At 33.0% G+C, this 72,089-nt stretch overlaps 1 protein-coding gene across 1 annotated transcript; it reads left to right on the top strand.

Annotated features, from left to right (window-relative positions):
• Window positions 1-27,913: 27,913 nt before the first annotated feature.
• Window positions 27,914-59,104, top strand: LOC129222355 (prostaglandin E synthase 3-like). Its single transcript, XM_054856851.1, has 7 exons — window positions 27,914-28,064; window positions 37,342-37,452; window positions 41,095-41,161; window positions 46,419-46,517; window positions 49,671-49,757; window positions 53,589-53,642; window positions 58,952-59,104. Exons 1-7 carry the CDS (start codon window positions 28,039-28,041, stop codon window positions 59,000-59,002), a joined length of 495 nt encoding a protein of 164 aa, XP_054712826.1. The 5' UTR covers window positions 27,914-28,038; the 3' UTR covers window positions 59,003-59,104.
• Window positions 59,105-72,089: the final 12,985 nt, after the last annotated feature.

The following is a 72,089-nucleotide window of genomic DNA, read 5'->3' as shown; positions in this document are numbered from 1 at the left end:
ACAGGTGTGGCAAATCATGATTGTCACAAGAGCTAATACACTCTCAGTCCAAATTCTCAATCGAAACTCAACTTTTTATCACGCGGGACGCTTTTATAAACATCGAAAGAAATCTCTCAAATATTCCACAAGATTCCAAACGCTTCTCGAAAAAAGTAGACCGTTATCAAATTTTATCAAAGAACAAAAAAAAGAAATAGGGGTCGTATACTTTAGCCGAATGTATAGGGGTTGTATATTCATTACGTGAAACTATTTACAGGTTACGTTACTACAATAATTACTATTTACAGAATTTGTAACAATGCCCCCTTCCTAAGGACTGCACGTCCCAGACAGTACAATCCCCAGAAAGGGTGCCGAACTTCTATCACAAGTTCACAAATACACACATTAAATAATAACCAATAATGCATAGGAAACACAATAATAACAAGAAATATTACTATACATTAAAAGCAAAAAAGTTATTTACAACTTTTATGTTATCAATCATGGTTGTTTACGTAATACTCATGAACTATGGCCATAGTATGGGGCTAACCGATCATAATGTTCAACCCTAGGTTTTGCATTAGGTGATTTTTGGATCCTCACTACGACGTCATTCAGTCGGTTAAGGACTTTGTAGGGTCCATCCCAATGCGACTGCAATTTGGGTGAAAGACCTTTCCGTCGGATGGGATTCCATAACAAACCTTGTCGCCTTTGTTGAATTCATCTCCAGTAGACATTGTGTCGTATCAGGTTTTCATCTTCTCCGCCGCGATGTTGATTCGCTCGAAGTTATGAACGTCTTCCAACCGGGCCTGGAGATCCTGGATGTACTCCTCAGGCAATGCAGGCGCATCCGGAGGACGACCGAAGACGAGATCACAAGGTAGCCTTAGCTCTCGTCCGAAGAGCATCTGAGATGGGCCATATCCGGTAGTCTCGTGGACAGCACTGCGGTAGGCCAGCAGGAACAAAGGTAGCTTCTTGTCCCAATCCTGTTGATTTCTGGATACCATAAGCGAGAGATTATTCAGGATTGTGCGGTTAAATCTCTCCACCAAGCCGTCCGATTGGGGGTGTAGTGGTGTTGTCCTAGTTTTCTCAATTCCGAAAATTTGACATAGGCCCTTAAACACAGCAGAGATGAAATTCCTCCCTTGATCGGAATGAATCTGCAAAGGTGTTCCATATCTCGAGATCCAATGTTGGACTAGAGTCTCTGCTACGGTGGTAGCTTCTTGATCTGAAATGGGATACGCTTCGGGCCATTTGGTGAAATAGTCGATGGAAACAAGAATGTATTTGTTCCCATCAGCAGTTCTTGATAGAGGACCAGGATGTCGATCCCAATTCGTTCGAAAGGAGCTCCAACGTTGTACAGATGTAGCTTCCCTCTGCTTCTTTTCTTCGGTCCTTTACGAGCAGCACAGGCGTCACGAGAATGGCACCACTTCTCAACGTCATCCTTCGCCTTGCACCAGAAGAAGCGCTCCCGAACTTTATTGAGGGTTTTCAAGACACCAAAATGTCCTCCAGTCGCACTACTATGTATTTCTTTCAGAACATCTGAAATCCTTGATCGGGGAAGCAGTAACTGCCATCTAGATGTTTTGCCGTCATCAGATTCCCATTTTCGGTACAGTACGCCGTTCCGTAAATGGAGTGAGTTCCATAAAGCCCAGTATCTTTTTGTTGCAGGGATGAAGATGGAAACGTCCTGCCAGCTAGGTCGCCGACTCACTTTCCATGAACTCCAAAATTGGTTTTATGTCGGGGTCTTTACGTTGATCTTTTCGAACTTGGTCGTCACTCCATGGATCCACTTCTGATGATGTTGAAGTCACTGTCACCTGATAGGCAGTAGGGCTAGTCGTTCCATACTGTTTCTCGAGTCGGGAACAATAATTGCAGTTCTCAGGACAGGGTCTCCTTGATAAAGCGTCTGCATTACCGTGAGACAACCCTTTTCGGTGCTTTATCTCCATGTCATATTCCTGGAGCCGCTGTATCCACCTGGTTATCTGGCCTTCTGGATTCTTGAAGTTCAAAAGCCAAGTTAACGAAGCATGATCTGTCCGAAGCAGAAACTTTCGGCCGTAGAGGTAATGATGGAAGTGTTCTACAGCTTTCACTATGGCCAGTAACTCCTTTCTGGTGACGCAGTAATTTCGCTCCGACTTTGATAAGCATTTACTTCAGTAAGCGATGACATGTTCATTTCCGTCAATTTCTTGGGATAAAACAGCTCCGATGCCCTCGTTGCTCGCATCAGTGTCCAGGATGAAGGATTTTTCAGGCTGAGGATAGGCGAGGATAGGCGTTGATGTTAAAGCCTCCTTCAGTCGTAGAAATAGATCTTCGCATTCTTTGGACCATTCAAACTTTTGCTTGCTCTCCGTCAGCTTATGCAAAGGTCGTTGGAAAAACCCTTCACAAACTTCCTGTAGTACGTGCAGAGCCCCAGGAAACTTCGCAACTGATGGATGTTTTCGGGACGACTCCAACTCCTGACCGCAGATACCTTCTCTGGATCGGTTTGTACACCCTCAGAAGAGATGATTTGACCAAGGTAGTTCACTTCCCGGCGGAACAAATTACATTTGGACGTGCTTAACTTCAGATTGACTTCCTTAAGCTTTTGCAGCACCTTCCTAAGATTTGCCAGATGTTCTTCGAAGCTGCGTCCCACGATGATGATATCGTCTAAGTAGACCAGACAGGATTCGTAAGAGAGTCCTCTTAACACTGTCTCCATAAGACGCTCGAACGTAGCTGGTGCATTGCAGAGGCCGAAGGGCATCACTTTAAACTGCCATAAGCCTTGTCCAGTTGTAAACGCTGTCTTCTCTCGGTCATCAGGGTGTATCTCAACCTGCCAGTAGCCGCTCTTCAAGTCCAGGGTCGAAAACCACTTGTGTCCGGAAAGAGTGTCCAAGGTGTCGTCTATCCGTGAAAGAGGGTAACTGTCTTTCTTGGTGATTTCATTCAGCCGTCGGTAATCGACACAAAATCTAGTGGAGCCATCTTTCTTTCGGACCAAGACGATGGGAGAGGCCCAAGGACTGGACGACGGTTCGATGACATCATTCTCCTGCATCTCTTTCAGGAGGGTCTCAACCTCTTCCTTCTTGGCGAACTGTAGTCGTCTTGGATGCTGTTTAATAGGGGGGTGTTCTCCAGTGTAAATCCTATGCTGCGTTAAATTCGTACGGCCAACATCCTCCGATGTAGATGAAAACAGATGCTTGAAGTCATCCACCAATTGTTCCGCAGCAGTTCTTTGATCTTTCGATAAGGGTGCACTCCCAATTAACTTCGATGCCAAGGACTCAGAAGACACAGTCTCGTGGGAATTGATTCTTCTAATGATGCAGTTTACTGGAGTACAAGTTGCCAACACTTCACCTTTCCGGATATTCCTTGGCCTTTCACTCACGTTGACGACTCGCACAGGAATTACATCTTTAGAAAGGTCCACAAGCGTAGATGCTTCCAGCACTCTTTTTGGGCTATTGTTTAAGTTGGGGTATTCAATGAGTCCAAATCGAAAACTATTGCTTTCTTCAATGGAGCCAGGTATTAATAATTCTGACCTTGAGGGAATCGATAAATCTGTTTGGGCTATTATTTGATGAGCGGATTTTACATCATTTTCAACGTTGAAGATGGCTATGTCTTCTCTCATCGAGTGCAGTTCATTAGTCTTGAAGTCAAGGGTGAAGTCGTATTTCTTTAAAAAGTCCAATCCGAGAATGAAGGGGTCCGTGATATAAGCAACGAATGCCGTATGATGGTAGGTGGCATTCCCAAACACTATTTCCAAATCCACTTTACCATCAATCTCAATTTTGTCACCTGTCACAGTCTGGAGACCTACGCGTGGCGATGTCCACAACAGTTTCAATCCAAATTCACGAGCCACATCTGTCCTAACAATTGTCACATTGGCTCCAGTGTCGACAGTCAGTTTGCAAGGATTCCCATTTACATGTGCGTAAATGAAAAGTCCATCACTGCCACTACTAGTAGAGGAAATCTGCAGAGCTTTGGTGGAGGTGATTTCTTTCCCTCGCGTAGCTTGGCGAGCCGGACAACTCCTTCGCAGGTGCCCTTCACTACCGCATTTCCAGCACTTCTGCTCTTGTTTCTTTTGGGCTGTTATGCTGTTCAGATGTCTTGCCAAGTCACCGAGTTGTCTCTCAAGTTCAGCGAGATGGGACGACCTGGAATCAGACTCATCAGCTTCCAGAGTTCGGATGGGATGGCGATCCACACGGGTTGCTTGCTGGGTGACCTCCAACTTCATCGCATACACAACAGCAGAATTCAGGTCTTTGACATCCGCCATCCGTAGAGCTTTCTGGATTTCCGGATCTCGAACCCCGTCGATGTAGTAGTTGAGTGCCAGGTTGTCTCGAACATCCGCAGGGCAGTCGCAAAAAGCAAGATAAGACAGTCTCTCGATGTCCGCCGCAAGCTCTTGCAGGGTTTCTCCGGTTTTCTGGAAACGAGACTTCAACTGGAGTCGGCTGAAATCTTTCCGGCACTTCTCACCGAAGCGAAGCTCCAGCACAGATGTGAGGGCGGCGAAATCCAGGCGCTGGCCGTCCGGAAGGGGCTGAAGAATGTCCGCTGCGTCACCTCTCAGGGATGCTGCAAGATGGCAGGCCTTGGTAGCAGAGTCCCATCCGTTCGCTTCCGCCACTATCATGAATTGAGTTTTGTAAACCTGCCACAAATTTTTCCCATCGAATGTGGCAAGTTTAATGGACGGTCGAGCAACCGATGTGGGAGCGCCAAACTGTACAGAGCTGCTTTCCGCGGTCACCAATCTCCTTTCCATGTCCTTAATTATTTCTTCCTTAAATGAAGTAAATTTCTTGTCTTCTTCTTCCAACTTATTTTCCACATTGGCGATGCGCTCTTCCACAGCATAAAATTTTTCTTCCAGAGCATCAACTTTATCTCCCATGGCGGTTAGTTGATTCTCCATCATGGTTTTCATCGACGTTAGGTCACTTTTTATTTCATCTTGACTTGTAGTAATTTTAGCAGTTAGCTCACTATTTAACTGTTCCTGGTTAGTCGCCAATTCATTTTTCAATTGCTCTTGATTAGCCGCCAGATCATTTTTTAATTGTTTTTGATTAGCCGCCATATCATTTTTTAATTGTTCTTGATTAGCCGCCATATCATTTTTTAATTGTTCTTGATTTGCAGTAAAACTTGCAGTCAAATCACTTTTTAATTGGTCTTGATTAGCCGCCAATTCATTTTTTAGAGTTGATTGCATCAAGAAGTTGTTTTAATTGCTCATCCATTGCGCGAGTAATCACCATAAAAATAAAGTCCAAATTAAAAAAAAGTCTTTATGAAAAAATGTCCAAAGTCACACTTATTCCAAGAAAGTCCTGAAGTAGCCCCACGTTGGGCGCCAATTGTAACGGCGAGACTTCCAACTTTCTTGAAAGGACGACACAGTTCTTGATAAAAACACAGGAGCTTTATTTACACTATGTACAGGAGAAATCGTTAACAACTGCTAAATTAATCATTAGCAGTTAAACAAGTATCACTCAACACCGTAAACACAACGGTTACACACGTATTTACTTCCAAATACGAAAACAACACAGTGAAATGCCACGCAATAAACAGAGCTAATACACTCTCAGTCCAAATTCTCAATCGAAACTCAACTTTTTATCACGCGGGACGCTTTTATAAACATCGAAAGAAATCTCTCAAACATTCCACAAGATTCCAAACGCTTCTCAAAAATAGTAGACCGTTATCAAATTTTATCAATGAACCAAAAAAAGAAATAGGGGTCGTATACTTTAGCCGAATGTATAGGGGTTGTATATTCATTACGTGAAACTATTTACAGGTTACGTTACTACAATAATTACTATTTACAGAATTTGTAACACTGCTAAGATAAACTGTAACGTTCGTAAGATGTTTTGACGACCAAAGTAACAGTTTTCCTTAAATCATTAAAGACTCAAATTTCCTAAAACCTACTGTTGATGAAGTTGCACAAGATTTTTGAAAAAAGAATAAAATGAAAGTTAATGATCAATGGTTTTTCTAGCGACCTCTTTAGTCACGGTTAAAGTTACCCAGGTATTAAAACGTATTGAATATAATATTGCTTTGAAAGTACGAACGCATAACAAACTATAAAGAAAAGTTATTAATAAAGTTCATTCATTTCCATTTCGATTTAGGACTAGGTCAGCAATAAGTCAAGTACCATAAAACAGAGTAAAGTGGTACTTAAAAATATTTTGAATTCTTTAATATCACATCTTATCGTTCCAAGAGAACATATTCTTCATGCTGGGAAAGTATTGGATTGCGATAAAGAAGTCATTTTAATACAGAATTTATGGGTCGTACCGGGATGAATGATTTACGTAAGAATGTATGCATGAAAATGGCAACAACGGAGGCAATTAGTACCAGCCGTTGCATGGACCTCCCATTATTTTCGAATAGCTTGGCCAATCTCATTATCAACTCGCTTGATGGATATTGGTTCAGAAAAGTTTCGTTCGATAGTAGGGGGTTGTAGACATTCTCGAAGCCCTTAGTAAGGAAGCTTTACGAATAGATGATTTGCTTTTATGCTTTAAAGAATTAAAGATTTTCCTAAGAGCCAAATTCTCAGCTAAAACTTAATGATTTTGAATAACAACCTAACTTTTGATAAAGGTTTTGTTTTTTGGGTGTTTGATAGAACAGGAGAATAGTTATTGATAAAATAAAAGCTCGTTTTTTTTTTTTTTTTTTGTTTTTTTTTTTTTTTTGTTTAATGAAATTAAAGTTTGTGAAATGTATTCAATGAAGAAGCTTTTCATGAGCACCATTGTTTTTTTTTTTATTTTATCATCACTGTAAAAAAATTCCGAAACGTTACTGGTTATTTCCCTGGAACGTCTCGGGATTTCACACGTTTTCACCTATTTCCCCGTAAAAACAAGTATCTTCACAAAAAAGTTTCCTGAATCGCTACATGTTGCACGCGTGCAGACTTTTCACTGTTGTGGAAAATATTTTTAGCAACCAGTTTAAAGATAGAATGAGCGTGTTTATTAAGTGTATCGGCCTAAGGTTGCTTACTGCCTATCCAGGTTGACTAAGCTCCTAATGAGAGCGGAAAAAAAAGTCAATGGATAGCTACAGCTTTGCAAGGCAGGCAAGAGATATGTTTGGTTCCTTCTTGCGTAGCTTTGGCCGTGGTCACTCGGATTTTTATGGAGCCTTCTTGGTAAATCAAGAAGGTTCTAATACCTACTTAATCTTTATAGAAGGTTCTAGAGACATGACTGGCTTTAACAGGGGAGATTTCGCATTTCTTCAGAAAGTTTCAAGGTTAATTTCAGAAAGGTTACTGACTTTTAGCGGAAAATGTTCCTGGTTTTTCCAAGATATGTTACTGGAAGAAATTGGGCACATCAGCTGCCTATTATTTTACAGGAACGTTTCTGAATCGTTTTTACAGTGATGCTAGTCAGCTACAAATGCAAACACTTGCAAGCGAGGAAAGTAATGCTAAGTCAAGGTCAGTTTTCTTAGCTATGAATACCAATGATTATTTAAGCTGTTAGTGATTTTATCACACATTGACTTTCGACACAAAGAACGAAAGTTTCCAGGAAGTTTAATATTTTATTTCTATCAAAACAAGTTGTTTTGTGAATTCAAGTCAATAAGCATCTAAGAATTAAAAAAAAAAAAAAGAAAGTAGGTAATGTTATGAGACGAAAAAATGTGTGCAGCGAAAATAACGCCTATAGATTTGAAGGAATGAATTTTATATTATTTTTCCTTTTTTTTAAGCAACTACTGATTTCTTTTTGCATAAAAGAGACTAAGTTAGTAGTCAGGAAGTTTCTGAATCTACTAGCTTGCAGTCTAAATCCATTGAGACTGATAATATACAAGAGTATGACAAAAATTTCCAAAAAAAAAACTCCCCCCCCCCTCCTAATGTTGCCGTTTGCATTCAGAGATAGGGGGAACTTGCGAGTCAGGAAAAAACTTGTGACGATTAACTAGGGGATGGACAAACTTCAGCTATTCATGTGTTCAGATACACATGCACGTATGGCAGAACCGCAAAAACAACTCATTTATTTGGAGTTGGGTACTTTTATGCCAAAATTTGAGTGCAAAATATTTTATGATTACTATAATTCTTTTGCTTGACCCAAGAAAGTTAAATATGCATAAAACTCTCAAACATAATGATTTTCTCTTAATGCTAAGTTTGATCGTTGGGTTACAGAAGAAAGAAAATAGTCTGAAAAACGTTTTATAGACATTTAAAAAATATTTTCATTTCCTTTTTTGTTATAATTAAAACCTCCACTTCAAATTGATTTCAAGCATGAGTAATTTCCTTAAGACTTAATAAATTAGTTCGTTTTCTTTGAATTAATTTTCTAATATTTTAAAACATAAAAATTTCCGAATGTTTTTTGGTCACATAAAAAGAAACAATTTCTTGTGACCAATTTTTCTGTTCAGTTTTAACAACGCAGAAAAAGACGACTTCGCGAAATAATCCATCACATTTTTAAAAGACGGAGATGTTTCGTATGAAGAGAAAAAGAGTGAATGAAGCTGCTTTATCTTCTTTTAAATAAAAAGGACATTCTTTTTCACGTCAGTGCTACTTAAATTATCATTTAATTGAAATATAGCCTTTGCAAAACCTGATTTTCTTATTCATCTTCTGCAGCAGCCTTTTTTTATTCTTTTTTTCTCAAAGGCTTCTTGAAAGATATATTTTTTGCACAAAAGACACAGTCATGAACTTTCTGAGAAGTCATATTTCTGTTTTTTTCCCGTTTAAAAAAATTAAAGGTTTATTTATTTATTTTTTTAAAGAGTAAAATAAATGTTAGCGTTTATTGGAACTTACTAGCGAACTGTGCAACGAAGCTCGTTACTACTAAGTGGAATAGATAAAAGGGAGTTTTCTTACTGAAAAATGTGGAAGACACACACACGTACACATACGAGATAGCACACACACACACGTACACATACGAGATAGCACACACACACACGCTTAATGAACTACTTATGGTTACACAAAGAGAAAATAAGAGCAAAAATGCGATCCATTGAAACTCAGAAAGTGAAGAAAATCCTACCATTAAGTTTTGAATAACATTTTAGCATAATTGGTAGAAATACGATTGATCTTTCGTGGAAAATATTTGCTGCTCATAGAAAAAAAAAAAGAAATGAAAAGAAATCATGTTGGGATAAAAAAAAAATAGCAGCTGTGAAGGTGTGCCAAATTCTTTGGCTAGTTCGCATTGAGTGATTCTGTTTGCTTCATTTGAGGAAAATGCCACCTAGACTAAACAGAATTCGTATCTAGTGGTTTTAGTCTATGGCTTGTATGAGCTGGTAGAGGTAACAGGGTTATTCCATATACTACTAAGTAATTGTAGACTTTCCCAGAAATGTGATTCGAGTGATGATCCAAGGTCAGTGAAAAAGGATACTTTCTTTGACTTAGTATTTTTGTTGAAGTCAACCGAGAAAAAAAAATTACATTATTATCCATCCATTCTTAGAGCAGCTACAAATGGCTCCAATTGGATCTCCATGTTTAAGTAGAAGACAAATTCTCAAGCTCAAAGTCATACACTAAGAAGAAACGAACTGCTGTGGAACCAAGTTGTGGTTTTGATGGACGTCATTAACAATTTTCGAAACTGTATGCGGTAAACTAGTTATTGATTCAAATATAAATGCATAAAACGCAACTGTAAAATATTAGTGCTGGTGGCATTTTAACATATGGACTGTTGCTACTACGAAGAATGCTGCACCACAAGGATTAGGCAGAATTATCTACAAAATCAGACATTTTTCTACGATGCCATGCTGCTTAAAACGTGCTTCATTCGAAAATTTTTTCTATGAATACGCAAAACTATTCACACAGTGTCAATAACTAACTGCAAGAATAGAAATAAACCTTTTTTTTTCTATAGTTGGTGTAAACCCAACCTGATCGGCTACGCAAATCCTAATCACAGCATTACGACGCTGCCCGGCTAGGTTCGCCTCAACTGTAGTTACATTTTATTTTAACAAGATTGATATAAGAAACGACAGGTAAAACATGTTGCCGTGGGCAGGTAAAAGGGGTAAAGGGTGTGTGGGCTGCAAGTTTCTTTTTACTTACTTTTTTGTCATCTATTATAGGTTAGCTTTATTGTACAAACTAGCTTATTTGGTTTCCGCTGAAAAAAAGCTTTGAAAAAAACCACATAGTTCCAACATTTCCCTATTGTTAATATTGAAACAAAAATGCGTTTCTTCAAGTATCTCGTAAACTCATTTCTGCAGATATTGTCGTTTATCTGTCCACAGCAGACTATTATCACACACCCAGACAAAACAAACATAATGTCGTGTTCTTCACAGTGAGTTTTCAAGTTCCATTAAAAGTGGCAGTACTCTACACACGACCATGTCTACTATGTGAGTACGGGAACACAAGAGCGCAAAAGTACCCTCATGCACAGAATCCGACCACTCTCCTCTGCAAACAAATAAATTTATTTCACAAATGGCGGGTCAATTGGCCAATAGACCGGAAAACCGCGGACTCTTCAATATTTCTCAACAACACAACGAAATCACAAGGAGAGCGGAAGACGCTGTAGCAGATTTAGCGTTATCCAGAGTGCACCACGAGGAGGCCTGCTACGTTACACCCCCGCAAACAGATAAATAGATATAAAGATAGATATCAAGCTTTCCGGGTTGTGTTTCCACCTTCTGTGATGTTAATGTCATGAAAATTATCACGTCAACAATTGAAACAAATGGCCGCAAATTTTTGAAGATGAAGATAGTTAAATGGTAAAGGATCAGATCGTCTGCGTACCACATCACACAAAAACTCTTTTTCTTTTTTAAAACGCTTCGCAGATCTTAATATCCTGTCAAGAATACTCTGCATTAGGAATAATTCAACATTTAAACGCAGGCAATGGTCGCTCTCCGAACATCAGAATGTGGAATTTATGGCATCAGTCTTCTGGAGACAAGAAGAATGATTCGGCCGCCATCCAAACACCTGTGGCCCCTCCTTCAGTATTGATTCTCGGGAGTCCTTTTTTTTCTGGCTTGAAGTATAACTTAGTTGGAAAATGTTCTAAGAAATATTGATAAAAAAAGTATTTTAACAATTATATTTTTCACTTAAATACTGGATGTTAGTAATATTTTTAAGCATTTTCCAGTTTTTTTTTTTTTTTGGATGTATTATACTTTCTTAATTTGAATTTTTTTTTTTCTTTTCGTGAATGTTTGCCAAGCGTATTCGGGACAAAGTGAACAAGACCAAAATACAATAATTTATTTATTTATTAATTTATGTACATATTTATTGATTTATTCATTCATAAATTCCTTTACCTTTATCGTTCCCATTTTCTTCTCCAATTGCTACTTTATTGGCTCATTTATTTGATCATTCATTAATTCATTTATTTAATTATTATAATAGTAGTATAATCTTTTTCATTTATTTGTTCATTCATTAATTTATTCAAAGAAAAATATTTCCAATAATAAAACGGTAAATATCTAAAAAGGAAAATATGTATTAGTTTTACTTTGCCCCACTTACTGGGACAAAGTAATCATTTTCCACTTTTGCTTGAAAGTAAAAAATTTACTGACAAATATTTAAAAAATTTGGCGATAAGTATTCAATCGCCAAACCAGGTCTGATGGTCATAGAAAAATTCTAAAGCTCTACCAGTCATCTCCAGCTCTACAGATTAGATAACTACACAGTAGGAAATCTTTATCTCTCCTCCTATACCCTAAGACATTTTTAACACGTCTACAGGGTGAATTTCATGCATTGAAAATTGAAAATAGACTTCAGAAATTTTGTTAAGCGTATTTTTGCGCTTTGTATTTAAAAGAAAAATTTAGCATCAAGGAAAAGGGAAAGAAAAAAATAAATCGGAATTTTTAATGTACAGGCTGTCTGAAAAGTCCTTGACACTTTTTTAGAATTCATAGAAAAGCAACAGATTGTCGTATGAATATATGGGTAGAATTTTTTATGACATAGTAAAAAAAGGGGGAGGGAGAAAAAAAATAAAAAAAGAAGGGAAACATAATCACTGTATCGTCACAGTAAGAAAAACACAAACGTCGTGAGGCAACATGAATGAATTACCAACGTTTTGATGCACAAAAATTGCAAATTGCTGCACACACGTGTTTCGGTGTTGGAACAACTTTTAAAATGCAAAGAAGTGTGAGCTTTTGGTTGAAAAGTCAACCGAGAAAAGCAACACGGTGGAGCAAAATACAGTATTAATAGCAAAAAATGGAAATTAACAAAGCAAATAAGACAAAATGACACCTCGAACCAAAATTTATTACACAACTCCATCAGGAAAAAAACCGTTAAGTAATAAATTTCAAATTTTTGTACATCAAAATGTTGTTAGTTTATTCATTTAATTTTCAAGCACAAAAGTTTAGGTATCCATTCGTTATTATGTCGTGTGAGGTGTTTAATCATTTTAGTAAACAGAAAGCAATACCTTTCATTACCAGTGTTCAGTGTGTCGTATACCGTTTGTGAACATGGGATGAACTTGAATACCGTTTGTGAACATGGAATGAACTTGGGTACCGCTTAGATGTAATTCGATAAACATGACGGCTGTTTCTCTTATTGTGACGATACAAAGATTACTCATAATGGGGTTGTTTCCATCAGTCAAAAGTACTACTTTTAGTCACTGAAGTTGATAGAAAGAGCAAAAAAAAAAAAAACCATGAAGCGAGGGAAATCTTTTATTTTCAAACTTTTCATTTTATAATCTTTTTTTTTTTTTAATGTTCGATTTTTCAAACAAAACGTGGTCTTTACGACGTCACACGTGATATACTTTGACGCTGCTCCACTGGCGCGCTGAATGTTTATGCTTAGTGTCTACCGCATTTACAGTATATGATCAGAATCGAATTACATATTGCGCTCTACGCTTGCTATCAACCATACCGTTGCCTGTACATATGAGTAAAGAAGCGAATTAAATATTGCGCTCTGCGCTATGGGCATCAGTGAATGGCATTTCAGCACTTGTGACGTCGTGTGTAAAAATGTAAAAAATGAAAGCGCACCGATTAAAATATTTTTTTTTATATTAAACTTTGTCAAATTATTTAAAAAATAGTCAGATCCTATGTTTTTAAGCGTGCTCTTTCAGAAAAAAATACTTTTAAAATTTCGAAAACGACCCCATTACATTTTTTTAATTTTTTTTTCTGTTTTTGCCCCCTTTTTTTTCGATGTCATAAAAAAAGATTCTTGAACCTGTGATGTATTATGGCGCAAACCGCATATTCATACGACAATTTGTTGCTTTTCCATGACTTCTAAAATGATGAATTCATGTGTGAAGGACTTTTCAGGCACCCTGTATTACATTTAAAGATTTCCTACTACTTTGAAATAAAAATTTCAAACTTTCCAAAGGTTCAAATTCAAAATATTAAGCATAGACACCTCACATTTTATCCTTTAGAAAATTAGTTCTTCTTATGGAATCGTTCACTGTTAAAGTTTCAACTCTTTTCATGTATCTCATTCCTACAAAATGAAGTTCATTCCTCTTAAAAAAGTCAAGGAGCATTTTCAAGACTTGAATATGTTCTTTGCTGTGTATCTGCCTTTATCTATGATGAGTGAGTGGTTAGTGGTTCAAGTCACCATAAGTCTTTTAATTTTAGCACTCATTCTTCTTTGGTCGTTTAGTTCTTGAAAAGTTTTTTTTTTAAAGTAAAATGCTTGTTTTAAAAAACTAAAATAAACAATCACTTTGTCCATAAGAACATTATTGAATAGAATATCAGAACCCTGAACCATTGAAAATGCCGATTTTTATTTTTTAAACCAGTATTTTTTTTTCCCTTAAAAACAGAGTAAAATAGAACTAAAGCCCTTTAGTTTCATAGTTTCGTGGAAACTGAAGCATAGTTAGATTCAAAACAGCTCAGTTTTTTTTCTTTCTTTCCCCTTTCTCTTTCTCGAACTTTTTTTTTTCTTAAAGAAATAACACTATTCAAGATATTATTTGTCGCCTAAAAAACTATAAAATATTGTATTTAAAAGTTTTCGAACAATAATTAGATCATATCTCATTTAACAAATCTTCGTCGCCAAAAATCTCGTTTTGTATTTCGCCGTACGATAAAAAACGATTTACAATAGGAAAATTAATAATTTTGCAGCGTTGCGCCAAGTGCGGGAAAAAAACATGTGCTGCAGAAAAACATGGCTTTTAAACAGAGATATTAATTTATTGTCCCATTTCCTGTTTAAAGCATAGTGCTTTTAACTTTACAAACCTAAACTGTCCCAAAAGTTCAGAACATATCAGAATGAAAGCTCAAATTTCAGGACAAAACCATTACATTACATGAATCAGGGCAAGTTGCGGAAAATCAGGACAATTCTGATAAAGTAAGAGCATCTGGACACCCTAAGTACAATGCTCAAGTGTCACAAATTCTTAAAATTCAAAAATGAAACACGGCAACACAAATCCATGGAAGCCAAAAATTCACAAATGTTCCGTTTTCATCTATTAATGTTTCAAAAGGAACTAACTATATGGACAAAATCTATGGAAAAAAAACACTTTGAAAGACGGAATAAAACCAAAATTTATTTATATATTATCCTTAAACTATTCAATCTTTCAGTCGAAATGAAAACACAGTTTAATCCGCCGTTTCTATTTGCTTGCACATTTTATTTTTCTGGGGAGAAAACATTTTTCAGCTTGAATCTATGTAAAACAAATTCTCAAGGAATGCCAATGTATTTTTGATTTGTTCAAAAAAGTTTTCCTGCACTCTCTTCTTGTACTTTTTTTTTTTTTGTAGCGAAACTTTTTTTAAGCAGGAAAATAAACGTCAGTAAATATTTTCACCACTTTTTTATTTTTATTGGTCTTGGGGTTCGATATTATATGTAACCTTTCTAAACTTACCTGTTTCAAAATTATATACTGAAGCAAATTCAAATCGCAGCGTTAGGGACTCACTGTAAAAAAAATTGTGTAACCTTACTCCCATAAAATCGGTGGCAGCTTAGATGTCTCCATTACTCTGGAGTAACTTAACTGATATAACTGGTGTAAAGTTACACATCACTCGTAGAAGGTTACGTCATGGTGATGTTACTATAGCGTAACGTCTCACACATTTCTATATAAGGTTACACCAGAATTTACTGCATGCTTACAGAGAAAGTGCTTGAAAAGTTACACATTATTAAAAATTTAGCTTTCATCTAACTTTCTTGAACGACTTATTATGCTTTTTATCAAACAATACACACCAATTATTTTAATATGCAGTATTTATTTCTTTTAATACACAAACAAGACATTCTTATCGTACTAAGAGAGGAAATGACCTGATCAGCTCCGAACCCAGGACGCGAATCTCACATACTCGCACAGCAAGAGTTTTTACCGCTCGGCTACTTAAGTCGGCTTACGTTTCGCTGATAAAAGAGTTTACCTGCTCTGCCCCGTTCTGATCTTTACGCATGAGCTTTAAATTCTACTGAAACCTCAGTGCAAGCTTTCTCCAACAGTTTCAGTTTTTTAAACAACGATGCTAGACACTTCAGAATTCGTGTAACATTACACCCATTAATACTGGTAATTTTACACATTTTTTTACAATGCTATCCCTAAATTCTGCCACACTTTTTGTCAACGCATTTGGTCCCTCCCCCTTTTGCCATAAAACCTCACACGGCCAAGTTACCCCCTCCTCTTTCTCTCCCTCTTGTCACATGTCATACTATATTACGTAAACATGTTGTTGTAAAAAATGCTTTAATTTCATAAAAAAATGTATGATGTCACACTTTTTACTATTCTCTCCCATCCCTCAGCTTGTCACAAACTTTCACAGTTTCATGAATCCCCATACCCTACAAAACGTGACACCATTTGTGCACAACCCTTTACGAAACTGTTTCAATATTACGTTTTTTTTTTTTTTTTTTTTTTTTTTTTTTTTTTTTTTGAGCAATCACGATTGCTTATTGTTCTTACTTCACCGTCCTTGGCGTTTAGTTCCTTTTTCAGCTTGGACCAGGGGCCTCTGCAGCACCACTGCCCACCGGCCTCTGCAGGTGCGGCTCCTCCCGTCCTGAGCACTGTCCCCCGGAACCCGCTTCTCCTGGTCGGTGGCGTTCATGTCCTACACACACGCACGCTCGCACACTCACTCACGCCCTCACACACATACACACATGCCTACGAGCGTACACACTGGTCTACACACACACATACAACTATACACACGTAACCGCCCAGGAGGAGGGGCAGGCTTGGGGGGACAGAGCCGTTTCCAGAATCAATAACTCCAATGAAAAGAGTCCTGTCGCAGCTCGTGATTGCGAAACACATAATATGAATTCAAAATTTCAAAATTCAAATTATTATTATTTTTTTTTGTGTGTGTGTAGTTTTTCTTTCTTTCTTTCTTTCTTTTTTTTTTTTTTTTTTTTGACAATAATGAGGAATTTTTAAATATCCGCTGTGTTCATGTGCTAAAATTTTTTTTTCATACTTTTAGCAATCAGTATTATTATGAGCATCTAAATGCAATGAATGCATTTAATGATATTCGAAATTAATTTGAATTTTCTGACAAAAAAATGTCATTTACTCTCGAAATTTAACTATTAAATTAGTAAAACAGCTCTTTTCTTAATCAACAAATGGGTTAAGCGTTGCAGAAAATACGTTTATTACACCCATAAGAAAAAAACAATTCAGTCCTGCATACTCAGAAAACGAATTTGCCACTTCATATTCAAATTTGGCAAGAACTGAAAGAAGTCTGCAGTACGTTTTTCTTTCTCAGTGTTCTGTCTGTGTGAGTTAGATAGTCTTATGCTTCACGTTCATGATTTCCCCATTTTTACTTTCTTCCAGAAACAAGATGGACCGAGATTTTATGTAGCAGAAGAATACACGCACGAGATCGAATTTCCAGTCAATAATTTTCTCCAAAAGCTGTAACCATGAAATAGGCAAAAGAAGCAGATTTGTTTTGCAGAGAGTACTTTCACTCCATATAGTTTTTTTCTCCTCCGCTGAGCAATTCTCTGTCGTATTTCCTCGTCTAGTTGGCACAAAATAGAAGCAATATAAACTGATAAAAATAAAATATGATGAATATTTCTTAGATTATACAATAAAAATCTGTTACATTTGCAACAAAAAATCCTTTTAGATGGAACGACCAAGAAAGAAAATACTTTTACCCTTCAAGACTTCTCACTTCTGCTTTATATTCCTAATTTTTTGTGTGCTTGTGGAAGCGAGAGAGAGAGTTTGTAAAATTACAAAGGAAAACTAATTTGTTTGAGAAAAATCTTCTCATTTTATCTGTATTATTTTTTTTCTGCTTAATACATTCTATATCAAATATTGCTACCGGAATCAGTAAGTTGAAATAAAGTTACTCTGAAGTTTAATGTTGGAATAAACATGCAGTGCACATAGCGTATTAAAATCACATTCATTCTGAGGACATATGATTTTATAAAGTGGCTGATTTTGTTAAACGGCATACCTCTACATGCAAAAAAAAAAAAAAGAAAGATTTTGAAGTTTAAATACTCTAAAAATGAATTGAATTGCTTCATTTATTTCTGTTTTTAAGTATTTCAAAATACAGTAATCATTTTAACTAAACATACGGTACATTTTTTTTTTTTTTTAATTTGCTCAAGGGTCTTAAAATATAGGTTTTTTGTTGTTTGCTTGGAGAATAAAGATTCGATATCATTTGAGAGTTTACAAAGTGTTTTGTAACGTTCAACATTATATTTCATTAAGTGCATCCTACATAAAGCGCTTTTCTGTCATCTATTGGAGAGTCAAATTTGACTCTGAGATTTCCTCATCGTCTGAGACCGATTCCTTCACTTTTTGCTTTTTTATCAATTTTTTACGTATGATGTCCAAAAGTTTGATTTTATAAAACGGCGATAATGAATTTATAAAAGGGTGGTTTTAACATGTTTTACTATTGCAATGATTTTGTTCTTCAAGATTTGATTTTAAAAAGCAGCTGATTTTATAATCCTGTGATTTTATTAGAGGCTGGTACTGTATGTTGAAACTTGAAGGTTATCACAAGGTGTCTAATCAAGATTGGGAAAAAAAGTCGGTACGTAAACTAAAACTAAACAATATTTAATTCGCTCAAAACAAATAGCGGAACAATAAACCTTTTTAATGATCATTCTAAATCAATTTCAAACTCTACATTAACTGAGCAATTTTCGTAGTTAATAAAGACTGCGGCATTTTTCTTTTTTTTTTTTTTTCCAGAAACACTACAAAAATACCGAAAAAGCCAGTTATCCAGCTCAAAACAGAGACGTAGTCAATAAATAATTGGGATTATTTACTCTGCGGATAAAACTTAAAATTGTTTCTAATGACGTTTTTATTGCAGGAGGCTGACGAATGTACTTTGCTAATGTTTCACTAATGAAAAATAATAGTTTTATTTCACGATAAACGTTTCGTAAATTTTGTTCCCAGAGCATTTTGTGGAAGGGATTTTTAAGCTCGTCAGTTAAAGAACTCGGTTATGTAGGAAAATGAAACTACTCTCTTTGGAAAAGGATTTAAATGCGTTTTTTATTTGATTTAATTTCGAGGAGGGTTACGAACATGTATGAAACATTTTGACGCATTAACTCAAATTCTGCTATTTACTATGCAATGTTGTTCCGTAATTGAATAATATGTTTGGAATAAAGTTTTTGGTATTCGAAATGCGAACGCATTAACTGAATGTATTTTTTTTTTCAAGGAAATTATATGAATGCGCTGAAATTTATGTACCAGCGGATTTTTTTCTCCGAAGCCATAGTTGTTATTTAGAATCTAGAAAATGAGTAAAGTAAAAATTACTGCTGGAGTAATTTAAGAAAAATTCAAATGAGAATATTTGTGTTTGCATGAACACTCGCAATGAATATAAAATTATCTGTCCATAAATAAATGATTAAAAAAAATAAATGTTATTGGGCATATTTATTACTTTCGGTACCCACACGGCTTTGCTCATAGTAGAAAATTAAACGGTCATTTGGTTCGCCTGTACATTAGAACTAATGGATGATGAATTTCTCGTCAATATGCTATGTTAATTTGCTCGTCCATGCTCTGGTAACTTGCTCGTCCATGTTATAGTAATTCATTTGTCCATGTTATGGTAATTCGCTCGGTGCAGAGGAATTAAATCCACCAATGGTGGTTAAAATAAAATCATAGAAAAAGAACAAAATCGAATTTTCGAAAAATCCCTTCCAGGTATTTCACCCACAATCACCAACAATCATGCTTTCAACATTTTGTATTCACACCCCCATGCTACAAACTAATTTTGTGTCACAGTTCAAGAAAATCGAACGAACGGTACAGGCGCTATGCGCGTCACAAAGATCCATGGATCCAGACAGAGAGATTTTCAGCTTTATTATTAGTAAAGAAGATTGATTAGTAGGTTCTGAAGTTCAATATGCAATGTCGACATGAACTCGGAATTTAATAAACTTTATAGAAGGGGATGCAATCTCTGGCTAATGGCTGCCTAAAAAAGTAAAAGAAACAAACGCATATCTTTCTCTTTTTTTTTCTTTTTTTTCTTTTTTTCTTTTCTTTTCTTTTTTTTTTTTTTTTTGAGCTTTGTGTATTTAAATGTGACTTTTTGTGTATTTGATTTTGTGTGTGTGTGTGTGTGATCTCTGGCTAATGGCTGCCTAAAAAAGTAAAAGAAACAAACGCATATCTTTCTTTTTTTTTTTTTTTTTTTCAGCTTTGTGTATTTAAATGCGACTTTTTGTGTGTTTGATTTTGTGTGTGTGTGGTGTGCGTGTTGTGCAATTTTTCGTCATGTTAATGAGGTTTCTCCTTTTCAATTGCATAAACGTCACAAACTGTGCGCTGCCTACATTTTACCCCAAAAGAGGAATTCTTTTGGGGTTTAACAAAAAAACAACAACAAAATTTCAGGTTATGACAAAAATAACATACGTTTGAGAAAGACTGAAATTTAAAATTTTTCCAAAGGGGTGCGGGTGGGGGCAAAGGGTGTATACTCAGTGGCGCACACAAGAATTTTGCAAGGGGAGGGTCCGAGATCGAAAGCCTCATTCTCATATCATACCCCAATTCGCTGTCAAGCATATTGACTTTATTTAATCGATTCTCGAGAACGAAAAACAGTAATAAATAAACTACTGAATAAATAATTAACATTATTTAAGGAAATGAGCTTAAATAAATAACCAGAAAGCAAAATAATTTACGCTTTTACTTTTTTTATAATTAAAAAATGGATTCAAGTTCATAGAATGTAATTTTAATCTGTAATTACAAAACTAAAAATATGGTTATTACATTGTATTCATTTATAACCCCCATTTTGCTTCTTAGAGACAATTCATTATAAGAAAAGTTCACAATATTTTTTAAATCTTATAACATGAGGATTTTATTTTTTCACCTATCATTGGAACTGGAAATATTTTTACCTTTGTTTGAAACTATTCTACATACAAAATACATAAAATCGTAATCAATCAGGAAAAATATCAAGACTTATGGGAGGGGTCCGGACCCCCTGAACCCCTCCCTTGTGTGCGCCACTGTGTATACTCAATGAAAGTATTGGTAGTAAACAGCAAAAACCACCCAATTTATGTGTAAAATCACTGTTTTTTTTTAATCCAGGGGATATTAATTCCCCTCCCCCCTCGCCAACTTCCATAAATGACGGAGTTCAATTTGGGGTATGACATAATCTAAGTGGAGAGGTATCACCTGGTTGTCTAATTTCTTAAATCAGCGCCAATTGGCGCATTCAAACTTTAGAGCTCCAAATGAAGCTCATCATAGCAAGCAAACGTTGCTTTGTAGACAGAAAAATGTCATAAAGTTTACAACCTAAATTATGTTTACTTAGTCATCAAACTTTTGGCTACAAATCGAATCCTGCTGTAACAAACTGCGACCATTCCGAAAATGGCAAACATGTAGAATTTTATCTCCTTGTTTCGTATCATAGGCCAAGATGAAAATGTAGCTGTTTTGTGGGCAAAACATATTTTGGGGAGCGATTTTCTTCTAACAGCCATTTTGTTGTGATGTTTGTCGAATTTCTTTCAAAAAAAAATAATAAATAGAATCAAAACGTTCAAAAAGTGTACAAGCAAATTGACGTGTCCCTAAAAAAATAGCAAACCTTCGCAGTTTTCTTCAACTTATGTTCTGCATTGCGTGACTTCTTTTTTAGGTGAATAAATTTCTCTGGAATGTGTCGGAAATTTGAGATTTACGTCTATTCAGCATTTTTCAAAGATTCGTGAGTGACAGTTTCACCCCTCTCCTCCTCACAAAAAATAAAAATACTTACAATAATAAATCAAGATGCTAGGAATAGTTTTTTTCGTTTTGCTTCTTTTTAGCATTATTTCTCCTTAAAATGAAATTGTAAAATAAAATTTTAAATGAAAATGGGACAAAATAAAGCGGTGTAAACAGAAAAAAGCATGAAGTTAGCGAAAATTCAATGCTGTTATAAGATTTTCTTTTATTGAGCAGCATTATTTAATTATTTTACTTTTTTTTTACACTTCGCTTTAATGTTTGAATAACAAAAACCCATTCATAAATCCAGATTAAACGGAGAAATGTATTTGGATCTTGTAGAAAAACAAAGTTGGGAAACTAGGGAAGTTTGACCTGCTTTTTACAATTGCATTTTATTTATTCATTCATTAATTTATTTTTGAATGTTAGAAAATCTCTAAATTGACATTTTCCATTTCTTCAATATTTCTAGCAACTTTTTACATTATTGTTTTTTATTTAAATAAGACATTATTTTTTTATTAGTTATTTTTAAAAGTGTCCAACTGGGTCCAACCTCCCAATTTGAAGGAGGTTTGATTCACAGAGTTCAGTATGCTCAAATAATTACATGTCTAACGAGGTGCTTTTTACAAGGTACCGGCAATAACTATATTCTAATGAAATACCGTAAATCATTAAACGAATTAAATTTGAATCAGTAAAGATTATGATTGCTTGAAATGTCACAGGCAAATTTTATTTCCAAAGCAACTCTCTTTGCCTCTACTGATCATTGGATGAGAGAGTTTAATGACATTCCATTTCCATAAAATTTTTGAAAGCAATCAATATTAAGTAAGAAAGTTTAAGTAAGAAAGTTTAGATGGTTAAACATTTTACAAAAAATCCCAAATTTCAATCATTCAACAATTGTTTGGAAATCTGAAAACATCAACTACGTAACTTGAGAAGTGAAATTATTTTCATTCAGATATATTATCTGAAGACAAACCTTCCTTTTTGTTTGCCCCCCTTATTTTATTGATTTTCATATTATGAAATAAAAGGTACTTCAGTTTTACAATAAAATAAAGACTTGCTAATAACTGAGGAAAGTAGAAATGAGTTGAGTATCTTAACAAATTGGTGCGCTAACAAATAAGAAAAACAAGTTTCAGTTGTGTTATGTTTAATCAGAGTAATGCATTAACAGGTTGTGTTTCAAATGGCTATCAAGGGACCGATTGTAAGTAAAAAACAAAAAGCTTATTTCATTTGAATTAAAAACATTTTTTAAAACTAATTAAATGTTTTATACAGCTTACAAATTGCTACCCCATCTAACGGAACTAAAAAGGTAGGTTTGACCTTATAATTATTATTGTTTTTTTTTTTTTAACACTCGATGTCAAACCATTCTAAATGTTCAAAACTAAAATAGTACGCCTTTCCCCATGAAGAAATTCATTTTGTAACTCTCAACTACGTTTCATTCCGATATATTATCTGAAGACAAACCTTCCTTTTTGTTTGCCCCCCCCCCCTTATTTTATTGATTTTCATATTATGAAATAAAAGGTACTTCAGTTTTACAATAAAATAAAGACTTAATATATATTTAAATAAAGACTTAAATATATAATAATAAATAAAATAAAGACTTAAAAAAATAAAATAAAGACTTAATATATAATAATAAAATAAAGAAGAAAGGGGGGTAATGATACAGCAGGTGCTGCTTGTCAGTCTCTTGCTGTATGAAAATTTGACCCTCCTGTTTTGAGGGTGTAGCATAGTTAAAGTGCGTTCCCTCTATTTTCCCCTTAATAAGTTCCTAACAAAGAGTAAGTATAATTTTTTTCAGATTTTTTTTTTCTGCATTTTTATTTAAAAAAGAAAAATGTGACTGGTAAATGTCAGGTTTTTGGAGAATCACCTACATATCTTTCCTTTCTATAAACTCAGGCACGTCCGGCATTTCAAAGTTATTCAGTGTAGGTGGGGAGGGGGGAGAGAAAGGGTATGAATTCAATATATTTTGAAGGAAAAAGCATCAAAATACAGGGGGAAGTAAACATAAATTATGTTTTGGAAATACAGAATGGTCGTCAATTGACCTTCCCCTTGATTGCCCAAATTATGGGATGGAACTCAGGATGCAAACAATTGCCGTATAGAATTTTGTAAAGGAAAGTGTATACGTGCTCCGAGTTCAAATCATCAACGCATTCGAAAATGAAATTATCGTAAAAAGTAGCTTCTGAAATGTTTATGCGAAGTAATTCTTTTGCCTCGGATTCAAAATAATATTTAAAAAAAAAAAAAAAAAATCCCTGAGATTTTAGTGTGGTGTAGTTTGTAGTGTGGTGGTGCCTAGCTACGTCCCTGGACGCTTTTTAGTGGTGCCTCTTTTGAGTCACAACATTTGACTTAAAGTGAGGTTGGTGTTCTTAGTTCTTTAAGTATCTTTTAAGATCTCACAAAACCTTTACAATACAATACTGCCGTGGGAACATTAAGTTCAGTATATGCAAAAATGAGTTTTTGAAATATTTAAAGGACAAAATTTATATTTCATACTTAAATAGGGATAAGCTGAAGTTTGACGTTATTTTCGTGCTTTATTTACAGCGGAAACCAAATAAGCAAGTTTTTACAATAAAGCTGAAGCATAAAAAGTGATAAAAATGTAAAAAATTGAAATAATTCGCAGTTACTACCTTCCACCTTCCCTTGGCAGAAGACGTTTATGAGATTATTTTTGAACGCCGCTTTACATTTCGCTAAAAAAAGTTTTTCTAATGAAAGCATCATTTGAAGTTGTCAGCACATAATATAAAAATATCTTCAAAACAAGTAACAAGTCTTTCCCGAAAGTGCTCCGTTGAAAACGTGGAAGGGTTTAATTATAGTGCCTAGTCTAATTGGGAACGGGGAAAGTATCTATGGGTGGCGCTGTACATCGGATAGAAACAAAAACTACTTGTCTTCTACTATTTTGTGATGTTATTAAGTTACTATAAATCATTGCTTTTCTATTTGTTTTTAGTGATTTTCTTACTTTTTTGTAAAAAAATTTTTGCCTAGTTTCTCATGCGTAGGTTATTTATAATGCATAAGTTCATAAACTTTAGAGTCATCGGATTTCTTTTCACACTTTGTTTTTCTGTTGTTATACATTGATGTACTTTCATTTTCATAATTTTGTTCTTTTGCTGTTTAGAATAATTTTATATACTTTTACCATTTCTAATATTGTCTTTGAACTATTGTCTACCATCTTTACTTTTTCACTGTTGGTGTTCAGTTCTACACAGGAAGATTGCATATTTTCATAGGTATTTTATTCTACTTTACTGATTACGACAGCTTTAGATAGTTTCTTCAGTACTAGTTATTTTATTTATCAGTATAAAATAAGCAGTCTGGGAAAACATACTTTTTTTTCATGTACCGTTTATCACTTGGTTCACTCAGACTCTGCCTTCTTTACAATCTGAATGAAAAAAGATTATATGCCAATAGTGGCGGCTCGTGGGAGGGCCAGAGGGGGCCCGGGCCCCCCACTTTTTTCAGACAATAATTTATAACTTTTAATTTATTTTCATTTTCTTTTGTTTTCTTTCTTTCTTTCTTTCTTTTTTTTTTTTTTTTTTTGTGCGTACGTGCTTGAAATAAAAAAGGGGGATTGTACCGTATTTTCCTATGTATATCCGTGGATTATCAGTTAAAACAGTTGAAAATTTATGAGGTGCGGGTTATACGCTGCCTCGGATTATCTGTGTTTTTTCTCCCTCAACACCAACGCATTGAACCTCAATATTTACAGCAGGATTCGCCGAGACCGTTACCTACCCGTAATTCATTTTACAAAGCTTGAATGTTCTTCTTTCACGATTTAGACTATGTAAAATAAACAACATACAGCAAGGAAAGAAGCCTTCATTTGCACAAGATCAGACCGTTTGCTACTTTCTTGACTTTCTTTTCTTTGTCTTCAAGTAATTAGAGTACTATAATGAAAATTTAGAGAGGAAATAATTATTTTTAAGAATTTTTTTATACTAGTTTTGAATATGGCTCAAAATTTATTACTTCTCCGGGTTTTTAAATTTAGTGACAAAAATTGTATGTTAAACCAAAATTTCATTTTTTTTCCATCGTATTATCCGCGGATTATACGAAGATTTTATTTTTCTTCCGGTCGATTTTAGGATTTCAAGTTTGAAAAAAATTTCAGGAGGGAGAGAGCTTCAAAACCCCATCCTGTAAAAATCTTCAAACTTTGTCTACAATTGCGTTTTTGGAACTGCAATTTCAAAATTGGAGGGGGGGGGGGAGAGAGACGAATTAATTTCTATTTATTTTTCAAAAATTCAAAAAAGAAAAAAAAGAAAAGAAATGCTCGTTGAGAATCTTGGAGCTCCATTCCTTACTCAAACGTCAATAAATGGCCAATAACCGTTTTTTAAGGCTTCAATTTCTACAAATTTCCGCGGAATCTCTTATTGTACCGTTCTTTCCCCTAACTTTAACAAAGATCGTTTAAAATTGCGTTTTTAAAACTACAAGTATCAAAACAGAGATTTGATGAGCTAATCAAATCAATCAAATTGATGAGATTCCTTCCGTGTTATGCCCCCTCCGACCTCCCTTAAAAATTCCAGTTGCACCACTGTTGTGCGTTGTGTTGTATGTATGTATATATCGTTACAAAATTATTTTTTTATTCAAAAAGTGTCTCCCCATTGTTACACAGAAATAATTATGTTTTAAATTGCTGCTCATGTAGTTTTAAAGAAAATGTGCCAAGTTATCAATAATTTGAAGAAAATAGAAATATTTCGATATTTTTTTTCTTCGTTTGCGTAAAAATTCTGAATCTGGCCTAAGGGCGTCGGCAAATTCATATGCAGAAGGGTATATCAGCATGTAAATCGCTAAGATTCTTTTTGAACTAATTTTTTATTTATTTTTTTTTTTTCATTTAGTTTATCTATCTTTATTTTATTTATTTTAAAGCGAATATTGATATGCATTTTCATCTTTGTAGCTTTATTAAAGTTAATTAATTTATAATTTTTACATATTTCTCTGATCCCAATATTGTTGCACTTTTGTAATTTGACCTTGCTTGAAATAAAGTTAATTTTACTCATTCAAAATAATTATTTATTAAAAGATAAAAAATAATATTACTATTAAAAACATTAGATTAATATTGCTTTTTAAAATTTATTTATTTATTTTGAAAAGCCAGGGGTTGAAAGTGTATCCCTTGTAGTCTCTTACTATACTAGTGCTGCAAGAGAGGCGTACTACAGCACTGGAAAGCGTACTGGATATAAACGTGAGAATTTTCGTGGTGATTTTGTAGCTTTTCCCAATCTGCTTACTTAAATCTTATTTTTGAAAGTCAGGGGGTGAAGGTGCACAACCCAGCCGGCAATCATGGACCTAACATGATATTAATATTTTAATATCATGTAGGAATTGATTTCGTGATTTACTCAGTAATTTAAGTATTTTTTTTATCTTATCTAGCGTTTAAAATGAATTTAATTTTACTTATTTAACAAAAAAAATATTTTTTATGGAAGTTTAAGTATTAAAATTAAAAAAAAATATATTTTTTTTTCAAAAACCGGGGGGAGCGGCGGTAACGGGAGGGAAATAATTCCCAGCCCCGGGGGAGGGCCATAATCTGGCCCCCTCACTTTTTCAAGGCACGAGCCGCCACTGTATGCTAATAATTGCAAAGAATTAAAAAAAAGTAACTCAATAAAGATTTTTTATGTTCTTTTTTTTTCAAATTATTTTTTTTATTTACTTTTAACAGGGGTGCCCAGCTGGGGGAAGGGGGTCATGGTACAGACTGCGCGATTGAAAGTTTTAAGGGATGTTTTGAGGGGCAGTTTTCTCTTTTCTAGGGGGCTCTTGCTCTTAGGAGGGGGGGGGGAGTCTTCGCGATATTTAGGGAGTGCTCCTTTGCACTGTCTAACTAGTGGAGGTGGCAACCCTGAGATAAAACATACTTGTATCATGGCAAATATATGCTACTTATTTAGGGTCATTTTTCCGATTCGTTTAAGTTGCAAAATGTTTTCGTGTCTCATGTTCTCAAAGGAAGTATTTTGATCGTGAAAAGATAAGTTCTCTCATGATGAATTTTTCAAATTTGTCAGAAAGAAACATTTTGTTAAAACATAGTTTCTGCAAACATAACAGCTTGAGAGCTTTTTTAATTTTTGTTCAATGAGTTAAAATACACGGATAACATTTTTTTTCCATTGGTTAAAATTTAACTTACCGAACAACGGGCAATCGCCATCTTATCCTATTTAGATTCTTTCGCCAGGTGGTGTATTGGTTTCTCTCAGTTCTCAAATGTAGTTTGGCCTTAATCTCATAGCAGCAGAAGAAGAAGAACACAAAGAAATCTGGCAATCCTAAAATAAAAACAATCTAGAATAACGCGGAAATTCCCTTTTTTGTTAAAGTGCGGCACGTGTGGAATCGTTGTTCCTTCGAACTTATTATCCTCGTAATTTATTTTTGAAAAATGACTGGTGACGAAAGTGCAAAAAGGTTTGAAAGTTATATCTGTTCACATTCACCAATTTCTATGCTCCCATCTTTTATATTAGCCACAGAAAAGGGGCTTGTCGAGCAGTCTTAATTGATTCCCTATTCATGACATGATCCTTTTCATTTTTTTAAGTCGTTTGCATTTTCTTAGCTTTTATTCATTTGTGTTGCTTTTAAAAAAAAATCTGGATTTAAATAGTATTTCTTTTTCATTTAAAAACCGGTGACTGGTATTCTGTTTCAAGATCAATCGATGCTCCAAAACCATAAATTAGATTTTAAATATCTTTTTATCTTCACAACTTTAAAGATATTGTGATGAAATTTTTCATGTGATTTAGGAAATATAAAGCACTGTTTAACAATTTTTTTTCATCAATTGCTTAATTAATAACTCTAGCTTACCCCACTTTAAAATCCTATTGCCTCGTGTTCAAATAATCAAAAAATTTGGTTCAGTGGACTCTTCCAGCAGCGGATTGACTGTTACAAATATAATTTTGGCCCAAATGTGTAAGTTTGAATTTGCAGTCTGCCAATTAATCTGTCAGTGCCCGGTTTGAGCAGCAGCTGTGCAAACTTATGTTTTAATGTTTTCCCTTGAAATTTTGAAGATGATATGATTTAGGATCTTCAAATGGAGAATGCTTCTCTTTTTTTTAAGCAATGAAATTGTGCAGTAAAAAGAACATTTTACGCATTTCAAGCGTAACAGAGGGGGCATCAGAAACATTTTGCTTTAAAAAAAATACATAAAATTTTCAAAGTAAAAAGTGGACAACCCTGCCATTTTGAAGAACAATGCTTATTAAATTGTCCTTAAAATTGAAATTTGTTCTCTATCCTCCATAATTTAATTAAATGTGTATGAAACAGAAGGACAAAAAATATCAACCACTATTTGTTGAGATAAATAAATACCTTTGTGCTGAACAGTAAAGTAAGACAAAACAACGTTAGAAGAAGCACAAATTTGCAAATTACAGCAGACACATGTTTCGGCGTTACAGGGAACGCCTTTTTCAATGCAAAAAATAATGAGCTTATGGATGAAAAGACATCCGACAAAAGCCAAGAGCAGATAAGAGCAGCTTAAAAGATAAAAACAGCGGATTAGCCAAACACCAATGACAACGTTATAAACCGATCAGGAACCAATAGGAATGCAAGCAAAGGCCAAGAGCTTTCTCTTAGGTACGAAACCCAGAAAGAAAGAATTCAATCGGACAAAGATTAAGCCGAAGCTTAAACGAAAAGAAAAGAAATTGTCAGTAACCGTGAACCACAAGAAAGGAAAAGCTGAATGGAAAACCATGAAATAAAATAAACAGAAACAAAAAATATTCGAAAAAAGGAAAATTAAAGAAAAAATATGAAAGGATTCCCAAAAGTCAAGATCGAATGAATTGGGGCATTTTTGGACAATCTGATAAGAGTTAAAATCAAAAGAGTGATTCGAATCCCAACAATGTTGAGCAATACTACACTTATTTAATTGTTGTTTTTTCACATAATTTTGATGCTCTTTCAAGCGAATTTTTAAAGCACGCCGAGTCTGTCCAATATAGGCAAGTTTACAACTACAATTAATTCTATAAATTCCACAACAATTAAGAGCAGGGACGTAGCCAAGGGGGGGGTCCAGGGGGTCCGGACCCCCCTTCCTGATAGGTCACTGTCCCCCTGCACTTACATAAACAGAATTTTCCAAAAAAAAAAAAAAATTAAATAAAAAATTCTTTTGTCCTAAATATTTTCTTTAAACGACAACTTTCTCACATTCAGTTTAGTTCAAAACAACAGAACCTCTGGGAGTGGGGGGGGGGAGCGACAGAAGTCTTCAACCCGTGGTACGTGACGCAGACCTGAAAGAGACATTTTATCTTAGTCCCCTGCCTCGCAAGAAAATCGCCAGCAGCTATCCGAAAAAGGAGACACTATCGTAGTGCCCCTCCCCGCAAGGAAATCGCCGGCAGCTCGTAAGCAAACATTTATTGTTAACGAAAGCTTGATGAGAGTCATCAATGATGAAAATGTCGGAGACAGGCAGACAGAAGACCCTGGGCAGACAGGAAATTTGTAGGAATGTTTTTGCGGGAAGGTCATACAAGGAGGAAAGCGACAGTGGGGTCAGCCGCCCTTGTAATATAGTCTTTTTAGAAGGTGCCTAAGGCTCCTAGAGTCTTGGATAGTGCAGAACTCTGTTAGGTCGCACATTCCCTTTCTCATTCGCTGCCATTGGTATGGGTCGGTTGCACGAATGTTTTCCTCCAAAGTTAAAGGGAAAAATCAGGAGCAAAATCATAAACACATAAGAAAAAATTAGCCAACCCCCACTGGGTAAGTTGTATTGCAGTTCTTTTTAATGTGATTTTTTTCTTCTTTTTTTTAACAATAGGAGCAATTTTATGCATTGTCATTTATGTGTTTCTCATTTATTTAAAAATTTATTCAGACAAAAATAGCATCGAATATCATTTTATTTTTTAACCAATCAATTCAATTTATTTCATTTGTAATTTTCATTCGTAACAATGATGAATTACTTATATCATTGTGTCCCGAAAGCTCGCAACTTTTAGCATTCATCTAATACTCTAAACCTAGTTATTTTACTAACAATACGGAAGTATAAAAATTTTAAATTTCTACCCTTTTTCTTTGGAGGTAATATTTGCCCTATTTGTGATAATACGGCAGCACTAAAATTAGATCCCAAATTAGATATACTGTAAAAAGCTAATCATCCTTCGGTGACAAATATAAAAGGTTTAGAGGTAGTTTGAAGCCTCAATTAGCAAACATTTTGCTCTAAGTCATCAGATGTTATAATCTAAAGGTTTAAAAGAAGACAAATCTCTTGTAAAAACTCTAAGAAAAGTTGTAAATGCCTTTCTACAACATGGTTGTAGATTGCCTTTCTACAACCATGAAACTAATGTCTGGAAATTCGTTCTGAATATTAGTTCATTTTCATCACAAGGTAACAGATTTTCTTTCTTTCACTCTTTCTGAGCAAAAATGTACCGAAAAGAACTAGAATTTTTGCAAATGTTTTATCTCTTGCGTTTTTATATATGATTTATAAAAAAGGAAAAAAAAAAATATGTATCTGGGGGTAGTAAAAAAAAAGATGAATAAATAAAGGTTAATATTAATATAACAAAATTGATTTCAGTAATATCTAAGTTTAAGAAAACAAAGAAATTCAATTAAAAATAAAGTTTGGATGTGTTTGATTTTTTTAGTTTTAAGTTTGGAATGATTAACACATGTGTAAAGATGTATACGTTTAAAGATACATATATATTTCACAAAGAAATTCTTTTAAATCATTATTTTAAAATACTAACTGAATTGTGTTCACGAGATCAAAAGGAAAAGTTATTAATTAGTTTAACTGAAAATATATATTTTCTTCTATCTTCTAGTTCCATTTTTCGAATAAAATACTATATAATATTCGTGCATATGCTTCATTTAGCAAATTTTTTGATAGCTATTTACTGACTTCTTTGTATTTAAGAATTATTTTACAAGTATCTGTACATTCATGGTTAAAAAGCACAGTAGACTCCGAATGCAAGAATAATAGTTGTTGTTCTTATCCTCATATATATAACAGCCAATGATCGAGTAACTCTCTTGACCTCATCAACAATGAAACTCGCTCCACACCATGATAATTTGATAATATGTTTTGGTAATGTTTAAAATGCAGGGAAAGGCTTTATTGTAACAAGGCTGAACTGGATCCAGTAACTTAACTGTTTTACTGGTGAGACTGTCATTTTAGGGCACTAAAGAAACGAAAAAGTGGTCAACAATGAACGTTATCTACTGAAGCTTAGGGTTAATCCACTGCAGTTAGGGTTTAAAATATCAACTATCAAAATGTCACCAAACAGGCAATTTCTTCATTCAAATGTGGAATCAATTTTCATCCATCATATCTTGACGGGCGATTTTCTAGTTGTTATATAATTTCAAAATATCAATTTAAATCATATCTAGATTTTTAATTTACAACTTTTCTTAGAGTTTTTACAAGAGATTTGTCTTCTTTTAAACATTTAGATTATAACATTTGAAGACTTACAGCAAAATGTTTGCTAATTGAGTCTTCAAACTACCGATAAACCTTTTATATTTGTCACCGAAATATGATTAGCTTTTTACAGTATATCTAATTTTGGTGCTGCCGTATTATCACAAATAGGGCAAAGATTAACTCCTAAAGGATCGAAATCGGATGACTACCGCCAAATGTAGAAATTTAAAATTTTTATATTTCCATATTGTTAGTAAAATAACTAGGACTAGAGTGTCAAATTTTGTTGTGATGATTCATTACTGTTACTATCGGTCATTTCCTTACAGTTGTTGTTTAAATTGAAATTTTAAATTTAGAATGGAACATTTTGCACAGAAGTTGTTTTGAATCAGCTTAATAAACTAAATCAAATCCATAGTTCTGTTCATTTGTTTTCCTGAAGAGGGGTAAAGACTATACATAAAAATATTATGTATATACAACGTGTTCGTAAGTGTATTTATTCATTTTCCAAAGTTCTAAAAGTAATACTTCCTCTTATCACCCTTAAATGACTCTGCATGCGAAACTCCTAAAATAGAAAATGTCCAAGAAAAATGTTTAATACCTATTTTAGCAATACATCACAAGAAAATACTTATTAACGAGCAATGACACTTTCTATATGTATTTTAGTTGTTTGAACGGCTTTAATAATGTTTTCCTAAGCTTTTATATGAAAATACTATAAAAAAAAAGATGAAGATTGGAAATATCATTCCATTTCTTATCGCTGAATGAATTCTAAAAATTTAAATGAATTAAGAAACATTTCGAGCTTTTCTTTAATGAGCCTTGGCGATATTTTCGTCCATAGAAGCATTAAATGCTGTCCAAAATCCAATTCGAAACAGTCAGGAGTGGGGAATTATGGAGCATTTATTGAGTTAGACAGTTGATAATGTAGTTAAAATAAATATGAGCGGTTTTTTTTTTTCTGAAAGCAAATATATTGCAAAGCTTTAATTATCATATTTATATTACATCATTACTTAATTAATCTAATTATCATACTTATTAGTTGATTGGAATAGTATCAATTTATACAATTAACAGTTAATGCTTCTGATTTAGCATGCTTCCATTTTTAAAGTTCGAGCAACCTTGGACCCCCCCCTTAACAAAATCCTAGCTACGTGCCTGTTAAGAGGGTGAATAGGATCTTTAAGAGAAGAGAATGAAAGTTTATTAATAGGAGAGAACACCACCTGGAATTAGAAATGTTTTAGAATCTTAGCAACCTGATAGCTTACAGATGGAAAGAATGGCAAAACAACCAAATTCGAAGGTTCAGTTAAGAACTTTAGTTTGGGATTTATTTGAAAGTTTTTTATAAATGGAATCAATCAAAGTTGGCGGATAGTCTCTATCAATTGCCACAGCTTTAAGATAATTAAGTTCCACTTTAAGAAGTTCTGACGAAGAACAAATATTAATTGCGCGATAAACAAAAGAATTGAAAGCAGAATATTTTTGATTTAGAGGATGAGACGATAGTCTATGAGGAGGTAAAGAAACAGCAAAAGGTTTGCGATAAACAGTAGTTTCAAAACCAGGGTGGCGACAGATCAGGGAATTCAGGGAGATCAGGAAAAAGTCAGGGAACTTTATTAATCAGTGAAAAATCTGGGAAATATCAGGGAATTTTGAAAAAATAACAAAACATTAGGGAAAATCGATTTTATGAAGAAAAAATTTTTTTTTAAATTAAGTACTCCAATTCCCTACGCATTTTCCGCCAATTATCTGTTCAAAAAAAGTAAAATTAATGAGGTGTTACACTGCCGCATATTTGTGCATCTTTTTTCCTCAACGCCAAAGTATTGAATCTTGCTTATTAACCACAGGATGAACTTCCTAAGATTGCTTCTGTGTCTGTTAGGTTGTTTATTTTACCTTAGCTTGAAATTTCCTTTTACGCTTTCAATGTTATGTAAAATAAACAACCATACAGGCAAAGAGGAAGCCTTCATTAATGTCTTAGCTCCGTTGCCTTTATTCCATTGTCTCGAAGTAATTAAGTTCTGTAATCACGATTTCAAGAAGAAATCTTTGGTTTTTGAATTAATACTATAAAAACTTAAAAGTTATTACTTCTTTGGGTTTTTAGTTTAATTGCTAAAATTGAACTTTCAATAAAAAAAAACCTTTGTTTTTTGCCGTTACACTATTTGTTGTCACCGCTGATTATAAAAGTTTTCTTTTCTTCAGACTTAAGTACTTTTGAAATTTTATAACCAAGTTGTATTCTTTTATACATTTTGATATTAACTAATTGCTTTTTTTTCCCTTGCATTCAAAGTTGTTTGTTACAAAAGCAATCTAAGATTTTTTTTCGTTACATACTGAAATCATTTGAAATAGAGTTAACTTGTGAACTTAAGTAAATATCTTTATTTTTTTTATTGTTAAAATGCTGTATTCATTCATTAAAACCTATATTCTTGATTAGAGAAAAGCTCCCTACGAACGAATGTCAAATGATTTCATCTGTTTTGCATAAATATGTCAATTAGTTATATAAGAATAACTACATTACTTCAATTACTTTTTAGTCCTATTATAAATACATATATGTTTTTAAGAGTAATTTTAATAGTTTCTTAAAATTCTTATGCTAAGTGGTTTCTAGAAGTAAAGTATTTTTTTTTTTAATTTTCTATAATCTTTTCATTGTATAAAAACTTAAAATACTGTTTTGTAAGTTTTTCTTTCCTTCCAAAAAAAAAAATTGTCTTTTTTTAAAAAAACCATTTTATTAAAAAAGTAGCATCTTTTTAAAATATATCTTTAGTTCAACAACTTTACACAACTTAAAATGTTTAAAATACTGCATTTAATACAAACATACAATTTATTTCAAGTAGAGCAAAGAAAGAAAACCATTATCATTGGTAACGTAAATCAGGGAAATTTGGTGAACTTAATCAGGGAAAAGTCAGGGAACTTTTTTTCACAGTTCCTGTCGCCACCCTGAAAACCAATTTCAGTACGAGAAACAAGTACATCAAGAAATGAAATGTAATTATTTCATTCTTTCTCACAAGAAAACTGAATATGAGGATCAATGGAGTTAAAAATGTATAAAACCTCATCACTCTCAAACTGATTCTGGTTCAATAGAACAAAACAATCATCAGCATACCAAACATAAAATTGAAACTGCAGTTTTTGGAACAGCTTAACCTTAAAATAATGCATGTAAATATCACTAAGAATGGGGCTAAGTGGGTTTCCCATAGCCAGACCATCTAACATAATATAAAATTATTACCCATTAAAAACAAAAGAACATTGCTTAAGACAAGTACGGGTGAGGAAAATTAAATCCTCAATTTCCGTATTGGTGAAATGAAATTCAGAAAGTCTTCTATGAAGGCATAACAATGAACCCTCGACGGGAACGTTCGTAAATAAAGAGTTTACATCAAAAGAAACCATAAAAGAATTATTTGGAACGAAACTATGAATTTTTTTAACAAACTCAACAGAATTTTTAATAGTAAATAAATTGTGACTCCTAAGAGGAGAAAACACAGAGACTAAATATTTTGCAAGTTTGTACGAAGCCATACCAATATTGGAAACAATCGACCTGAAAGGAATACCAGCTTTATGCACCTTAGGTAAAGCATAAAATCTAGCACAATTAGCAATAGATGGAACAACAGAGCGTTTAACATTTGAAGGAATAGACTTAACAGACTTGACAGCAGATGAAATAATTTATAACTCTTTATCACTAGGATCTTTAGAAATTTCGGCATATGGCCCAGAAGAAATCAAATCATTAGTTTTATCAATATAAGATGATTTGTCAAGAACAACAATTTGGCTACCCTTGTCAGCTAACCAGATCAGAATTCGAAACTAAGTCTTTAACAGAACGGCTAAAAGTATTAGCAAATACAGGTTTAGAAATTTTCGAATTAAAGTCAATATTAGAAGCTATAAGATGCCGAATCGAATCTTTTTGAGAGGAAGTTAAGGCACTAAATTTAAAAGCTTTCTCAACAGGAGCAATAAGCTTTGAAAAAGAAGGTTTAACACTCACAGCAAAATTATCATTACATTTTAGAGCCTCAATTTGAGAATTGCTTAATGGAACGGTAGAAAGATTAACAACATTCTTATTAACAACAGGTAAATTATCAAGAGGAACGACATGAGAAGATTTACAAAGCATAGCTAATTTCTTTTTCAAAACAATTTGATGTTTATCAGAGGAATGAAGGGTTCTAGACCAAGAATTTCTGTCAATGTTAAAGTCGGGAATGGAATTAGAAACCGAAAGATGTAAATCATAAAGTTCACGTTCAATAAAGGATAAATGTTTCCAAGTTTCCTGGATCGAAGCTCTGAATTTGCAAATTTGTGCTTCTTCTAACGTTGTTTTGTCTTACTTCACTATTTGTTGAGTACAGTGAAACCCTGATTTTTATGTTGTGTGTTTCATACGTTATCCTGCCTGCAACATAATTTTCTTCTGGTACCCGAAAAAGACTATATGGATAATCTCGAAAGATTCCTGATTTTAAGTTGCCTTTTTTCATCAAGTTTGCTTTTTTTTACAAACACATAAAAAACATTTTTCATCTGCAAGACTCACACACTTTTTTTTAGATTTCTATTTTTTCAAGATCAGTTTACAGTTCTAAGTTCAATCAGTTCTCAGTTTGGCTGATATATGCTTTTTTTTTAAATTTAAGTCATGAGCAAGGAGAAAAGTCCTTATGCTGCATTTTCATAGAAAGACGAGTTTGTAACAATACCCCTGCTAACAGCTAACTAACTTAAGCTGCTAAAGAAACAAAAATGCACTATATTGGGCAGTGTTAGTAATATGTATTGCTTTCAGAAGTATCATAGAAAAGTGCTGATATTTTTTTTTGCAAAAATATCAGATCTGTGTATAAGCTGATTCTTCTAATTTAACTTTAAAAAAGGTTCCAAAAGTAATCGGTTTATACTCGAAATATGCATCACTGTGATTTCAGATTCCCCTTTATAATAAACAATTGTGATAGATCTGTTTAGGTTTTTATCAGAATTTTGTGAAAGGTTTATTTTGGTTGATTGGATTTTTGTGATGTGTCCGTTAACAAACCCCTGATTTCTAATGCTATATATGTATTGACTATATATTAGATAGTTGTGTCATGTTTTCAAATCATATAATTTTAGGCCTGCATCTGTGCAGTGGGCTGAAAGGCGGACCCTTGTATATGTTTTTATCCATGTTCCTGATTGTAAGAAGCCAGATATCAAATTAAGTTCTGACAAGCTGGTTTTTAGGTGAGGCAGTTTTGAATTATTTAGCTTTAGAAATTTGTGCTAATCTTTTCCAATTCTTCAAATTTTACTTCCTATTTTTCTTGATTTCTAAATTCTTGAATGATTTTATAATAGAAGATGCATTTACAGAATATGCTAATAATGAAATCACTGGCTATAAAATCAGCAGCCTGGAAGAAATAGGACCAGGTTCTGTTCTTCCTTCCAGGTCTTCTGTTCTTCCAGGAAATCTAACCTGGAAGAACAGAATCATTACAATATCGAAACATATTAAAACCATCAGCTTTAGTAAAATCATCATCTCTGTTTTATGAAATCGGGCTTGTAAGAGCCGGGGTCAACGTAGATTTTTATTTTTTGGTCCACATTTTGTAAAAACAAAATTTTCTTTTTTTTCCTTTTGCAAAAAATAACTTTTTAGGATTTTTTCTTTTATATATTTCTTACAAAACAAAAAAATCCTGTCTTATTGTTTAGTATAGAGCAGTGCTTCTCAACCGGTGTGCCGCGACAAGGTCCTTGGTGTGTCTCGGTATTTTCGGAGTTGTAAAAAAAAGGAAAGCAGAGGTGTGTTTCACATTCAATATACTGTAAGCCCGGTTATCCCATTCAGAGACTGAAGTTTAGTCTTGTTATGAACTCATCAGTCATAAATAGAAAATAACGGAGTTGAAGACGGATGTCAGCTCATCATCTAGTTCTGCCTTAGCTCTGACCTAGGGACGGTAACTTACTGCATAGAGATGTATTTTACCTGTGCAAGAGTTTAGATATAATCTTGCTAGTATAATTAATTGTCAAATTGAATTGAAAACTGCATGCCAACGGTGAAACATTTGTCTTACCAGCTTGTAAAGAAATCATACAGGGAACATCTTGGAACAGGAATTAAAAGATAGGGAGCAAGTCTCAGCAAAAGCTGACCCAAAGATCCCAAGTCGCGTGACTCAACAACGATGAATGGTTGGCACATTTTACATGAAATAGGCAAGAGAAACCCCGATTTCTTTCACTGCTTTGCTTTTAAATTCATCACAAGTCCTCACTCCCGCCATTTTATCTTTTCTCAATGGGAACAATAGGTTCCAATGCAATTAATGAAGTGGTCAAAGTGCCAATTCCACAATTCCAGACGATGTTATCAGACAAATTGATGAGATGACCGATGACATTAAAAAAAAAGTTGATAGATAAACCACAAATAGCTGGTTAATTTTTATTTCAAGTTGATAAATCAACACACCACATTAAAAGTGAACTACTTTTGCTAATGAGGACGGCATTCAAGACCATTTTACTTTCCGTAAACAATTTTCTCAGCTTGCAGATCGTGATGAAATGTTCCAAGTCACAGCTAAATAAAAAGCAACGGGATCCAGTGTTACAACTGCACAAAGCGCTTGCAGTAATGGAGCAGTTGCAATAACGGGAGAATGTCGAAAAGTCCATGTTGAATGCAAAAAGTCTAATTCCAGCGTTTAAAACAGTTTGTGTTGGCAGAACGTTTGGTTATGATTCAAGTTTAAGCAGTAGGTATTTCTTGTTGACTGGCATAGAACAATATGACTGTATTCTGGTTCCATTGAGGCATCAAGGAACTTTCTTAAAAAGCACGAGGAAAAGTAAAATAGACCTCAGGAGCGACCGTTCCTTAATAATAGGGTTTTGCGAAATGCCTTCAGACTCCAGGGTTGCAAAAAAGTTGGCCTTTTCTTGAAAAAAAGCCAGGCCGGCCGGCTTTTATTAGGGCTGTTTTGGAAAAAAATGGTCTTTTTTTGGCTTTTATAAATCATGTGTATTGTATTCTTTATAATCCCTTCTATACATTTTAATAAGCTAAAAATTGTCAATTTAAGTAATAAAACAATATGTTTGCTTTAAGTAGAATGATAAAAGGAATATATACAAAAAAACAATGCAAATCATTGTTGGATGATCCTCCACGTAAGCTGATGTCTTTAACACTGAAAATAGCTTCCTTGTAACCTTTAAACACTTGTATGCAATAATTTGCCACTTTTCTTGCCTTATTATTTTGTTTTGTTTATCAATCTTGATGTGTATTTGTAAAACAACTTAATTCTGCATTCATTAAACATTATATTTTAGATTTCTGCTTGCATAGATTGGCACCTTAATGAATGTGAAAATGAAAACTAAATGACATAATAAGTGGTTTCAGAAATTTAAATGATCATTTCAATGTATCGTAATACAATAGGTCTGATGTTAACTTATGTGTTCTATAGGATAAATTTTTTGTGATAAAAGAAAATTATTTTCAACCTTTTAGTTCAATTTTTTTGGATGAAAAAAGCATGCTTTTAAAATTTTTTAAATGTTTTTTTTAACTGACATTTACATAATTCTTTATCCAATAACAAACCTATGTCAAAAATTAAATTTGGTTAAGCATCTAAGTTTTGGCAGGAATATTAAGAAATGACCTTAGAGGTTATCAAATTTTCAGGATAACTGGAACGATTTTATTTAGTTTTGTTTGGAGTTTATTGTAAAGATTAACTGAAATGTCAATTTATGGCAAAAATAAATTTTAACTGCATTCCATTTGCCAGAGACAAAAGCACATTTCAATTTCGCATTTGAGCGACAGTAAGACATTTAATCCCATTAAATGGTCCACTGTTGTTTGAGATGACATGCTTTTTAGTTTAAAAAAATATCCATAACTTGAATAAGTGTCCTTTCTTAGAAAACAGCACCCTATCCTTTTTTAATCCTGGGGGAAGCTCTAATGTTTATATTCTGCCTATTTTTTACAATAATTATCTCATTCGTGACATTAAAATTTTTTTGTGACAGTTCTTTAACACGGAGTAAAGTTGTATTTGTCTTTTAATTCATCCTACTATTATTATTATATTTTATAATAATAGTAGTTTTAATAGTAATATTTTATAATCAACTAAAACCCTCAGTCATTCACAAATGTTTTTCACAAATGTTTAATTTTCCTCAAGTAGAAAGTTTTTTTGCTGAAAGAATAAAAAAGGGAAAAAATTTCAATGATGTGTTTACACAACACAAGGTTTTTTTTTTTTTTTTTTTTTTTTTTTTTTTTTTTTTTTTTTTTTTTTGACTACTTGAGTACATCCAAAAGGGGAGGTGCACAACAGGTAGACCCCACTCAGAATCTACACACAAAATTTCAACCTTTTATGAGTTGCCGATTTTCAAGTTATGCAAGATACAGACATCACAAGTTGTGATAATGCGTTCGTGGATCATCCAAAATGGATGTTTCACTTAGAAGCATATGCTCATGCAGGCAGGAAGGGTGAGAGAACCACTCAACATTCATTCTAGGATGAACAAAATAGAAATTTAGGTTGATATTTGAGTGAATATTTTTTGCAATTACAATACTTCCTTTACTGTGTAAAAAGTGGTAAAAAGGAAAGAGGGAGTTTCATCTGACATTGTTTTGCAACAAGGTCATGCACTGGAGCTACATGGTACCATGTAGCTTAGAGCTATGTTGTTGAACTAGGATCTGAATTACCGGATAGATGGTGGGCAGCTACAAGTTTAAAATATAAAATCATGCATTTATAACTGCAAGTTATATTTTTATTAGTAAGTATTTCCATCAAGTTTTTATTGTATATATTTTAATTTCAGAGGAAAAGATGAAGAAGGAACTGAATTCGAAAATATTCTCAATTTCTACAAGGATATTAAAGTTGAGGTAAATTTAAATATTTTGAAACTAAGATGTTCACAATTTACTATATTTTGACTGTTGTTGATAATAGCTTGGTGAACTATTAAAGACATTCAAAATTGTTATGAATAGCTTGAATAGTTTTAACAAACTGTTGGCATAATAGATATTTGTATGGAAACCACTTGATATCACACTCATTCCAAAACTACACATTGTATATATCAGTTTTTTAATGTAGTTGAAACTTTGCACAAAAGAATGAGTACTACAAGAAAATATCTGGTTACAATATTTAGCTTATTCAGGCAAAAAAAAAGTAGTAAAATTGTACTAAATGGAAAAAAAAATGGCTTACTTAGTGTTCCATTATTTTGAAAACATAGGGTTCACCTCATTGCCACACTGGCACTGATACTTAGGTCAGAGGGGGGATTTTTGTGAACAAGACTAGTAAAAATGACAACATAAATAAAAATACAATAGGATTGGCAGTATGTGTAGAAACCAAAGTTTGTAGGAAAGAGAGGGATCCCAAAACCTCCATCCCACCCTGCACCACTGGCAACTATTCATGTATGGGAAACTTGTCTTATTACATTTCCTGGGCTGCCAGTTACAATGCATTTGGCATTGAAACTACGCATTTATCTAGCTTACTATGCATCTCAAATCAAAAACTACAGTTTTGCGTCTTATAAAAATTTTAATATTTTGAACATTTGGAATTTAAGTTTACGCTTGTTACTGAAAATTAGAGAATTTTACTTTTTGTTCTTAATTATATTTTAAAATTTATTTATTTTATACTATTTTTGGTAAAGATGGCAGCACTAATCGTGTAAGTCACAGAAAATTGATTTTGAACAACTGAATTATTTTATCACATACTAAAGAATAGATGATTTTTCATTTTACTTTTCAATAACTAGGGGGCTCTGCCTCCTGCTCGCTAACACTCACCAATCCCTGAAGATTGCTTCACAATCTTATTTGATTCGCAAAGATTTAAATTGTCAATTAGAATGAAACAGATTAAAAACGTGTTATGGTACTCCCTTTGGAACAAAAATGCTCCCCTTCCCCAGGTTTCAAAATAACTTTACAAACTTGCAGAGCTGTATGGGCTAAGGGGCTCCTGAGCATTGCAAAACTGCACTTTGAAAAGTCGCTTTCAAGTAAAAAGCTTAACTTGTTACAAAAAAAAAAGCAAACATCCTGTTTATGTTTTAAAATAGTTCATTCTAAATTCTGATAGTTTTTTTAATAAGATTTCACTAAGCCGTTAATTAAAAAAATATAATATATACATTTTTAATCTTTCATTTTACATTTCATTTTGTTTTAAAAAGAAAATTATCTTTTGATACCACCTAAAATTTTTTTGCAAAATGCATAATTACTAGAGGATTTACCCTGCCTTTGGATGAATATCCAAAAATATTTACCTTTCCCACCCCACATCACTAATTACGTGTATTAAAAATAGTTAAAATAAGATAGAATAAATTTTCATCATGAAGTACTGGGGAGCAAATGAGCAGGGCAACAGAAAACAATATGAAAACTGTTTCTATATTTGCCACGTTAATCACTTAAACAGCAATAGAATAAATAAATAACATCATAGTCTTGATAACTTCTCAGTTTATTCTTCCTAACAACCCTCATGCTTCCTTTTTTTTATTATTCATTTTGGATATGACTAACCCAAATTGTGATTTTGAAATCCTGAAGTTCATCATTGAATTGCTTATACTTCTCCAATTATGACATTGAGAAGAAAGATTCTTTGTTTAACGATATGTTAGAGGGCTGGGCCCAGAGCCTGTTGCTGATCGTCACTTTTGTATTTCTGTGTTTCTTTCATAATTTCATCAAGTCATTCAATAAAAAATATTATGAACTGTGTAATACATATGTATGTATCAGTTTTACCAATTATTTCATATTTTGATTTTTAAAAAAAATCCCATTCACCTTTTGTATTTTTTTTTTTTTTTTTTTGTAAATGACCCAGTTTTTTGGGTATTTACCCAGGCTTTGGGTAAATGCCCAGGTAAATACCCAAAAAATATTTACCTACCCGCTGGGTATTTACCCGATCCACATCACTAGTAATGTAACAATTTTAATTCATATTAAAAGTGCCAAGGTAAATATTAAACTTTGGTCAGAAAAAAAGAATGTCTAACGACTGCTGCAACTAATGCCTATTTTTTATTTCTGAATCATATAACTGTGTAAAAGTAGCTAACAGAAGAAAACTGAGTAAAACAGCTAAATTAACTCCATTAAAATTCATAAAAATGTAAATTGAAATATTAGATATAAATAATTTAAAAAACTTTGTCTAAATATTTTAATAACAATATAATAAAAGAAGGTGATTTGAGGATGCATTTACTATTTTAAGACTTCAGTTTGTGTTGGTTGAAAATATCTGATATATCAAAATATCCGATATATGGATCATTCTCCACAAAACGTAACTTTCAAACACAAATAATTTTCAATTTTGAAACCTTGTTTTCTTTTTTTTTTCGTTCTTACATGAAAGTGTTACCTACTAAAAGTAAACATAAACAATGGCCCGGCTAAGTTCCAATTATTTTACTTATAAATTTAAAAAAAAAAGTGCCTTGTTCATAGAAAAAAAAAACTTTTAATCTTTAAAAGTAGAGGAAAATTTAATATCTAAGTTGTTATTTTGTTAATTGTTCACACAATCGGCTATTTTATTGATTAGTGGGAATATAATATGAAGCTCTCTTGATTAAAGTACGACTTAATTAGTAGTTTCAAATGTATGTTAAAAAATAGTATTTAGTAAATTTGAGGACATACTGGCAATTTATAATTTTGGTAGAATACCTATTGATGTATTTCTCCTCCATCATTTATTTTCATCTCAGAAATAATAACATTGATAAGGTCTGAGGTTCACGGAGGTAAGGAATTTTCATTAATCTAGGCCTAACAGATATATTTTTCGGGGAATTTTTTTTTCTTCGTTGCTACAATCTGCACATGTTAAGCATATGAAAACATGTTCACATCTTTTTTTACATTAATTTACATCCCTGAAATTCAAGTTCACGGATGTTAGAAGTCGGAATAACCATACTAAGTTTTTAAAGCAAAATGTGTCTGTTTTTTGACAAAAATCTCACAACTTCATTTATGGCTGAAAATAAACAAGGGGCTCCCTTGTATCATGGAAAATAAAATTTGATGTCAGTACTGCCACGTGTTGATAAGGAATGGCATTTTGTGTTTAGGTAACGGAGGTGATAATTTATTGTGTGACATGACTCCTTGTCCTTCTAAAGCGAACTAAAACACAATATTAAAAAATTAAATATACTTAAACAATTAGTATTTGAGACTCTTGTGAAAGGAATAAAAAATAAATTAGTGTTCACTTTTAATTAAACAAGTTTAAGTTAGTAAGCAACATACATACCCTGCAGGATGTATGCCAAAAAAGCATTTGCAAAATAGACCTGAAGAGTATTGTCAAATATGTATGCTTTCAAATTCTGCTATCTCGTTACATCTTGCATGTGAAAAAAATCTGTGTTTTTAAATCTGTGTTTAATATGTGTGAGGCATACTTTGTGACTAAAATATTCATTTTGATGCTCAGATTTTCAATCCTACACACCACATCTGACGTCTAAAACTTTGGCCCACACACATCAAACCTTTTCTCTTTCCAACTCATCACAATCCGGAAGTGACATGAAATATAATTGAAAGAAATGTTCTCGGTTTTTTTAAATGCATGTATGCATAACTTGTTTTTTTTTTTTTTTTTTTTTTTTTTTTGCATCTTCAAACATGTTTAATTTGTCCAAAGTGGCACCTAAACAACCATAGCTGGCAACCTCTTCTGGCTGAACATTGCTGTAGGACAGTGGCATTGGCTAGCTGAACAGAACTGAATACAGGGGTGATTGTTTTCTAGTTATTCACCGGAATTCTGGTATAATATAGCTTGTTAATACTGGAAATTAAATTTTAAAGCAGAATAAAGTAATGAAAACAGCAATGGTAAGGACAAGTGTTAAGAATTTCAAGCTGAACCATTCTCAACATCATCAATGGTTTTTAATTATACAGAAAAACTCTGAACTTTTTTCGAAGCGAGAAGTAAAAGAAACAGGCCCGTTAGGGCCTGTTTTGTTCATTGTCTTTATGAACGATATTCACAAAAATATTTCTTGGAACATGAATTGTTTTGCTGATGATGTCAAAGTTATGGGGACTGTAGAAAATGAAGAACAAGCAAATCAGCTGCAAGAGGATCTAGATCATATTACGGAGTGGGCTGATAAATGGGGTATGGCTGTTAATGTTGGGAAATGTCAAGTGCTACATTTAGGGCATGGAAATAAGTGTACAAGTTATTATTTGCAAGGTTCAGTCATTAGTCAGGCAGACAAAGTTACTGATCTGGGGGTCCTAATAAGTCAAGATTTAAAGTTTAGCCAACAGTGCAGCATTGCTAGCAACAAAGCCAATAAGATGCTTGGGTTTATCAATAGATCTATTTCAAATAAATCTAAAGAAGTTCTTCTGCCCTTATATAGAAGTTTGGTAAGACCCCATTTGGAGTATGCTGTTCAGTTTTGGTCTCCTTATCTTAAGAAAGACATTAATGTATTGGAAAGGGTTCAAAGGCGGGCTACAAGGCTAATAAGTGGACTTTCCCACTTAGATTATGATTCCAGGCTTAGAAGGCTAAAAATGTACAGTCTTGAGCAAAGAAGAGACCGAGGGGACATGATTCAGCTGTTTAAATTTATTAAAACGAAAGATGTTACGGGGCTAAAGTTTAGCACTGAAAACAGGACAAGGGGTCATTGTTTTAAGCTATTTAAATCTCAGGCTAACATGGATATTAGGAAAAATTATTATTTTAGCAGGGTAGTGGAACCTTGGAACAGCTTACCGGAAGAGGTGGTAATGAGCAAAGGAGTAGACAGTTTTAAGAGGGCCATTGATCTTCACTGGGGATTGTAAATTGACTAGGACCAGTCTAGCTGGGCCCAGAGCCTGTTGCTGGTCGTCACTTTTGTATTTGTATTAAACAGAGCCAAACACTGACAGGGGGAAATGGAATAATATATGATTTGTATTGTATTATTTTAAGGTCAGTTGTTTGAAAGTATAACACTTTTCTCTGCTTTACCTGAATTAATGTTTTAAATCAAGTTTTAGCTTTTAAAATAGGACTTTTCATTCTATTTAGTAATGCTTGAACCTTTTCTTTTAGGACTCCAAATATTCCCACACTGATAGAGGTATTGATTTTGTTTTAAAGAAAGCAGAGGAAGGACCCTATTGGAATAGGCTTTTAAAGGATAATAAAAAGGTAATTTCATTAATTGGTGCGTCAACTCCGTTTATATGATCATGGTTCATACAAAATCATTGCTAAAGCAAACATTTTGTTTTTTAAGTTTTGTTTGCTAGTTATTTACATTAAATCCTTGTGCATATTAATATCAAGAAGAAAAGTTTGGCTATGATAGGGATGCATAACCTTCTTGGTTGTTTCTATTAAGTTTAACGGAGCAAGAGCCTTTACGCAGGCTTTACTGCGCCAACTACACTACAACCTTCCTCTTACCCATGTGCGGTTCAAGAGTAGATTTTAATTTTTTCTTCTTGAAAAAAAAGAAATTTTGAAGAAGCTTCCCAGATTATGTCTTAAATTATACACACCAGATCAAAATGTTCCTAAATGTGTTTGAAGAACAATTTCACGACTTTAAAGGGAATAAGAGTAGAAAATTTCAATTTTCATTTTCTAGCCAGTAGACTAGTTCCAGCAAGCGAAGGAAAAAACACCTTTAACGTAACAAAATTGCAACAGAAGGTTTTTCAATTGTTTTTATATTAACTCTTACTGAATAACAAATTCAAAATTGGACAATGGGAACACTCTAAAAACAAATATGAAAATGTTTAGCTAGTTGCAATTATTTTCAAAACATGTAACTAGTATTGTTCTTTAAAAAAAAAAAAGCTAGAATAATTATTGAGTAAGTGTCTTGGTTAATGGTTGTTTCGTAAAAATTACATAGAAAGTCAAAAACTCGAGCATCCCAGTAACTTGTGAGGCATATGTTTCCCAGTCTAGTGATAATAAAATAAAAAAAATAAGGGTACTCTAATTATGAGGCAGTGAGAAACAAAGAGATGTAAGTGGACATTTTCAAGTTTCAGCCCTAGGTAGGCTTTTATTGAAAAGTGTTTCTAAATCATGCTTTCTAACTGCACCTACCAGGGCTACTGGTGCTATCTCTTGCCCCCAAGACAGGAGAGGTTCACCTACCTTTGTACTGGTTATCTCGAAATTTTTAATTTTGACATTTACACTCCTTTGCTTTTCACTGCCTCGTATGTTAGATGGAATTCTATGTCGACTACTATTTAAACCAGAAGGCCAGAAACCTAAGTCTCATGGACCTTATAGGACCAATATAGTATGTCGATCCTGTTCACTGACAAAAAAGAAGAAAAATGCTCGATAAAAAGAAAATAAAACGTTAATTCTTTTTTAACTAAAAAAAAGTCTCTTACATCATTCTGGGAATGTATTTAATCTTACTACTATTATATATGCAAAAGTTTGTCTGTATGGTTTTGTTACTCTTTCACCCAATAACTACTGAATTTATTTTGATGAAACTTTACAATAATGTAGCTTATGCATCAGAATAACACAGGTTAGTTTTCATCTTGTTATGGGGGGACCCCCCCCCAGTAGGCGATAAAGCACAATTTTTGTATAAACTAAACTTTCGTACAAACTATCATATAATATGGGGATGGAAAAATACTTGCGCATATTACCATATGTCCGTGGAAAGCTTTGATTTTTCTGCTGAAGATGGCATCAGTTTGAAATTTCTAAGTATAATAAAAGACGAGTTATGAGCTTTTTAGTTCCATCTTCGAAGGCCTTCCTCAACCCAGTATAGTCTTTAGTGTATCATCTCAACTCCCTGTCGATAGCGATGTTGTATTGTTGACAATTTTTGCTTTTCGTCTAATGGTTCAAGGCTTTTCTTATTTCAAATCTTAAAGTCATATTTTTGCACAAAATTGGAAAATAATACTTGGATTTGGCTGATTATTTTCCAGTTTAAGGGAATTTTGAGACAATTTGTTTTTTTTAAATTTATTTGTGTTGACTGCATATTTGATCGACCCACAGGAATCTCCCCATTTTTTTTTTGCGGTATCATGTCAATAGCTAAGGCATTGGGCAATTTTTTCAGTTGTTGCTGTTTTTGAAACTAAAAACAATGTAATACTGTTTCTTGGTTTTCTCCATGTAACCAAAATATTACTATTTCTTTAATATTTCTTTCTTTAAATCATTTGTTAACATGTAAAATAATCTGCCAACTAAATTAACAAATTAATAATCAGCACAAATTTGCACACTATTTCAAACAATTGCAAAATTTTACTACTTATTTTGGAAACATTTCAGGTAGCATCGTTTTATGGTCACCACAAGTATCTCAGTATTTGGCGGCACTATCTCTTCCATTAAAATTAGTAACACAATTTTACAAAGTAGGAAGGGGGAACTTAATCCAAGATATCCCAAAACGATTACCACAAATTTGGTAACACTGTAAATCACAGTAAGGGATTACGGGCTGCTACATTTTTTAAGAGTTTGTACTTCAATAGCAATGTAGAGAAGATTTTAGAACATGATCAAAAAAAAAAGATGAATCTTTTTAAACAAGTGAAGTTTAATTTCATATTTTGGAAATTCCTCAATGCTTTATTGGCTTAACAACTAATACATACATACGAATAATTGCTCGTATACTTGTAAAGGATTTGCGAACCTCTAATATTTTTGAACTTAATAGTTCAACCAGAAATCACCTGTTGGGTGGTGTTTTTGGTCCTAACCACTCTTATATGTGCATAAATAACTATCAATATTGGAAACAAATGTTAAAACCAACGGAAAGGGAGGGTTGATTTCAAAACCTCCTCTCTGGCAATTCCATTGAGCTTAGGTATTTTGAATTCTTCCCATAAAAGTTAAAAGCAATCATGAAAGTTTTATTTATATATATTTTTAAATATATATTAGCTTGCAGATTCTATAAAATGTACTTCTTCGACTGTGAAGATTGCAAAATTAAACCTCTGGGCTCTGCTCTTTATAACCAAGCTTTTCAGACATTTGCAGAAAACCTTTTGACACAGTGGATCTTTGATAAAAGTTTCTCTTGTTGTAGAAAAGGCAAATTTGTTTTCCTTTACTAATTTATATTGCCTATTATTTATTTGTTTGCATTAAATGAAATTTGCATACAATATTTTTGGTACAAATTTATGATATCCCCTTGAAAACAAATTTTTTTGCCTTGAAAAGTGCTTGATTTTTTTTTCTCCCTAAAGGGTATGAACCCTTTGTTAGTTTTATTGATACTAGCTGTGTATAATTCATCAGTGTTCATTAATCGCATTTATTGTATCTTTCTAGTACCATTGGCTCCGAATAGATTTTAACAGATATAAAGACGAAGACGATTCTGATTTCGATGCAAATGATGATGGAGATTTTGAAGAAGTAAGTACTAAGTGCATTAGGTGCTTGATTTTGTTTAGTCGAAGATTTGTTTGTCAATGTTTTCTTCCTTAGAAGAAGACATCTTAAGTATTTTAACACAGTGGTTCCAAAACTTTTCCGATTCACGGCACCCTACTCTATCTGTTATATACACATGAATTGATACCAAACACCTTGCGGCACCCTTGCCTCCTCCTATGGCAGCCAGTTTGAAAGCCCCTGATTTAAATTATTATTGTGTTAATTTTTAAATTGTGAAATATAGATTTGTCTTTACTTGAAGTGTAGTTGTTGCATGTTGATGCATCAAAGTACTTCCCTTTTTATTTTTTTTCCAATTCTTTGTAGTACTTACTCTTCTGATTCACCAATGAGCATGACTCATTTGTATCATTAGATTGAAACTGAAAATTTGCTTTGAATCAAGCCCAAGCAAGTCTCATTCAAAATTTAACGTAGTTTTTTGAAAAAAATTGATGTTTTTAAAAGTTTTGTTTAAAGGTTAAATAGAAGACATATGTTCTGTTATTGGGACTTAAAATAAATTTTGTTTAGTCAAAATTGCAAGTGAAACTTGTAGCTTACCTATACAGTATATTTTTCTCTGAACAAGGTGAGAGATTTTGGCAAGTTAAATAAATGCTTTGTAATAAAATTGTAAAAAAAAGTCTTCAAAAAAGGAAGAAAACAGCAAATGAAAACGATGCAAAAATGACTAAACTTTTTTTTTCCCTTTCCACTTAAAAAGAAAAAAAAAGCACAATTTTCCACAATCAGTTTTGCATTCTGTTGCATCAATCTTCTACAGTACAAAAGCCCTTGTTGAGCTAGATCTCCGGATAGTGCAGATCAACTTTGTGGACCCTTTTTCTAAATTTTATGCTTGTATAGATACCGTATTACCACTCATCATCTGAGACAGTGATAAGCAAAGGAATATAAGTGCCAAAATTAAAAATTTGGAGATAACCAGTACAAATGATAGTAAACCACTCCTCTGTTTTAGGGCAAGAAATAGTAGTTGTCCTGCTAGGCGTTGCTATACAGCTTGACTTCTCAATGAAAGCCTACCTAGGACCGGAACTTTAAGCACGTTTAACTCAAAACTTTAAAGAGTCCATTTATCCCTTTGCTTCTTGCTACCTCATCTGGTATGCTGCAAAACTCTCTGTTTGAAAGGTTTCAATAATTATTGTGTGGTTTTTCCGACATGCTGGAAGAAACGAGGTTAGAGAAATATATTTGACTGTACCTCAGAGCTAGACTAAGATCGAGCCGTCTGAATGTAATTCTAAGAAAAAAATCCCTTGTAATTATTTACGAGTATTAAAAGAGCATGCATGATCCCATTCTTTGTGTGCGCCAGAAAAATGTTTTCCCTTCTCGCCTGTAAAGTAGCGATTATGTGACTGGTTCTGAGGTTTAGATGTAACATGTGTTTAATGTGAGCTCTATGTATTATCTTGTTTTATGAATAAACTGTTTAATTTTGTTGAAATATTCATTAACAGTGTTAATTCTGATAAGAAATATCTAATTGATCCAGAGTAATTTTGTAAAAAATTAAAATGAAAATCGAAATACAAGATAAGTTTCAGAACTGCATATAGAATTGGATAAAACTAAACTTGTCTTTCTGATTAACATTTAAACTATTTTGTGAAAAAAAAATTAAAAATGATTCACTATTGCTGTTATTGCTTCAGAGTTAATCATTTTATTCAAGTATAGCTAAATCTATAATGAATGATCTGTATAAATTGCTAACACTTGTCTTGCTTCTTGTTTATTTTTTAATATTTATTTTTGATTTAATGAACAAATTTTTCCAGTCAATATTTTTTTCTTGTTGAGGAAACTTGAATTATTGAATGGACTGCTTGAGTCTTACCAAAGAAGACTTAATATGCCTCCCCTCTTCTTGTCCTTGATTTTTTAAGGGTCAGTGATTTACTGGATCTTTTCTGAGTCTGTCAGACATCCAGAGGATTAGAAACAATAACAATAGTTATGCTACTAAAAATATTTTTGTGATTACAATAAACCCGATTTTACTTTTTTTTTCTGACTAGTGATAAAAGATGTACTAAGCGGGAAAACATAAAACCAGAGGAAATACTAAAAATCTATGCATATTGCTTGAAAATTGGCCCCTACCCGTGAACTGGTGGAAGAAATGTGTAATCTTTTTTAGTTTTCTTTTTGGATTTAATTTTATTTATAGCATGTTCTATCGCAGATTTGCTTTTTAGTAGAGACATACCGAGTACTCGGTAACTACTCGGTACTCGGCCAAATTTTGAACAGATACTCGGCCAATACCGAGTAGTTGTAAAAGATTGATTATTGTTGAAGACAGATTTTACACAATCAATAAAAAAGTGCAAGCATATAATATATTGCAATAATTTACACAATTTAAATTTTGAGAATCATGAAGTTTATGATTTAATAGAGTCGTTAGAGAATTCATTTTAATGTCTCTGAAGTTGATGAAACTTATTTATTAAAAATGGGGCAAAAAAGTAAGTGTAGAAAATATGAAATTTTTATATTATTAAATGGATTTTTGCTACAAACAAAAGCTATAAGAAATATAAAAATACCTTTGCTTAAAAAATAAAAGCAAATAAAACAATGTTAACAAATGTGCAGGAACACTGCAGAGTGCAGACACTTGTTTTGGTGCTACAAGGAATACCCTTTTCAATGCCCAAAATGTGAGCTTATGGATTTAAAGATATCCGACAAAAGTAGGATTTTTTGTCGGGTGTTACATTCATTAGCTCACATTTTAAGCACTGAAAAAGACGATCCTTTTAATGCAGAAACGCATGTCTGTAGTGTTTCTGCACATTTGTGCTTTTAATGTTTTATTAGCTTTTAAAAATTATTTATGTTTGGCAGACTAGAACTATGATAGATTGATATAATTTGTTTTAATTCTTTCATACCTTTTATTTACTTGTTTATTTTTAATTTTAAAAGTAACTTTTTTGTAACATTTTTGACACAAACAAAATTTTTTAAATTATGCGTAATTAAATTTCAGCTGGAATTTTGTTTTAAAAGGTATTATGGACATGGAAGTCTATATTACTATTCCATTGAGTTCAAAATTCATTACATGGGTGTCGGTGTTTCTTCTTAAAACGTAATTGGTACTCTGTACTCGGCCATAGTGCTACTCGGTACGTCTCTACTTTTTAGTTTGGTTTTAAATTAGCTTTTTGGTCGGCATTCACAAATAAGAATTATTTTGAGATTTTACTATTTGAATTGCTTGATCTGCTGCGGGAATATCTTCCATTATTTCTTAATCGCTATCATCTGAAGTGGCTAATATCCAATAGAAGTAATTTTTGATGTGATTAGGCAATGCATGCTTTAATGACTTCTGAAAGGTTTTCAAGAAGAGGGTCAGTAGCTCTGGTACTATTGTTGTGAAGAAAGATTGTCTGTAAGAGGGTTTTCTCATTCAATCCATACAAAGGACAAAAAAAAAAAAACAGAATTAGTTTCATACAGACTTCTAACAGCTATAAAAAAAATTTATGGAATTTTTGAAAAAGAGTTATTCAAAGTCTGGAATACTTGAACGTTATCAGTAAAGCAATTTTCTAGAATCAGTAGAAAATGAAGTTTGAATGGAAATACTGTTTTCATACAGTATTATGTAAAATAAGGGTTTTACTGTATGACATAATCACAAAACAAATGCCATAGGTTTGAGAAAAGAAAAAGTATGTTTTTATGCAATTCATGAAATAAGTGTTTAAAAAAAGTCTTGCTTAAATTTTTTGTCTTCCTATTTTTTTCTCTCCCAATTAGATGATGAAAAAGATGGGAGGTTTGCAGTCTTCTAGCAATGATTTGGATGATTTGGTATGAAATGTTTTTAGTAATTTAGTCCTAATCTTCATATATATTCTCAAATTAAAAAGTAAATAAACAAATAATATTTTAGGATAGGAGTATAAAAAACTTTTACCAAAAGCTTATTTCAATCCTCTATTTAAAGAAATCGCTTTTTTTGGGGGGGGAGGGGTTTTGTCGTTCATCTGAATTACAAAAATTTGAATAAAAGCCCTTAATTTTATATCTATAGCTGTTTTTGTTGTACTGAACAGTCTTGCATAATATAGACGAACGCGCGAACGGCGTTCGCAGAAACTTTTTGGCTCTGCAGAAATTTTTTTTCAAACTGCTAACGTTGATAAAAAAAAAAAAAAAAAACTTTTTTTAAAGGGATTTTTTAAGGAAATCCTAGAGTTTCTTTCTGTTTAAGTCTTTCTCCAAAAGAGCCTTTTAAAGCACATGTGTAAAAAAAAAATGGTTTTGGTAGTTTTCTTCAGTTGGTGAGAAATAAGCAAACTACAGTCGAGCCTCCATATATCGAACTTCCACATATCGAAATTTTCTATATATCGAAATCCCAGCAAATTTCTATGTTCATTACATAGAAAAATTGTTTCTATATATCGAAAAAATCTCTATATATCGGAAAAAAATTTCGAGACATTCGTAGATTTTTTTTCCACTTTAGATTGTTTGTCTCATTGAAAAATGAAGATTAGGGGAGAAAATCATGTTCAGTAAAGGTTGCTAAGAAACTCATAAGAAATCATTGTTTGAGGGGTGTGTAGATAGATCGTTGTTCCGTTCTGGAGTTCTTACATTCCCTCAAGTTTATTTCAAATCTTAGTTGTAACCAGTAACACTGTAAAATCAGTTTCAAGTTATCCTTTTTGTCTGTTGATTATCTTTCTTAGTCTTTTTAGTTTCAGTAAAATCATTCAAGTTAAGTAGATTGATTTTTTACTTTTCTCTCGATTACATTGTCAAAACGAAAATCCCCTCATGTTGCGAATCAAGTTGAACTGCCGAAGAATTAAGATGTATGAAAGCACAAAAATGTAATTTCTGTTAATTTTCCAGTTATTAACTCGCTTAATCCGATGCTCGTATAAATTAGAAATTGGGTTTCATGCACGAAAATTAGCTTTAATTTTAATGTTTAAAGAGATTTTTATGATAAAATAAGATCGTTTCTATATATCGAAATTTCTTTATATCGAATTTTTTTTCCGGAAATTTGCTATTTCTATATATGAAGGTCCGACTGTATATGTTGTTGCAAAAAAATAAATAAATAAATGATTTAAAGCCTTTTTTTATTGTCTCTTTTATATTTGAATATAAAATAAATTTAATTTTTATTCAAGGGTGAGTTAGGCAAAATAATTATTTGCAGAAAATTTTCCAGTTAGGATTTGTGTTCGCAGAAAGCTTTTCATTTTATCTAAGTCTGGTACTGAATGACAGCACAATTCAAAAAACAGGACTATGTAAAGGATTGTAGAAAATTATTGTATGCATTCATCTAACTTGAGAGCAGGGTTCATATGCTGTGGGAAAATCTGGAATTGTCAGGAAAATTGACATAGTTAAAAATCTCCGGGAATTTTCCAATTTTGCCCCCCCCCCCCAATTTTTTTTGCTGGTAATTTTGTAACATGAGATATAATTTTGGTTTTCATCAATGTTTCCTGGAAAATTTTGAGGCAAAATGACGTTGGCAATAAAAAAGTGAGACCCAAAAAATTTTCTGCAGCCGCCACTTTTGTCTCTTAATAGTTACCAAGAAAAAAAATTTGTTGGGTGAACAGGAATTATGCATAAACTAAACAGAGGAGAAGACAATTTACTGCTTCGGAAGCACAAGTCTGACGATGGGAGGGTTGAAAACATTTTTGAACACAACGTTTAAAAAAAATTAAATTATATAAAATTTTGAAAAAAAAAAGGAAAAAATTCCAAGTTTTTTTTTTATACGAGGGAAAAGTTTTATTTCTCTTGCATTGCTACTTTAAACAATTTTAATTACAGTCAACTCTTGCTAACTCGAAATTGAAGGGAAGACATAAAAAATTCGAGTAACCGAACATTCGAGTTATCAAAAATCTTACAAAAAATCATTCTATTTAAGGTATTCTTATATGCCTCATTAACAAAAGCAAACACAAAATAAGAACATACCTAACTTTATTTAAAATATCTGTCAAGAAGAGTTTGACGGGTACTCTTTTTTCTCTCCACATCAATTATATTTTCCAAATGGGAAATAGCATTGAATGTCTTTAAGTCCATATCAGGTCTCAATTCAATAAACAACCGCATCACATACATGGCACTTTTTGCTTCATTAAAGGTTATCTTTTTTGGATGGATAAGTTCTTCACTCTCATCATCTTCCTCCTCTGAGAGTGGTCGAAATTCCGTCAACTATGTCTTTGTCCGATAAATTTCCACACACTTGAACATCATCTATTTTGACAAAGTCTCGAAATGTTGTTACCGGATCTAGCTGCAGAGCTTTTGATACTAAACTCCATTACTCATCAACTACTTCCTCGATTTAATTTTCTTTTTCTTCCTCTTCTAGATGGATTTCCTCAGCAGATGCTTTATGGAAACCTGCCTTTCTAAAGCAGTTTGCTATTGTCTTTTGTTCAACGCAATTCCAGGCTTTATCAACCATTCTCATTGCTTGCAACACATTAACAGAAGGGTTGCTTCCTTCATCAATTTCAGCAATGCATTTTTTTACGACTTGATGACGATATTTTAGTTTGAAATTTTGGATGATTTCCTGATCTAACGGCTGTAGTTTTGAAGTGGTATTGGGAGGAAGGAACTCCAGTTTTACAGATTTTAATTTCGTTGTAATTGAGCTTGGATGGGCTGTACAGTTGTCAACAAATAGGACAATCTTGCGGTTTTGACTAGACATTTTACTGTCTAAATTTTTCAGCCATTTTTCAAACAATTCGGCTGTCATCCATGATTTTGTGTTAGCTTCATAATCCACAAGAGATGATTTAACTGCAACGAAACATCTTGGCTTTTTTGATTTTCCCATCATTACTGGCTTCATTTTTTCTGATCCATCCATGTTGGTGCACAGTAACAAAGTAACTCGTTCCTTGCTTCTCTTTCCACCCTGGCAAGCTTCCCCTTTCACAGCCATTGTTTTGTCAGGAAGACATTTAAAAAATAGACCTGTTTCATCGGCATTGAATACATCTTTGTCGTCATACTCTTTTAAAATTGAAGTGATCCCTTCCATTCTTCCCAGACTTCTTGACTTACACTTTCTCCACAAATTTTGTAAAAAGTGATGTTTCTTTTCTTGAAATTTTCAAACCAACCACTACTTGCTTTGAAATCTGTAAAGCCGAGTTGCTTCCCAAAATTCTCCGCTTTTTCTCTCAATATGTTTCCACAGAGTGGAATGTTCTGGGTATGGCACTGGGTAATCCATTTTATCAAGCACTTTTCTACTTCCGGCTATTCTGCTATCTTCATTTTTTTCCGATCCCCTTGATTGTCATCAAAGTTTTTCAGAATAGTCTCTTTATTTTTGAGAATGGTTGAAAGTGTGCTGTTCGGAATGCCAAATTCCTTCGCAATATCTATTTTTTTCTTTCCCCCTTTTTCAACCGCATCAATCACCTTTTTATTCTCTGCAATAGAAAGTGCAGTGCATTTTCGTTTTGTAGCCATATTTCAATGACGAATAAACCTGAGCATTTTCACAGCACTAATAAGTAAAGTAAGAAGACGATGGATGACTAGAACGAGAAAGGGTTTGTGTTCGAGGAACTGGTCACTCAAGTTCAGAGAACGCTTATTCTAGAAATTCGACCATTGTTCACAGAAAACAGCAGCCAAAACATGTCTCCCTTTCCACATACCTGTGAAAATCACTAACAAAAGAGCCAGAGGACACGTTTTTCTTCTCTAGAGCGCGTAAATGGGGGAGAAAAGGGATAGCTGTTTGAAAATTCGAGTTTTAAGGGATTGAAAATGTTTTAAGTGAATGGGAAAAAAATTCGAGTTACCGAAAAGAAGGTGAATTTAATTCGAGTTAAAGAGATAAAATTTCATTAGAAATGCAATAAAGGTGCACGGAAATACTTTTTTTTAGAGTTATCGAAGTTTGAGTTATCGCGAGTCGACTGTACTTTGAAAATACAGTGAAGCATTGTTTATACGTTTCTCTTTTATATGTTTTTTAATTTGGTCCCTGCAGAGTTTTAATACATGTTAATTTATCTGCTATACGTTTTTTCATTTGTACGCCTTTTCATACAGTATCTTCAAAAACATATAAACGGTGCTTCACTGTATTGTTATTTAAACTTAATTTTGAATGAAGCGAGTAACCTGGAATTTTCTCAAAACTACCGGGAAAAGTCGTTTTTTTAAATCACAAGTGTATGAACCCTGTGGGAGTTTCCTCTGCAAAATATGCTTTCATTAGGCAAAGCAGAAGCGCCCCCCCCCCCTTTCCCCAAAAATAGGCCCGTTAAGGGGGAAGAAAATTGGAGGGGGATAGCAGTGTTTTTCGCATAGTCTTCTTTGTATTGTCTACTGTTAAAGAAATAAGTCATTTGGAGAAACCATCAGCAAATCTTACAAGATTGCTACTCTATTATAGCAGTGTTTTAAAATCAAACCTGCTTTATCTTTCTGCATTTTTTAAAAGAATCCAACTTTTTCATTTTATCTGTTAATACTGTTTCATTTATAAGGCAAATAAAATCAATGTTTATTTTCATTAAAATTTTATCCTCAAAATGCTAGAGCAATTCCAATATCATTTAGCTTTAAATTGATTCTTCAAATTAAATTCTTTTAAATTAAGTGAAAATGAACTTTGAAATATAAAAACATTAAATTAATACAAATGCTTTAATGAGCAAAGAAATTCAATATAAGCAGAAGGTATGAAATTTCAATGAGCGAAATTCATTTCGTGGTGGAAAAATAAATCTTTTACCGACTAGAATTTAGTTTTATTACTAAACTGGTTTCTTCATGTGCTTTGAAAAGTATTATGCTTACTGTTTGTAAATGCATGTGGACTGTCCATAAATGTCTCACTTTTTTGACCCCTTCTCCCCGTTTATCACTAAGTGTCTCACTTCACTATACCTCTTTGTCACACTTTTTTTCCCGTATTCTTATCAAAAGATTATATCATTTCTTGTTACCTCCTTCTACCCGTTGTGACAAACAGTCACAATTTCACAAACCGCCTTCCCCCCTCAAAGCATGATATCCTTTATGTTCAGACCTATATTTTCAAACAATTGTATGGTTTTTTTTTTTTTCTCTCTGTTTTCTAGACGGATTCTGATGACGGAGAAGAAGCTGAGGAAGAGGAAGCAGCTGCATAAAATCTTAGTTCTTTTGTTTTTTAATTCCATTTCCCTTTTGTGATAATGTTCATAATTTTGCATTCATCTTGCATGTACCAGTAAAAATTTCTAAAAGAAAAACTTTGGTTTCACTTATTTTCGCTTGTGGTTATATGCTTATCACAGTCAGTTTTTGAAATGGTCTCAATATGACAGCAAATATCCATTGAGAAATTCCCTCCCCCCCCCCCCCACGATTTCATGTTTATTTAATTTACAAATCCCAGTATTACAGTGTACCGGTTGTGTAAAACTTTTTAGCAACTTGCTAAATTTTTTGAAATACAAATTATATTAAATAATGTCCCATAAATATTGTCGCCTCAGGGCAATAATTATGACTAAAAACAAACCAGGATTTAACCTATTGCTGTCTTGAACTAAGATGAATTTTGTAACTTCTGCAACACTGTTTTGTTTTGTTATTTCTCAGTTTACAACTTTATCTTGTATCTGGTTTATACTGCTATGCTAAGCACAAATGTGGTATTTGCAGTGCAGCTCAAAACAAGAAATTCATGATTTCATTTTTTCAACTTGTTTCTTTAATTTGTAACTTATCATAATGTTTAATTCCTGGTAGTCATTTTGTAAAAAACCGAATCAACCTACATGTAAAGATGGTGCAAAAAAAGCCCTTAAAAAAAATTACATTTTTATGGTTTTACCCTCCTATTTGGTTTTATTTGTGTAAAAAATAATTATTGTGGAGTTTGAGCTAATAATTTTAACTTTTAGAGGTTGCTTGCAATAAATGTAGAAGGAAAGAAAAAAGCTAAGAAAGCAATACAAATTTACTCCAATTAAATCTTGAAAATTTTGTAAGTTGAAAATTATAGAACCACAATTATATTTAAATCACTATGGATGTGATTGTGCTAGTATCTACCAAACTATTTTTGCTATTGATAAAAGCTCGGCAAGATTTTTTGACAACCTGCAACATGGATTAAAATTGATCTTCGATGGTTATTTTCTCATTTAACTCTTTAATAATATATTAGCAGTACCTGCACGGTGATGCCTATGCTAAGAAGTTCAAGTCCGTTGAACAAAAAAAATCCCCTCCCCCCTTCTGGTGTGAAGTCATCATTTTTCTTCAACTAAAACGCATGCACACCTTGTCAAAAGACCTATTAGTTTCTTTGGAGTTAAAAACTATTCGCCAAAACACAAAAAAATATTAATTGTAACTTTAAAACTCAAAATAATCCTTTAACTACATATTCCGCTTAACGCGCCGAGCAACCATGCTACTCTGCCCTTTGGCGAGTGAAGCGAGAAAACTTGGTTTTTCCCCTGCAATTTAGAGTTTCGCCAAATAAACAATTCTATTAAAAAAATTTTATAAAGAACAATCACAATGCAATAATGCTACAAATCAAATTATTTATTTAGATAAGTAATTGTCTTCAACTATAAGAACAAAAAAAAAATGTTGAGGGAATAAGGAAATAAAACCCAATAGAATAATCCTACAAAATCCAATTATGTACCTGAACATTGAATTGAAAAAAAAAAATTCAAAAATCTGTTTGCTGTTTTTTTATCAAGATAACGATAAGAAGCACATGGTTTTCAACGTTTGTGTCTCGTGCCTCAAAAATTGTCCTAAAGTTTATAAAATACCCCCTCAATCTCCAGATTTGAACTTAATGTAACATATTTAGAGCTATCCTGAGGCTAGATTACGAAAATACGGCTTTGAAACGAAAATAGAGCTAGAAACAGTAAAACTCGAAGTGTAGTTGAACACTTATTCAGAAATTACGCAAAAAAAAAAGACATAAATAAAATAATAGTTTAAAAAACTAAAAACAACACGCTTTCGTATCAAAATGAACTAAAAAGTGAAAAATAATCTTTGGATGATAGTAGTTGACCAATCACTTAATTTTAATGTAATACAAAAAAGCCTGGGGTGCTGTCTATTTACATTTTTGCTTGGACAACAAATGGAAGAAATTCAAGACAACTGATAAGAATCCCCCCACGCTTTTTTGTATTACATTAAAATTAAGTGATTGGTCAACTACTTTCATCCAAAGATTATTTTTCACTTTTTAGTTCATTTTGATACGAAAGCGTGTTGTTTTTAGTTTTTTAAACTATTATTTTATTTTTCTGATTTTTAGTCTTATGTTGGAGAATTATCAGGCGACGAAATTATTTCTAAAAGGAGTGTGAGGGTAATACCTTAAAGTTAAGACAAGGGCACCCCGATGCGAAGCTACTGTGAGTCATCAATGTATGTTTGCGGAAATCATATTTATATTACTTTGATAATTTGAGATGCATTTAAATAAAAGTTTTGTTCAACAATGGTCTGATCAGCAATGAATTTCCAACTGAAGGCTCACCTAAATTTTGGCATGAAATTAGTTAAAAACAATTATATTTCATGTTCTAATTACCTTGGAACATTGAAACAAATTTTGTCTGATGCAGAAAAATTAAAGGTTTTTGTGGATTTTTTAAAGAATTTTTGCGAGCATTTTATAATGTATTTTTTAAAATTTTCTCTTCTTCACATTGTTGGATTTATGCCAAAATATTGATTAAAATTGGAGGAAACTAACAATTAAAAGAGTTAATTAATTTGATTATAGAATATTACATTATCATCGGGTCTGAGGCTGCGTGCCAAATTCCAAAAGAATACGATCGCAGGAAGTGGGCGAAATTTGAGCTGCAAGATTCCGTTACAAGATACATACGTACAGGTGAAGTTAATAAAAGCATATTAAAAAGAATTAAATATATTCCAAGACGTTTAAAAGGTGTTGATACTGCACGATATTCTACTAAATGGTAACTTAATAAAAAGTTAGATGATTCAATAATATAAGACATTTTTTAAAGTGCACGAAGACTTTTGTGACATAAAATTTCCGACAGTTTTTGGTTTTTTATTTTTAAAAAAATAAGTTTTAATTTTTTTTTTAAAAATGTCATGTAGTTTTGTTGAAAATTGATCATATATCTTTTAATTGAATACCTATTCCGAAATATTAATTCTAACCAATGGAGAGGGTCCTATTTCAGTGAAAGTCGTAGGTGTACGAACACTTTTGGGAGCCACTGTATATATACATATCAAGGCACAGCCGAAACCGCTGAAGCTTCAGACTTGAAATTTGGCAGGCATGTCCGCATGATTACAAAAGTAACCACTAAGAAAGGATTTTTCGAAATCTCAATTAGTTCGGGAGAGATTAATTAAAACCCCTTAATTTCTGCAAAATTAAAAACCTGTCATTAAAATTCAAATCCCTTATTTTCGAAGGCTTTCCTCCATTCAAATCATTATTCAGTACTTCATCTAAAACTTTTGGTCGATAGCGAACTATAAATTTGATATTGTTTTTGTTTCTCGCGTGATTCTTCGAGGCTTTTCTCAAGTCAAATCATAATGTTTGTCTTTTGCTTTCATTTTTTCAAAACTAGAAACGAAGTTTTTAAGAACATCATCACAGGCGGACTATCCTTTTGAATTTAGAAGGGTGCAGTTTCCTGTTAAAGTTTGCTTTGCAATAACCATTAATAAGTCACAATTGAAGACATTAAAAGTAGTTGGGATCGATTTAAGAAAAGACTTTTTTTCACACGATCAATGTTATGTAGCTTGCTCCAAAGCCAGTTCATCAAGCAGTTTAATAATTTTAGCACCAGAAAAAAAAAAACTAAAAATGTTGTATACAAAGAAGTTCTAGCTTAAACATAGGTATAACAATAAAATGTGGATGACCTGTGTTTGCAAAGATAATCAATACTTTAAAAGGATCGTTAACAACAGTTAAAGATCAGTTAAGGACAAGGGCATATATATATATATATATATATATATATATATAAGGAGTCCAGGGGTCTCGGAATCTTCCCAAAATTTGAAAAATGTTATAGGCAATAAGTAATTATTATAGGGGATTTTCGAAACTAGATGCACCAAGCACTGTTAAACCCTGCTAATTCCATTACCCGAGCAATGCCGGGTACGGGAATGCTAGTCCAAAATAAAATTGGCAATTTAGGTCTGATAAAATTGAGGTAAAATTTCTAGACTTATGGTAATAATCACTTGTTATTCTACCAAAACATGGTGAAAAATTCGAAATTCTAACAGTAAGTGTTTCTGCTTAAAACGGTTTTTTTTTTCTTTCCCCCGTTTTGCCAAAAAATAAGAAAATAAAATAAATAAAACTGGATATAATTCGTTTTGAAAATAAACTCATGGGCAATTCCACAGAAAAGGGGAAAAGGTGGCAGAATTTAAAAATAATCTTTTTCTCACAATTTTGGTATCAATGGAAAGGTAATTATCTGAAGTGTATGGAAATAACAAAAATATGCAACAAAAGCAAAATTAATTAGAGCTCTGATGCTTCAAATCAGGTTGTTATGACTATGTTCTTACGAGTAACTTTTTTTATACGACTTAAGAATGGCTGTTTGATACTTACATTGTCACATTTTTCAAATATTCTCTCCAAAATATGCTTCTCAGAACTCTCTAGAAGAGTTATATACAAAAAAATTGCACTTTAACTGTAAAAAATTTTTAGGGATTTTTACATTTAAGGCAATTTTTGTAATTCTACGTCCGACACCAAATTGGCTGAAAGTTTATATTATGTAAAAGTGAGTGGAGATTTTTACAAAATATTTTGTCTGCAAATAAACATTTTAAATGCAATTAAAAATAATCATTTAAATTAAATTTCAAAAAACTAGTTATGCTTAAATAAATGGTCAGAAAAATTTCTACGTCCGACACCAATATTTTCCTAGCTGAAACTAGGTTTATAAGTATACGAAAATTCCTGGTTAAATTAAATAATTCACACATGCTATTCATGCCCGATTATATATTTATATTTTACATAACATAAATTTAAAGAACATACACACAATATTTTGACTGGAGAAAATATCTGAAGATAAGAAATGAGTCTCATATGTTTATCAATAGCGATTAAAGTAGTTATGTATAAAATTATGAATATTTAAGAAGCATTAGGGGTCTTAGTTCAAAAATAACACTCCTCCCTTCCCCAGTTTTCACTTAAAAACTCTCAGGTATTTTTGGTGAACTCACAACAACCCCTGTTTGTGCCTAGAAATGCTCAGTTTCGTTTTCAACAATTTGAAACCAACATCCAAATTTCTTATTATTTGTTAATAAAATAGATTTTTCTTCATTAAAATTCTACAAATCAATCTTCATTTCTTTTCACCTTAGAGATTGAGTTTTTTGTTGTTCACATAGAGATTGCAAAAAAAAAAAAAAAACTTGACAAAATGCGTCTAATTTCTCTTGTTCTCGTTATAGAATTTTCTTATTTTATGAGTGAAGACTTAAAATACAAATTTCCTGGAATGGTATACAGATATTGATACATTAGGGGTGTCCATCTCCCCAAAAGCAATGAGATCCCCCCTGCCCCGCGCCCCCCCCCCCCCTCCCCAAATCCTTCAAGAACACCCAGAAGAATAATATTTTGTCAGAAAAACAAAGAAATGTCTTGAAAAACATTCCTTGTAAACAAGTTCTATGGCATAACTTGGGCCATGACCCCCCCTCCCTCCCTAGATTCTTTTTGCATAAAATTTTTAGTTTCAAATTATTTCAATTTTCACAAAATTATTTAAATTTTTACAAAAAAGGGAGCCCTGGGAAAAATTCTGCACAGACCCCTGTTATGCATATTTTCCCCTTTTTTATGCTTTAAAATACCATAATATATAATTCCATACACAAATTAAGAATTAAGAGTTAAATAGCTTTTTAAGATGTTTATTTCATGTCGGATGTTGTCTGCTTTGCACATTCTACGTCCGACACCAAGGGAAAAAAAAATTGTGCTATTTATCCATGAATTAATTTTGTGAAAAGGGAAAAATTATTCATATTTCAGCTTTACTTTTCCACATTCAAGTACTCAAAAAATCTGAAAACAGTTCTTTGAGCTGAAACTTGGGTTTTTTCAACGTACATCAATTTTCAGTTCCCCTTTCATCTACGTCCGACACCATGAGGTTTTTTATTTTTAATATTTATAGTTTGAATTATTTTTCAGAAATTCTATAAGTTTTTATATTGTTACTACATACATAAGTATTGAGGAAAAAAATTGGCTCAGTTCATCCATTTTAACTCTGAAAAATATGAACCTTTATTAGTAAATGCAAATTCTACGTCCGACACCGTGGAATTGCCCTCATAATATACTTTTTTTTTTTTGCATGAAAATATAATTTATTTAACAGTGGATTTTCGAAGAGAAATAAGCAGTACTAGCAATAATTGGATATCATTATGAATAGTATGAGATTAGGTAAGATGATTTTATCAGAACAAGTTATGTACACAAATTCGATTTCCTACAAACACTATAGTTGGGGCAAACCCAAACTGGCAGCATCATAATGTTGTTGTTAGGATCTGTGCAACCTTCACAATGCTCCCAGGTTAGGTTTGCTCCAACTATGGTGCTTACTCGGTAATTAAACAGAAAAATTTTATTTTCACGTCCACAGTATCCCCATTCAGTACCCGGTTCCATTCACCACCACACTAGAGTCAATGCCTGTGAACTGAAAAATTACGTCATCATGGGTTGGGCGATAATCAACCATATTATTGCGTAAACTAAAGGAAACTTCGCTAGCATTTTAAAAATTTCATTTCATTTATGAACCTAGTTGCTCTACATTCTGAAAAATGAAGTGTTAATTTTTTTAGAAATAAAATTATGGTTAAAAATTTTCTTTTCTCTACTTTTCACAGAATTATAAAAAGCCAATTTTGTTAATTTTTGAAAATGGCTATAATGTAGAGTAATAAAGGTACATTGGCGGTATAATGGATTTATCGCTATTGAAAGTTAAGGATTTGCTCACTGGCGACATTTTACGACTGCATTGCAACCGCAATATTTATCAGTATGTTAGTATGAAAATAAACCTTTTTGTGAATAATACAGCTTTGTTTTGCCTTTGTAAGTTACTTCTAAATTTAAAAAAAATCAAATTAAATAGGTTGAAAGCTCCATCAAATATAAAATATTCCTTCAAATAAATAAATTAATCCATTTAAGTGTAAAATAATTCGCCAAAAGAAGAAACCAAGCCATCAAATAACATTAAAAAGTTACATTAAAATATAAAAGAATTTCCCAAATAAATCAATTGGAGAGTAATTTTTCCGTATTTAATCTTGGCGATCATTTTTCATTTTATTTATTGCCACCATGTTGAATAAAAGTTACTAACAAATATGAAACTGCGTGTTTGGTAGTATCATGTATTTTTTTAGTACACTTTTAAAGAAACAAAACGTTAAATGAGAATAAAAAGTTTCTGAAATTTGAAAAATAGCCCCCCTTCCTACCCCCATGTAATTAAAATAAGCCTTCAAAAAGCAAAATAATCCGCAAAACGGAAAAACGGGATTAAAACTATATTCGCCAATTAAATTAAACAATACTGTTAATACTCAATCAATTTATTTCTTCAGTGCAATTTTCGCTTATTAACCTTATTCGACGCAATCATCAGACTCGCCATTGGTAGGTAACGAAGGGGGGGGGGGAATCAATTTCCCCCTATGGAATGTCAAAATCAGTAAAACCTGTGAAGTTGACCACCCTTGTTAGTTGATCACCTGTCTAATTTGACCGCTATTTTCAGGAACAGAATTTGATCTATATCATATAAATCAAAATCTATAAGTTGACCACCTGTTTAAGTTGACCACATAACCGCAAGTGGTTAACTTACACAGGTTTCACTACGAACTATATTGTAAGACTACAAGAAGAGAAGAGAAATGCCACTACTACTACCAGGTCAATTCAATTATACATGTCAAACAAAAACTACGAATAGAAAATTTGATAAACAAGTTCTAAAACAGCAAATCCTCCCACAGAATGTAATAAAAAATCCTAGAACTGTAATAAATTAAAACTGTACATGATTATTATTCTCTTTTGTAGAGCTTGTAAGATAAAATTTATTGGTATAATGTTGAATGAAAAAATAACGATTGTCACTTAAAATACATTTCACAGAATAGAATACAATATACAGTTTATTAAAAATCGAAAAATGTATACAAATTTTTTTTACAAAGTGATAAAATATGAGCAAAAAGTAAAATGACATATAATAAAGATTCATATATTAAAGTGAAGTTCCATTGTTTCAGAATGGAATGTAATACATAAAATCATTTACATTTGCTGTAAAACTTATTCTAATTTTTTCTTTCATTTAATGTGTCATACAAAATAATGTAATAACTGTACATTTATTACAAAACATTACGTTAAATAATATAAATTTCTTAGCATGTTACATTTCAATAGGTTCAAACAACAATACTGAAGTAGTATTATTAATCAACATTGAATTTTTATATAGGGAATTTTACTTTTATCTTCGGTTATTGCTGCTTGAGCTAAAAACTTTGTCGTTTTCGAAATTAAAACATCGAACAAAACTAACCATAACCATTGTTTCTTTCCATTGCGCAGGGGTTTTCTTTATAAGAGCAACGATAATATCGCCATCGTTTTTTAAGATACACCAATTTTCATTTAAGTGTACTTGAACTTTTATAGCAAGATCATCCAGAGTTGATATAAAATCTTTTTCATCTTCAATTTCCTTCACTTTTAAACTTTCTGAAATAGCAAGAGAAAGTTGCCGGTTCTTCTGGAATTTCTCTTCTGTCTTCGAAACGTATTCTATACTTTTTATCTTTTGATAAATAAGAAGGTGCTCCGGGTATTTTTGATGGTACTGAACCTGACCTTAGGCGAGGAAAACTCAAAGGTGCGGACAGTAAGACTCCAGTAGATGGATTAAAGTACTTTGTTTCTATCTCTTCGGCATCAAAATGCAGCTCACACACCTAGAAAAGTGAATTGAATGAGACTGATAAATTGTAGTTAAATCATAATGGTGCAAAATTAATATTAGTTTCAAAGCAGCTAAGTTGAAGTCGTAAATTGGCGACCATAAGGTAACTTTTTTGTTGCTAATTTGACTATACACCACCAAATGAGAATTGGCGCCGAAATTGAAATTGAACTGGGGAGAGGAATTGGCGCCAAAAATGAAACGTCGAATTCAGTAACAGAATTGGCGATATTTAGCGAGTTAATGTTAAACGGGTGCTCATTGTCGAAAACTCCAGATACTACTCAGCTACAACTACTGCCAAAGACGTATCGAAGGTCTTTCAATGAAATTTAAAATATATTTAAAAATAGCAAACCATTTATATGTAATGTTATAAACATCCCAATTTCTTTTCCAACCATTTTCCACAATACTAATTTTTGATTAAAAAACGAAGCCCGAAAGTGATGTAATTGAAATTTTTAATTCGTGAAAAGTTTAAAAGTTCTCTGGGTATTACAATAGTTTTGCTGGTGCTTGGCGACTTGTTTACTTTTTGAATCAGAATAAACCGAAAAATATTGTTTAAGTTGCCACAATGTTAGCTCCTCATGTTTTAATTTTACAATATAATAAAACATGTTCATTTTTAATGTTTCATTCTTTTATTTTTTGAATTATTTTCTATTTTAATAAATTTTTTAATGTTTTGTTCAGTTGAAGGATCATTTTTGTTTAACTTTTCAAGTTAGTTGATGATTTATTTTTCTATTTGGCAAAGTAGTTTACTTATTAACTGCTTAATTTAGCGGATTATTTTTAATTTTAACGTAACTTTTCGTCTTGTTTAAAAGCTTGTTTTGTTTAAAAGCCCACTGAAAAAACAAAATAACGCACGGTATCGTCAAACAAGCTGTTTCTATGCAACTTTGACGAAATTGGCGTCAAACAATAAAATTAAATATAATCGCCAAAATGCACCAACCGTGGTACCTATAATGGGAAAGTACCAAATTCCTCACATGAATCAGATTGAAACTGTGTTTAGTGCATAGATTATAACAACCTAGAGGATGTAAATATTATTTAAAATGTAAGGTCCTGTTATTCTCTGTAAGGTCCTTTTGCATGGCATTTTTGACGCTTTTTCAAGTTTCATTTAGTATTGTATTGTCATCGCAATTTCAGATTTGAGACGCCAACAAAAACATGAAATTTCCTTGATCTTCAAAGAACTATTTCCGATATTCAGCATAGTTAACTTATAGGAGTAGGAAAGTGTATACAGGTATCAGCATATTTAAATATTACACTGCAATCAAGCGTGCCCATATGCAAAATTGTAATTGGCTCCGATATTTTCCCCATGGTTTAGCAAAATATTTTCCCTGGAAACTGATTTTAGTGCAGATTAGAGTTATTAAAAATTATTTAATGTATTACAAATTTGACATTTTTAATAACTTATTCATTAATTCGGCCGGAGAAGAAATGTTTTTACATTTTTTCAAAGAAAAAAGTACTAAAAGCAAGGAAGTTCTAAATTCTAAGGGATGGGGGCTTGAGCCCCCCCCCCCCCCATGCCCCCCCCCCACTTCCCCATATGGGCGCTCTTGACTGCAATATTTTCACACAATCACTGCAAGCATTATACTAACATGGTGTTTCATGCGTAAATTTAACATAGACAAGTACTTTAATTTTAGGACTTGAGGAACAATTATGAATTACTTACCCTAGATTGCTTTGTAGGTGTAAAATCTTTACGGTGAATAGCTCTTATCCATGCGTCCTTCAAATTTGCGTCCCTTGGAAACGCAAAAGTGGAGACTTTTGGCCCTTTTTTATAATTTCCATTGCAAAGTGGTACAACACACTTACAGACCATCTTGATTTTAGTTGTACTAACGAGACATTTAAAGATCATCTGGCCAAACTGTGCTGACGTCATAAAATATTTCGTTGCCAGTCCACAGGCATTGACTCTAGTGTGGTGGTGTTCCATTTCGCACTTGATTCCTCAATGGAAATCACGGTATAAATACTGTGTACTTTCATCAAAAATGCAGGAGAGGAAACTTGGTTTTGATTAATAAATATTGAAACTAAATTGCTCTGCGGATGTGCAGCTATGCAATGTGGGGCAAAGTGAAATGGTTATGATGGCTTAGCTTTTTCAAAATGAACAAATTGAAATTTTGTTTTGAAAATTACAGTAAATAAAAAAACAAATAATCTATCTTATGTAACTAGAAAGTCGCCCGTCATGATACGACGGGTGAAAATTAGCTTCTACATTTGAACGCAGCAATTGCCTGTTTGGTGATATTTTGGTATAGTTGAAGTTTTAGCCCTAACTCCAGTGAATTAACCCTTAACTCCAGAGATAGCAGTCATTGTTGACCATTTTTACGTTTCTTCGTTCTCCTAAAATGACAGTCTTAACAGTAAAACAGTTAAGTTACCGGATCGAGTTCCGCCTTGTCACAATAAAGCTTTTCCCTGAATGATAAATTCTACCTAAAACATATTATCAAATTATCATGCCGTGGCGCGAGTTTCATTGTTGAAACACACGGGCTACTCGATCATCGGCTATTATTTATATGAGGATTGAAAACTGAGCTTATGTACCTGTGTATCTATGTCCGAGTTGCTTCTCCCGATCGCCAGTAAATTGACCATCGAACTAGGTATCAATAGATTCGTAATTTTCCCGTCTTTATGCATGCTATTTAACATAATCCTCTGATCATAATTATCGGAGATATCAATTAAAAACTATTAATTAATTAATAGTTTTTAATTGATATAGTTGAAACAGTGGATTAACCCTAAACTCCAGTAGGTAGCGTTCATTGTTGACCATTTTTGTCTTCATTCCCCTGAAATGACTCGCAGTCTTATCAGTGAAACAGCTAAGTTGCCCAATCGAGTTCAGCCTTGTCAAAATAAAGCATTTCCCTGCATGCTAAACATTTCCAAATAAAAATTATCAAATTATCATACCGTGGCGCGAGTTTCATTGTTGAAACTCAGGCGTTACTCGATCATCGGCTATTATATATATGAGAATTTGTGGCGTGAAGAAAATCATTGAAAATAAAGGTCTGTTGCCATTTTGTTTCTCGAATATAAACAAACCATAAAATTCTGGTTTTTGTTTTGAAGCTTTTCCTGTAACCGGGGGAGTTAAAATGTTTCTTTTTTGGTTATTTATCCGCAATCTACCGCTAAATTCTACTGATTTTTTTTATTTTATTTTAATTCAAGCCTGATTGTTGAACACGTGTCACTTGACATAACTTTTATTTTCGAGGTAGACTGTGCAATCTAAAAGACGTAACTATGGCAACGCCAAATAAAACATCAATAATTTGAATGGAGATGAGATTTTTCGAACTTGATTAAAACGGCTTGTAACTTTTTTTCTTTGGAGGTAGAAGCTTAGTTTTTCAGCCATAGGTCGACTTTCTTTCCAATGGTGTCAAAAAGAAAACCGTGGGACAATTCCTTCATTTGAATTTACTAATAGATTTAATGAAGAAAGTAATGCCTAAATTTCAGCTAAGCCTAAAAATAATTGAGCTAAAAACGCAAATAACTCCCGCCGTAATTAAGTTAGAGCATTGAAACAAATTGCGTAGAACGCGGAAAATTCCACCATCTCCAAAGATATGTAATATTAATAAGTGCAAGTAATTTTCACCCCTTTAATATGTAATTTACGCGAAATTTGAGCAAAAAAATTAATTACAAAAAAAAAAAAAATCGAAATTTAAGAAACAAAACCGCAGGTGCAAACCCCCCGGGGCTCGAGGTAATTTTGTACAAAATTTCAAGGCTAAAGGTGCTATGGGGTCTCCTGGAGGCGAATTAAGAAACAACCGCGTACGCAGGTCGCACAGATGGCGCTACGATCGATGGCGAGGAGAAACGTTCGGAATGGGATTTATCGCCAACCTTCGAGCCGCAAGCGTAAGTCGCGATTGACGCTTAAATTTCTAATTGACTACTGACTTCATTTACGAATGTTTGCTGCAGGATAAAAATGAACTTATATTGCCTAATAGTACCAAACTTAATTATATAGATAGGCATGAATTAGCTAAAATTGCTTTAGGTCCCAAATGTCCAGCCCATATTTTTTTTCTTGGCT

Source organism: Uloborus diversus, chromosome 5 (assembly GCF_026930045.1).
Source record: "Uloborus diversus isolate 005 chromosome 5, Udiv.v.3.1, whole genome shotgun sequence".
Taxonomy (NCBI): Eukaryota; Metazoa; Arthropoda; class Arachnida; order Araneae; family Uloboridae; genus Uloborus; species Uloborus diversus.
Note: the sequence above shows the minus strand (reverse complement) of the source record. Positions and strands in the feature narration are given on the sequence as shown.

What these genes read in the sequence shown, in the direction of transcription:
- LOC129222355 (XM_054856851.1), top strand. Translation starts at nt 28,039, where the DNA reads ATGACTGGTGACGAAAGTGCAAAAAG. An exon ending in ACAAGGATATTAAAGTTGAG is followed by an intron (nt 41,162 to 46,418) that starts GTAAATTTAAAT and finishes CTTTTCTTTTAG; the next exon opens with GACTCCAAATATTCCCACAC. An exon ending in ATGATGGAGATTTTGAAGAA is followed by an intron (nt 49,758 to 53,588) that starts GTAAGTACTAAG and finishes TCTCCCAATTAG; the next exon opens with ATGATGAAAAAGATGGGAGG.